Below are 72,089 nucleotides of genomic sequence, written 5' to 3'. Positions count from 1 at the left end.
GTCTTCCAGATTCTACACTTAAAATCCCTTTGGGGGAAGACCCTCAGTGGAGGGGAACCAGCCACCTCCTAAGGCAGGAAAATTATGACAGTTTAGGAAATTTCCATGGCCTCAGGCCTCATTCTGCTTTTCCTAATCAATGTTCATTGCTCCTGGTTTTACCTCTCTGCAGTTCTCCTTGTGCTCTCCTTTTCAGTTTCCAAGGACCCTAAGGCACAAGCCCTTGTTTCGATCCCCGTCTTATCTCGGACACTGCACACCATGTCGCCTTGACACACATTATGTTCTTAGTTGTGACTCCCTCTATTTTAATTAAAACAGAAATGAATTTTTTTTAATCTGCCATTTTTTGGAATCCTGGAATTAGGGCCCATGATTAACTACAGAAATGTGCAATGACATGGAAAGCTCAATAAAATTTAAAAAATTAACAGCACATCTCTCCCACTCTAGTTAGCTCCTCTGGTAAACCCTGTTCAACCCAGAAATCCCTTTTTGAAAGAAGATCCCAGGTCACTGAAAATGCATCTAATTGATCAGGAACCTGAGAATTAGCCTCTCAAGGACAGTGATATGAGCATTGCCCTCTCTCTCTTTCAGAAAAAAAAATCCACCTTGAATTTTCCTACCTTTTATAACCTTGACCTGTCCTCTTTCCCCCTTTTTTTAATCTAAATACCTGCAGAACACTACTGGTTTTTGTAACTATGCAGTGAAGCCAGAGGTTCAAGTTTCACATGTGGCACTTACTCCTTGTGGGATCTTGGACAAGTAACTTCACTTCCCTGGGCCTCAGTTTCTTTGTTTCTAAAATGTGAAACAATTAGACTAAATGTTCTCTTCATTCCCCTCCAGCTTTAATTTTATGATCCATCACTGGAGAGCTTAAAGCAGAAGCTGGCTAATTTCTGCTTATACAGCAGTTTTCCATTTAGAGATGAGTTGGGCAAAGTAGACCTTGAAGTCCCTTTCAATGATGAGCTTTCTGTGACTGATTCTTATACAAACTTATTTAGAGGCTGTGTAGTATAATAGAAAGACCTCTAGACTAAAATCTCACTTTTGACTCTTTACTGGCTGCATGATCCTGGGCAAGTCACTGAGCCTCAATTTCATCATCTATAAAGCAGAGCTGTACCATACTACCTGTACAATCATCAGTTGTTGTGAGACTGAGATAAGATTATGTAGGTGATGTGCTCTGCATGCCTTAAAGTGATTATATCTTTTGGGTTTGAATACAAATAGATCTTGAAATGTGTTTTAAATAAAACGCACTAGTAGAGTTCTGAGATTTGTGCATGGTAGTGAAAGTTTTGTTATATACTATGATCAACAAACTCCCAGAGACATCTTTTTTCCCAAAGCCTACCTTGCACAATGATCTGGTAATATTGTATGATGAAGCATTGGCCACTATAATCTCCAAAGAATTCAACTGTTACCCAAAGGGCACTATGGAAGCTCACATTGAGAATGAACAAGTTGCAGTGCTTTACCAGTGAAGAATTGTGCAGACCAAAGGAGAGTCAAAATATAGGAACAGAAAGACAATGAAATTTAGATGACAAGAAAACACAATACTCAATCTACAAGGTGAAGGTGAAAAGATCACCAAGTAATTTGTACATTGATCCACCTTCCAATAAACTCCAGTGCATTTGAAGCTTATCAAATAATAGATTTAGAACTAGTATTTTAGAGGTCACTTAGTCCAACCCCATCATTTTAAAGATAAATAAGCCAGAGAGTTGAGCTTGCTCAACAACAGAAAGTAGCTGAACTAAGATTTAAATCTAGGTCTTAGAATCAATTCTAAGACAGAAGCTAAAGTTTATTTAAAAATAACACATTTGCAATGGACTGGTCTGGCTCAGTGACTGAAGGAGAGATAAAAAGAGCCATACTCTATTTGAAATCCAACTGGCTCAGACAACCAGAAAACCATCAGTATTAGGGAACCAAAAAAGACTCCAAATTATTAGACCCTTTTCTTAATCCCTTTATATTTCTTACAAAACAGTAATTAGACCATTACCAAAAGCCTCAAAGTCTCCACAGTCCAATGTGTATCTGAATAAAAATGCCCTTCACAAGTCTTCATCTAGTTTTTACTTGAAAATATACACTGGGGGGAGGGGGGGGCATTACCTCTTGGAGGCTCCCATTCTGTTCTGAGATAGCTGTAATTGATAGGACATTGTGCCTTAAAACTAACCAAAATCAATCACCCTCCAGCTTCCACCCATTATTCTTGGTTCTTCACTGTGAATAACCCTAATATCTCTTTAAAATAAAAACTTTTCAGTTCTTAAAGGCAACTAATCTTCCCCACCCCAACAAGTTTTCTCTTCTCTAGGACAAATAAATTAACTTCCTTTAGTCAAACTTACAATTGCATGACTTCACCTACCCTCGCCATCTTGATGGTTTCCTCTAGAAACATTCTAACATTTCAATACTTTTAGCTTTTATAAGGCATTCCTTGGGCTTGGGGATTGTAGATTTTAGGGTTCATGGAGACCTTTGAGTCCAAAGAGTTCAGCTATATCATTTTGCAAGTGACAAAACTGAGGCACAGAGACTTGCCCATGTTCACAAAGATAATGACAGAGCCAGAATGCAAAGCCAAGTTGTGGAACTTCAAACCTAGCACTCTTTCCTGTTCATTCTGATCATTGGAAATAATTTCATGTTTAATTCTGAACTGTGTCCATACTCTTAATGTGGAACTCAAGCAGCAAGACTCAATTGTAAGAAAAAACTGCAGATTCCTTCCTTTGGAAGTTTCAGTACCTCGGACAGTTCTGAGCCCATAGATCAGCATTGGTGACCTTTATCGAGTTGACATACCCAAACTGCAACTTCAAGCTGCCCGTGAGCCCCCACATTACCCCAGAGAGCCAAGGGAGAAAGTGCTCATTTTGGGAGGCTGAACAGAGGGGCAGGGCATGCAAACAATGTCCAAGGGTGCTGGGAAGAGGGAGAACAGAGCAGCTCCCCTGTTCCAATACTTCATCAACTGTCAAAGATGGTCTTCTAGCACAATGAATACCACAATCTAATGAAAGTTGATGAATGCTAAGTAAGGAAGATAAATAGCCAAGCATTTCCAAATATCTTTGCCAAATATTTAGAGTAAGGGCATTTGGAAACTGCAGGGGGCAGCTGGGTAGCTCAGTGGATTGAGAGCCAGGCCTAGGGACGGGAGGTCCTAGGTTCAAATCTGGCCTCAGACACTTCCCAGCTGTGTGACCCTGGGCAAGTCACTTGACCCCCATTGCCTAGCCCTTGCCACTCTTCTGCCTTGGAGCCAATACACAGTATTGACTCCAAGACAGAAGGTAAGGGTTTAAAAAAAAAAGAAACTGAAATATATATCTCAACATTCCATTTCCCAACTTCAGATATTTTTACTAGCTGTCCCCCATACCTGGAACTCTCTCCTTCCTTATCTCTACCTCTTGGTTTCTCTGGCTTCCTTCAAGGCTCAGATAAAATCCTACCTCCTAGAAGAAGCCCTTACTGGTCCTCCTTAATCTTAGTAACTTCCCTCTGAAATGATCTCTGGTTTACCTGGTATGTCTTTTTATGCATAGTTGTTTGCATATTATACACACACATGCACATATATATAAATATTAAACTGTGAATTCCTTGAGGACAAGAACTATTTCTTTTGCCTCTCTTTACATCTCCCACTCTTAGCACAATGCCTGGTACACAGTAGATATTTAGTAAGTGCTTGTTGGCTTGACTAAGGCAAAGTATTATATAATCACAAACAGACATATAGTCCTCTGTACTTGCAGAGGTGGATTAAAAGTGTATTGGACTTTAAATTATGAAGAATTGGGTTCAAATCCTACCTCCAACTTTCCCAGTTATGTCATTTAAACTGCCTCAGTTCCCTCACTTAAAAATGGAGGTAAAATATCTTTTGTATCTAACAGGTTTCTTGTGAGGCTTAACTGAGGTGATTTTTATAAAATAGGTTGCAAAAATACTAAGGATCCATGTAAGTATCGTTATTATTACCTATGTGCCACAATTAGCATTTTTTGAAAAACCCTTGTCTTCCATCTTCTAATCTTAGTGGTTCCAAGGCAGAAGAGCAGCAAATGCTAGGCAATGAGGGTTAAGTGATTTGCCCAGGGTAATACAGCTGGGATGTGTCTGAGACCAGATCTGAACCTAGGACCTCCCGTCTCTAAGCCTGGCTCCCAATCCACTAAGCCACCCAGTTGCCCTCCACAATTAGCATTTGCTAGTTTCATGGTATCTGGTTTTTTGTTCCATTATACTAGAAGTATGTATTAGATGACAGATACCTTGGAGTAGAAGAGAGAGAACAAGCTTTAAAGCCAGGATGACCTAGGTTCAAGTTCTACATCCGACATGTACTGACTTTAACTTTGTACAATTCACTTAATCTCTCAGTGCCCCAGGCAATTCTTAAGACTATAAATTGCAGAGAAGATGCTCACCTGCATTGGTAGAGAGAATTTCTTTGTCTAGGACCTTACAAAGAAGACCCAAGTCCAGTCACTCTCCTTATGTTAGTTCCCTCAGTTACTCTGGTGCATTATAATATCCTTGAATGAGCCACTAGCCCTGAATACAAGAATAACAAACATTAATATAATTCTTTAAACTTTGCAAAGCATTTTACATACATTGCTTCAAGTGAGTCTCCCAACAATCCTTGGGGTAGAAAATATGAGTATTATCTCTATTTTACAGAGGAAGAAAGAGAGGCTCCAAAGGGTTATGTTACTTGCTCCAAAAAATGTAAGAGTGAGATTAAAATTCACATCTTCCTGGTGTCAAGTTCAGGACTCTCCAGAAGGAAACAGAAAAGTCCAGAGATGCATCTTCCATCTTTTTTAGTTGAGGCTGGTCTTTATTGTGGCAATTTAGTTAGTCTGGGGCTGGTAAGAGCAGAAGGCATGGAAAGAAAGAAGCCTCTGCATAGCCGTGCAATTACAAAATTTGTGAAATTACAATAATTAGAATAGAACAACATCCACAGTGACTGTGGGAGAATGAATGGGCACCTTTAGAATCCTAGGGTTAGGGTTTTTGGTTCTGCTCTTGGTAAAAATAAATGTCCCCTGGTCAGCAGGAATAATCTATTGCTAAGTACTCAAACAGATGCATTTATTCACATTATTGAGAGACATAATGTATTTTAAAGCATTGACAAAGTCCTCTTATAAACTTCCCTATTCTGTTATGGTGTGAAATGAATTTTTGTAAAAAATTCAAACAAATTCTCAAGTACCCATAAATCTCCATCTTTTCTTCTCTTTTGTACTGGGTGCTTACTTGTAAATCAAGAAACCATTGCCTTGAAATATTGTGCAATGAGTGAATGCCTCCTTTTCTACCTGGACATTTAGAAAGAAGTTGAATTTGAATAGAGCTCCTGGTTATTTGTTCAACTCTGCATTTATACGGGAAGCTTATCATCAGGGTCTTCTTCAATGCTCTTGTTTAGTTGTGTTCATATCCTGATTTCAAGTTATTCATCTTCACCCACACTTCTCTTCTAAGGTCATGCTCCTGCTTGTGGAGGACTTGCTTAACAGCAACTCACTGAAAGAATAAATCAAAACTTTTCTATGTTACTGCTTCCAATTAAGTTTGAGCTTGCTCTCACCTTCTTCCAAGATACTTTGTAAGATGATGTGTCTTCTACACTCTACTTTCTTTCTACTTTCATATGTATGAATAGTCCCTCTACCAACACAGATCCCCATGACAACACCACACAGGTTTAGAGCTAGAAGGAGCATTAGAGGCCATATAATCCAGTCTTCTTGTTTTACAAATTAAAAAACTGAGCTTAGGTAACTTGCCCAAGATCACTCAGTTAGATGAGTGAATACTGGATTTAAACCTAGGTCTTCTTATGTCCAGTCAAGGACCCTTTCCTCCTATGCCATGATGCCTCCCAAATCTTTTTATAACTTAGTAAAAGGTCTTGGAGATTTACTGTGCCTGAAAAATCCATTGCCCTGCAGCCAACCTGGTAATGATCCTCTCTGAACTTAGTTAAGTACTCCTTGAGGGCCAGGAATATAATTCATCATTGCCACTGGCAGATATTAAGTAAGAAGGCTGTGCATAAATAAGCCCAACAATTTACTACCAATGTTAATCTGGCAAACCACTTAACCTCCCTCTCTCTCAGGTTTTTTTTTTTCTATCTATCAGATGAGAGGAGTTTCTTGAAATCAGACCACCACAGCATTCTATAACTGAATGACATTTAGTCATTCAATTATAGAAATGGAAGGGAGGGGAAAGGGGGAATCTCATGAGCTGCCTCCTAATTTGGGACAATTTGAGATAAACAAGGGAAATTTTTAAAGATCGTAATAATAAATGTAGACATAATAAGAGAACTGCACTAGTAGAAAGAGAATGAGGAAAGCTGTCTTAGCCTTGGCCTTAGAGCAACCTCAAGAAAAACTAGGTTGGTTATTTTTAAAAGATTTAGGGGGAAAGTAGTCATTTGAATCTGAGGGAAGTATGGGAGGGGGTGGGAAGAAGCTGAGTTCAGGTTGTTCCAAGTAATGGAAACTGCATGTCTCCAATATAACTTCGAGCTTCTATTTTTTCAAAGAGAAAAAAAGAAATATTATAAGAATATTTGATGAGGGAAAAACAAAGTGGTAATCAAGCCAGTGTATGTGAATAGAGTGAATTCACCCTTAAAATGGAAGATTGTCACAAAATAGATTAGAAAGCAAAACCCAACAATTTTCTGTAGACAAGAAACATGCTTAAAACATCAAAACATATACAGAGTTAAGATGAGTGGTAACAATAAAATTTATGACTCAGTAAACCCCAAAAATCAAAAGTGGTGATCATGATCTCAAGCAAGGCAACAATAAGAGAGACAACTGGAGAAACTACATTTTTCTCAAAAACACCAAATCATGTAACAATGTCAATATTTAAAATATATACATAGAATAACATGCCATTCAAGGTATTTACAGGATGCAAAAACTATGGCTAACATCACAATATATTACATACTACCTGGATAAAACAGGAAATAAATTTAAGGAATAAATCATTTTCATGGTATATCTACCTAATATAGTAATGATTCAATTTTCTAGTATCTACTGAAGCTCTCTCTTAAAAAAGCAAATCAGCTAATAATTCCTTGTCAGAAATAATGATGCCATAATTGTTACAAATGATGACATCTTCTAAATGCTAGAGAAAAATTCTGTTCTTGATTTGACTTTAGCTAATTATGAAGAACTGGATTCTAATATGAAAATAATGGGAACTTTAAGGGAAAACAATCACTTCACCTTAAAAATCTATTACAGAGGAGAGAAAAACTGGGCAAAATATTCTAGATTTGCAGAAAGCAGGTTTTAAAGGATTAAAAGAAAGAATGGGTAAAATCCTATAGCCTAAAATTCTACAGGGGACATCTGCCTAAGTGGAAGTTCCCAAAAATAAAATTCTGAAGACATAAAAAGAAACCATTCTGCTGAGGAAGAAAAGGAAGAGTTATCCAAAGAGATCAGTGTCAATGCGCAAGGAACTCTCCCACCAATTTTGATGTTTCAAGGATATATAGAGAAGATGAAAGCAAGGGTAGGTAATAAAAGATGAATACGAAAGTGGGGCTCTACTTGTAAGAATCATGTTAGAACTATTCAAGGCTGAAAAGGACAAAATAAGGATAACAAGAAGAATATTTTAAGGCTATCACAAGAAAAAGGAAAAGATAAAGAAGGGATAGGAATGCCACTCAAAACATACAGAATCATTATAATGTAGAATGTAGACAAGATTGGTGAACTCTTTATTTTCATTTTGTTTTTATTGCCAAAAAGACTGTCCTTTGCACTGAGACAGGGGGGTAAGGGGGAGCAGAGAGAGAACAAAGATAAGTAATGGGGAGTTGATAGCAAAGATAAGTAATAAGAGAGCACCCAGCAGCTTTGATAAGTTCAAATCTGTTGGCCCAGATAAACTATGTGTGCTGGGATATTGAAAATACAATTGCTGAAGCACTGTCAGTGTTTTTCCAAAGATCATGGAGGAGAGAGGGGAGGTCCTAGATTCAAATCTGACCTTATATACTTCCTAACTGTGTGACCCTGGGCAGGTCATTTGACCCCACTTGCTTAGCTTTTGTCATTCTTCTGTCTTAGAACCAATACACAGTACTGATTCAAAGATAAAAGGTAAGGGTTTAAAAAAAAAGATAATGGAGAGGCAGCTAGGTGGCTCACTGGATAGAGAACACATCTGGAGATGGGAAGTCCTAGGTTCAAATCTGACCTCAGACACTTCCTAGGTTTGTGACCCTGGGTAAGTGATTTAACCCCAGTTGTCCTGCTTTTACTGCTCTGCCTTGAAACCAATACTTATTACCAATTATAGGATAGAAAGTAAGGGTTTAAAAAAAGATCATGGAGCACTAGATAGATGCCACAGGATTGGAGAAGGGTCAGTGTCATTCCTAGTTTCAAAAAAGGGGGGAATATAGTAATGGATTAACCTGCAAGCACAGGCTGATGATCTTGCCTTCGATTCTTGGTAAAAATTCTAGAATTTATTATTAAAGAGAGATTTAATGAACATCTAGAAAAGGAAATGGTAATCATAAGAAAGCCAGTGTGGCTTCAAGAGTAGTGAATTACCCAAGACTTCCTCATGATTGATTTTATTTTTAACACTTACTAGACTCAAGGAGATGCTCTAGGTCAGCACTGGCAAAGGCTTTCAAATCCATGTGCCCAAACTTTGACTTCAAACTGCCTGTAAGCCCCCCCACCCACCCACCCCACTCAGAGAACAGATGGAAGAAGTGCTCACTTTGGATAGCTGGACAGAGGAGAAGGGCATGCAAAACAATATCCTAAGGCACTAGGAAGAGGGATGAATATAGCAGCAGCAGCACCACCACCACCCAGGCTGGCTGGGCACATGTGCCAATACTTCATCAGTGATGCTCTTAGTATATAGTTCACCTGGATTTTAGCATTTGAAGTCTTCTCATGTTTTTATTGTGGAAAAATATAGAGAAAAGTTGGCTAGGTAACATTACAATTAAGTGAATTTGGAACTTGTTGAATGGCTAGATCTCCAAAGTAGTAATTAATGGTTCCATGTCAATTCAGAAGGTCTCTAGTGGAGAACCCCAGGAATCTGTGCTTGGCTTTATGCCATTTATAACATTTTCATCAATGACTTGAGTAAAGGCATCCCTTGGCACCAAAGTGGTAAGGATCACTAACACATTGGATGAATGCCAGGTTTCAGAATCATCTAGACAGGCTAGAATAGTTTAAATAAAATCAGGGGAAAAATAGATGCCTACTTAGGGTTCACAGTGCCATATATATAGTAGATACTTAATAAATAGTGGTTGAAATGTTTGATTGTTAGATTCATGGTAAGTGACAAATTTTGCTACATGTTTAACTCAACCTGTTTCTACATTAGACTTTAAGGAATCCCCATTTTCCATCATTCTCTCATTTTCCATAACCACAACTCCACAAAGTTCATCCCTTGGTCCCCTGAAATTCTGTAACTGCTCTCTCTCCCTCAGGGAGTTCAGACATTTTCATGGTACTGACTAATACTATTATTAATGATTCCTTTATATAAGGCTCTAAACTTGTTTTCTCATCTGAGGCCCAGTCTCTTCTCTCCAAAAGCATCCTAGACATTTCTGCATAAATGTCCCACTACTATCTCAAAACCACCATTTCAAAGCAAGAATTATCTTCCTCCCAAAATAGATCCTTTCCTTTTTCTGTCAGCTGAACCACTATTCTCTCAGTCTCCCAGATAAAAAACCTTGGAACTATCCTTGACTCCTTTCTCAACTTTGCTCTCTAATACCAATTGGTCATCACTTATGTGAATTCTTTCTTTCCAGTTTCTCAGATTCATGCATCCACCTCCACTCCCAGAGGGCAGCACCTCATGCCCATCCTTTTGCAAGAGCCTACTAGCAGTTCTCCCTGCCTCCTTTTCCTCTCTTCTCCTTCCAGTCTAATTACATTCAGTGACTATTGTGAATAAAACAACATAAATCCAAAGATTCAAAGGAGGAATGAGAAGAAGGCAGATTTGGGAGTCAGAGGTCCTGGATTCAAATTCAGACTCTGCCCCTTATGACCAATCTGACTCTCTGAGACTCAATTTCTTCCTCTAAAAATGAAAGGGTTGGACTAGCTGATCCCTAAAGCTTCTTCCAGCTCTATTTGTTATGACTTAATAAAGCCTATCCCTGACTTTGATGTTTGTTCTTTTTTCCTGTCAGCTGCTCTCCTTTACTTTACCCTCGGAAGCCAGGTGTGCTCCAGTTGACCCAGTCTTAACCTACAAGAGCCTGTCTTGTTCTTTTTCTCATGCTCTGAAAAGAAAAAAGAGATGGATATGAGAATAGGAAGACAGTGCTCCCACTGAGTGGCTTGCTTTTTTATATCCTCAATGCTACTACAGCTGTACTCTCTTTCTTACATCTAAGCCAGGTTGCTGCTGGCCCCCTACTTACCTCTGCTCTGGCCCAGTCTGGCCTCCTTCCAGCTGAGCCTCCCTCATTGCTTCTGTCCTGGTGGCTCACTTTCTTAACTGTTCCCTGCCCTCAAATGCTTTGATTCTCCCCACCTCCAAGTGAGTGGGTCTCAATGCCACTGTGGCCCCTCAACCACAGTTAACCTGCCACCCTAACTCCATAACTCCCATGGTATGACAACCAGAGAAGATGCCTGGTCAGGATCAAGGCTGGGCAAAACTCTAAGAGGGAGGTATGTGTCTTTCCTAACTCTCAGATCTCCTTTTTTGAGCATCAGCCCTTCTTTGGTCACCCATCTTCCCCTTAACTTATCAAGACCTACTCAGGGATTATTTTATTCACTGTAAGGTTTAATGAATTACTACAATCAGGGTCCTATAACCTTTGACTGCCAGGATCCTATGAACCCTAACCAAGGAACACCAGAGCTAATAAGTGGACAGTGGTCCAGAAGATCAAGGATTTAGCTTCAAATTACCATGACTCTAAGGAGAATCTAAGCGCCTTGGTTGGGAGCAGTGACTGTGGCATCTTTATCTCCATATTCCCAGAGCTGAGCGCAACAACTTGCACATAGGAGATGCCTAATAAATGCTTGTCAAATTAAACTGAATGCCAGACAAGCCCTTTGGTAGTCTCTGCATCAAAGATCTCTGACAGCTCAAATTGCAGCCTGATACATGGGTTCCTCCACAGAAATACAATCCATCAACAAGAATTTATTAAGCACCTACTATGTGCCACCCACACTGTGTTAGGCACTGGAGATACAAATACAAAGAATGAAATAATCCCCACTCCCAAGGTGTTTACATACTAATGAGGGAGACCAAAAGTACATGTAAAAATATATACAGCATAATTGTCAAGCTAGGAAATACAAACATATTTGTTAACTTTTTATTATATTATATATTTTGTAATTATAATATAACAATAGTTATATAATTATTTTATTTATAATTACATATTCATTAATTGTTTGCAAGTTAAATAATATATATAAAAGCTAACTACAAGACAATTTATTAGGGAGGGCATTCATCAGTGGGAGATCAGGAAAGACAATGCAGAAAATGGTACTAGAGTCACATGTTAAAGAAAGAGAAGGACTCTGGGGATAGAAAGAGGGAGGAAACACACTCCAGGCACAGAGGAAACCAGGACAAAGGCATGGAGATGGGAAATGCAAATGTCATGGGTCAGTAAAAGAGAGAAGGTCAGTTTGGTTGGATCATAGAGGGTAGAAAAAGGAGTAATGAACAATGAATCAGGAAAGGCAGGTGGGAGCCAGATTTGGTAGGGTTTTTAAAGCTAAACAGAGGAATTCCTATTTTATCCTAGAGGCATTAAGGGAACCACTGGAGTTGATTGAGAATAGGAGTGAAGGAAAATGACTGGCAGCAATGTGAAGGGTGAACAAAGTTGGGAGAGACTTGAGAGAGGAAGACGAGTTAGGAAGTTGTCAAAATAATCTAAATGACGGGTGATGAACTGTATCAGTTACGAGAGTGGAGAAAAGGGGATGGAAAAGTTACACATGGCCAGACCCTCAAGGACAAAACCCTGCAGTCCTCTAGGTCCATGAAGAGGTTTCACCTGGCTCACCATCCCACTTTCAAGGATAAGCAGGTCCGAGACTTCAACCAACCTCCTAAGTGGTCACCTTTTATCTTGTCTCTCCCCACTCCAGTTCACACTACACACTGCTGACAAAGTAATTTTCCTCAAGTACCTTATTAAGTGACTCCCTTACTCAATCAAATCCAGTGCCTCCCTATGGCCTGTAGGATGAAATAGAAATTCCTCTGTTTAGTCCAATCTGGGTAACAGCAGCCAAGTTCTACCTTTTATACAACCACAGATCTAGAATGAGAGTCATCTAAGGTCATTCAACAAGTGAAGAAAAACTCTTGCTTTCACAGAGACCTCTTCTGATTCTCCTGCAGCCTCATTAACTGCTCCCCTGCCTTGTTCATTAGCTATTTAAACTCCTAACCCTCCATGTGCACATATGAGGGGGGAGATGTCTACATGTTTCTTCAAGGGTTTGTGCTTGGTCCTCTTCTCACTTGCTTCTCTCTCCTCTGACAAATCTGATTCAATTTGATGGTTTCATCTACCACCAATAAGCAGAGAACTCAAAAATCCACATTCCCAATCCTGACCACTTCTCTGAGCTACAAACATTTTGAATTGCCCACGTGATACCTCCATTTTTTGTTGTCCAATCAGTGCCTCAACCTCCACAAATATGAAAAAAACTAACTGCTATTTCTATCAATGGCACCACCCTCCACACAGTACCCCAAGCTTGAAAGCTTGGAGTTATTTGAGACCATCAAGTCATAGACTGAGATCTAGAGCTGGTACGGACCTTTTTAAGTCCAACTTCCCTCATCATTTTACAAATAAGGAAACTGAGGCTCAGGGCAAGTGACTTGCTCAAGATCATAATGGCAATAAGAAGTAGAACAGAGGCAAATAGAAGTAGAAGAAGGAATAAACAAGAAATGCTTTGTCTTTCTCATATACAGGAAGGAAGGGAAGAAAAAGAAAGAAAGAAAGAAAGAAAGAAAGAAAGAAAGAAAGAAAGAAAGAAAGAAAGAAAGAAAGAAAGAAAGAAAGAAAGAAAGAAAGAAAGAAAGAAAGAAAGAAAGAAAGAAAGAAAGAAAGAAAGAAAGAAAGAAAGGAAGGAAGGAAGGAAGGAAGGAAGGAAGGAAGGAAGGAAGGAAGGAAGGAAGGAAGGAAGGAAGGAAGGAAGGAAGGAAGGAAGGAAGGAAGGAAGGAAGGAAGGAAGGAAGGAAGGAAGGAAGGAAGGGAGGGAGGGAGGGAGGGAGGGAGGGAGGGAGGGAGGGAGGGAGGGAGGGAGGAAGGGATGGACCGAGGAAGGAAGGAAGGGAGGAAGGGAGGGAGGGAGGAAGGGAGGGAGGGAGGAAGGGAGGGAGGGAAGGAGGGTCAGGAATTGATCCCACATCTTTTAATTCAACTCTAGAGCTCTTTCCATGTCACCATGCTACATTCTCCAAACTGGAATCTTTGGTTTGGGGGGGGTGGGACAAGAAATCCTCCAGTACTTGAATTTATCAATGGTCTTGTTGATTGGAGCATTCTGCCCATTGATGAAGATTGAAATCCATCCAACACTTTCTCATCCTAGACAGCTCTTTCCCATGTCCTTTCATAAGGGTCTGCTCACTGTCTGGGAACAGGATGGCACTTGGGTGCCCAGAGACCAAAGAAGTACATGAACTTCCCATCACTTATCCCTAACTCTTACCACCTAACTAGTCCTCCTCTTTATATGCTCCTTCTCCTAGGCATGTCATCAGAGAGATCCCACTACAGCTGATATATCTACCAGACAGCTATCCTTTCCCCTTTGAGTGTCCTGCAAGTTCATTTCCTCAGAAAAGACATTATTTCAAGATTTGCAGCCACATAGCATCACTGAAAGAATATTCAGATTTTTATGAGCCTTTATTTCAGGAAGAAGTTTGGAGGGAAGTCATTGAGATGACTAGGTAATGTCATTGATAGCATGTTGGGATTAGATCAAGAAGACTGAAGTGTCCACAACTGAAAATGAGTATTGTAATAGCACCTAACTTGCAGAGTCATTGTGAGGATCAGAGCTGATAATATTTGTTCAAATAAAGAAAAAAGCATTCAGCACAATGCCTAGCACAGAATAGGAGTTTTATAAATACTTATTATATTCCCTTTTCTCCCCTTCAAATTCTGCCTCAGACCTTTAGTATAGCTGTGTGATTCTGTACAAATCACTTAACCTCAGTTTCCCCATCTATAAAAATGAAATAATAGCAGCAATTTCCCAGCATTGTTCTAATAATCAAATGAGATCATATATTTTAAATGATTTGCAAATCTTAAAGCACTATATAAATGCAAGGTGGTATTATTATTGTTATCTTCAAATGAAAGCATGACTCCATGTCTCAAAAGCAATCCAAATCAACCTTTTTCCTCTTTTCCAGTCCTGGGACCAGCTCTCTGTCCATTCATGAGGTCTCTCCAAGATACAGGTATTGTATTTTATATTGTATATTATAATTTAATGTTCTGTTTATCCAACTATAAATCCCATTCTGGATAATTGATTAAGGATAGAAGTAACATTGAGAAACAACATATTATGCAATATAATATGTATATACAATATATATATACAATAATATGCAACTCCCAGCTACAGTTGGGAGTGAAAGAGCATTAGTTTTAGAAACAGAAATTTAAGTTCAAATCCCAGCTCTGCCACATATGTGAATTTAGGCAAATTATTTCATTTCTCTTGGCCTTAGTTTCCTCGTTTGTAAAACCAAAGTATTAGACCAAATGACCTGCAGGATCTCTCCCATCAGTAAATCTATGATCCTCTGATACTATCACTAGATGGCCCCCAAGGTCCCTTCTTGTCCTGGAACTGTCTGGAAAGCTATCTCTCTTCATTGCCCCTCTTTGGAACCAAAACATCGCATCATTCGGGAGATCTATCCTGATCTTTCTGATTGCTAGGGCCAAAGGGTTTCCACTAATACAATTATGTATTTATTTTTAATTTCCTTATATGTGTAAATATTGTTTCCTGCTAAGATAATATAAGTTCTTTGAGGGAAGGGTCTATTTTTGCTTTTTAATTTGTATCCTCAGCACAAAGCTCAGTTCCTGGCATACCATGAGAGCTAATAAATGTTCGTTGTACCAAACAGTTTCTCATTCAAAGGGATCTGAGTTCCAGTGAGAGCTTAATAAATGTTTGTTGAACTGAATAATTCATTTCTCTTTTAAAAGGATCTCAGTTTCACTGGGTTCTTTTCCAGAATCTGTTTAAGTGAAAGCTAAAGAATATCATGGGAAAGTTCCACCTAAAAATGAATAATAAAGGAAAATCCATGGAACACTAAGAAAGATCATACATATGGTGAGAACAAGAATTGTGGCAGGGATGGTAGAACCCCATCCATTTGGGAATGCAAATATAAAATGCTGAAGGACTCGAGGAATGAATGTCTAGAAGCATTCTATTTGGATTCACACTCTTTGCTTCTGTGCTCATGGGGAAAAGTCTACATATGAACATGTAATCAAAATCAATCTAAATTATGAAGTAGTAGGAAAGGAGAAATATTGTTGTCAGAATACAAAAGATATTCAAGAGGAAAACGAAATGGTCTCAATTTTCCTTGTTGGGGTGTTTATAAATCAAGATTCATTAATTGAAAAATTATCCTCCTGGGCAGACTGACTCGGTCTCCCCTTAGAATCTGGTCTTTTGTATTCCAGAGGCTTTCATGCCACTGAAAGGAGGCTCAGGTAAATAATAAAAGTAACACAGATGAGAGGGTGGAAAGATGTCATTCCTGGAGCCGGGAAAGCAATGCAGGAGTCAAAAGAGCCAAGCATTCTTTCAAGTGAGCCATTACTCAAGCGGTAGGATTGCAATAATGAAACTGAACAGAATAATTGCTTTAAATATCTGTTTAAAGGTCTGGTTCAAAGAGGGTGGAGGTGGGGGGGAAGCAAGAAAAACTCTGCAAAGATGAGGAATGCTAGAAAAGCAATAGAGAAAGAGACCCTGGGGAAGTCTACAGAATAAGAGGAGGGGGAGGGGGAAATCCAAATAAGAAAACTAAGGAATGGAGCAAAAAATGAATCCTGAAAATCTGAAAGAAAGCCCTTGATTGCAGTGTCTGGCATTCCAAAAATAATCCAAATGTTGCAATTAAGGGCACTGTATGAACAGCAACAATATGGACAGTTTCTAGCAAGAGATGGATTCCCTTTGTGATACCAAAGTACCCCCCCAAAAAAGGAAGTACAAAGTCAATGCTTGTCTTTTCCAATGCATCCTGTGTCCTTTGGATAAGAAAGCCATCCCGAGCCTAATGTGGTATTTAGGGCCCTCTTAAATCTGAATCCTGAACCTCCAATATGACATTATCTGAAACAGCATGATTTCATGGATAGAGTTGGGAAGGTCTAGGTTCAAATCTCACCTCAGATATTTATACCAGCCTCATGACCCTGGAAAAGTCACTCAATGACTCTGAGCTTCCTTTGGGCTCTGGCTCCATGACCTAAGGTCCCTTCCAGCTCTAGATGCTTCACTATCACTCTGACCCTTTCATGTGTTCTATGTTCCATTCAAAACAAACTCTTTGCCACTCTCTAGATTTGGTCTGCCCTTCGTTTCTATGCCAACTTTATTTATCTTATCCTCAGTTCCTAGATTGAATTCCCACTGTTCACTTTTGCCCCTTGAAATTTCTTCCTTCAATTGACAATCCAAGTTTCCCTGGTAGGCTTCTCTGACTCCAGTAGGGAGGAATAGTCTCATGCAATTTCTCTTTGCATGTTGTTGTCCAGACCTTTGATTTATACTTACCACATTCTACCTGGATTCATACACTCAAGGTGGGGTTAGAAATCTCCTACTCCAAGTAATAGGACAGCTAGGTGGTACACTGGATAGGTCACCAACTCTGAAGTCAGGAAACCTGAGTTCAAATTCAGCCTCAGACGTTTACTAGCAGTGGAACCCTGGATAAATCACTTAAGCCTGTTGGCCTCCGTTTCCTCATCTCTAAAAGGAGCTGGAGGAAAAAAGATGGGAAACCACTCTAGTACCTCTGCCAAAAAAATGGAGTCACAAAGAGTGAAATGTGACTCAGTTGATTAAACAACAAAAACTCCAAGTAATAAAGGTGATGGAGCCCAGACTTTTTGACTAAATCAATCAAATTAGGGTGAATGAGATCTTAATAAATTTGGGAAGAGTGGCTTAACTTAAGTCATTGAATAAAATCTGATGATTTCCCAGAGAAAATGTCCTGAGGTTAATCACCAAAAATCAAGCATGGTTCTGGGTTTATTTGTGTTTCAATAACAATTCTAACAGAAGTATTCCAACATAATATTGGGTGAGGGAATCAGTATTTGGGCATAAGAGTTGAGGAATAAATATTAAAAGTTTTCTGAGGTCCCAGAGACAATATATAAGAAAATCAATATTTGAACCCATGTCTTCTATCTCTACACTATTCTTCTCATTTTACAGATGAAGAAACTGGGGCTTTTTCATAGTATCACAAAGCTAGCAAATATCTGAGGCACAATTTGAACTCATCTGCAATTGACTCCAAATCCAAGCCACTCTCCTCTCCTACATCCTTCTACCACTCTAGTTGCCTCTCTTCTTCTTTGGCCCCCATTTAACATTCTGTACAATGGCTGCTACAACATCTATGAGTTAACAGATAGAAGGAAAAGACCAGTCCAGATAATTCTCTGTTTAACACAGCCAAAGTAGAGAGCCACAGGCCAGTGATTCCCTTTCCAAAAGCATCTACTCCAATTCAAATGATCTTGGTTAATTCTGCCCCAACTAGCAGACCCTACAGAATTCCTGGTCCACTTTACCAAAAGGCTCAATCCAACATGAATGTATGAACCATCTTGAGTAGGATACTGTGTTTGGTGATGGGAATGCAAAGGAAAAAGAAAAGGCATAATCCCTACCCTCAACGTGACTGCTTTAGGAAGAAGAAAAGAAATAAATACAATTATGTGATCAAAATATAATTATACAAAAAAGAGGAATCATACAGAAGGGTATGAAAAGACCAAAAGTGGAGGAAGGGGGACCTACCAGGAAAACTTTCCTGAAAGAGGTGGCTCCTGGGTTGGGCTTTGGAGAAGCACAAAGATTTCAACAATAGGGAATATGAGGAAGGTCCACTGGAGTCATGAGAGATGGCATGCACATGGGGATGGCATGTACAAATATTGGGAAGTGGTATAAACTGGAACAAGATTAGGAAAGAGTTGTCAAAACAGTTTGGAGCTAAAATATAAAGAAAGAGAATGGGAATCATGCAAAGCAAGGCCAAGAAGATATACTGGAGACATTGGCTGGGGTGTGGGGGATATGAGCATAGCTTACTTTTTCTAAAAGCTGGATCAAGTAGAGGAGCAGAAAGATAAGCGCTTAGCTTAAGGGGGAACTGTGCAGACATTGGAAAGTTGGGTTTTTGTTTGTGTATTTAAAAGAAATGGCGAACACCACTGTTGGGTTTGTACCCCAAAGGAAAAAGACTTGTACAAAAATATTCATAGCTGCACACTTTGTGATGGCAAAAAATTGGAAAATGAGGGGATGCCCTTCAATTGGGGAATGGCTGAACAAATTGTGGTATGTGTTGGTGATGGAATACTATTGTGCTGAAAGGAATAAAGAAATGGAAGAATTCCATGTAAATTGGAACGACCTCCAGGAACTGATGCAGAGCAAAAGGAGCAAAACCAGGAGGACATTGTACACGGAGATGGATACTCTGTGGTACAATCGAATGTAATGAACTTCTCTACACCAGCAATGCAATGACCCAGGACAATCCAGAGAACTTAGGAGAAAGAACACTATCCACATCTAGAGAAAGAACTGTGGGAACAGAAACAAAGAAGAAAAACATATCACATGGTTCAATGGGGATGTGATTAGGGTTTTGATGTTAAAAGATTGCTTTACTGTAAATATTAATAACATGGAAATAGGTTTTGAACAATGATACATGTATAACCCAGTGGAATTGCTTGTCGGCTTTAGGAGGGGGAAGGAGGAGAATCATGAATCATGTAACCATGGAAAAACATTCTAAATAAACAATATGGCGAGTGATAGGAGATATATAATGGTGTAACCTAAGAGAAGGGAGTCAGTAAAGAAGAAAAGATTGAAAAAGGGAAAGTTAATAGTAAATAATATAAATGTATTAATTAAATAAATGAATATAAAATAAAGATAAAATAAATAATTTAATAAATATTGAATAAAAATTAAATAAATGAATATAAAATAAATATTGATGAAACTAAGTACTAGAAGAGAGGAAGAAATCAAAGACACAATTAGAAAGGTGAGTATCGATAAGGAGGAGGACCACTTTATCCTCTGAGAACTGAAGGAAAGACAGAAAGGTGGGAGAAGATGGAGATTTGAACTTGAACTAGAAAGAATGTAAGGATACTTGTTGGACCAAATATGGCTTCACAGCTCTTCCCTATAGAGAATATGACATCTCCTGTCTCATACTTTTGTACACATGATCCCCCACAAAATCATGGAATTGTAGACATGGATTTAGGTCCAATCATCTCATTTTTTAAATAAGGTATCTGAGGACCACAGAAGTAAAGAGACTTGACTAAGATCCCATAGATAATAAGAACCAAAGCCAGGTTCTCTGATGTCAGATTCAGTGTTCTTTCCATCACATCCTTCCATCTCTATCCTAGACTCCCTAAAATAGTGAGATACCTAGAACATTAGGTATAATGGAAAGGAGCTTGGTTTTGGAGTCAGAAAAGACTTGGGTTCAAATTCTGCCTCAGACAATGGGGGAAAGTCATTTTACCTATGTAAGTCCCAGTTTCTTCATAGGTGAAATGGGAAGGATAGTAGTAGCTACACTTTGGGATAATGCATATGCATATTCAAGCTAATGCATATGAATTTATTTGCAAAACTTAAAGTGCTTTGTAAATAAAACTCTTATTACTGTAAAAATTAAATTTATATCTCAAATAATAAAAATATATTTTATAAGGTTTATTAAATGATCACTAGAAGTCAAGGAATAAAGAGGATACAAAATAAAAACCACATGCCCATGGCTGGTTAGCCATTTTTAAAATCCCCACTCACCACCATCACTACTGATTGCTGTATCATGCCCAAAAAGAGAGAGTGGGAGGCGTTATCGCCAGTTAAATACCAATAACGTGATCTCACCAACGTGGAGATGCAGGAGAGATTATAGGGAATTTGGGGAAATACTAATGACTTCTGGGGAATGAAGTCAAAGGTTCAAAATCTCCACTTATATATTACATCAAGGATAGGAACTGAACTTATGAATCTATTAGTTTAGGGAACTACTGGAATGAGGAAACTCCTACATGAATGCAAGTCAACACATTCTTCATATTTTTGGTTTTAGAGAGTTGCCCAGAGCACTGAGAAATAATTTGACTTGCCTAGGGCCACACAACTAATGTATAACAGAAACAGGCCTTGAGCTCAGGTCTTCCTGGCTCCAAGGTCAGTTCTATCCACTAGCCATCCTGCCTCTCCATGATCATTACCAAGTAAAAAATGAACTGATTAATACACATGCAATTGACCCTATTCTGTAATACTTAGTACCAATACACCCACTCCACACTCTGATATGAACAGGTCTAATCTTGGACAACATTGACAAAGGGGTAATTTGTCTTTTGTATCCTACCATTTTCCCTATCTCCCACTTCATATTCAATCCCCAAGTCCTAGTGATTCTTGGGTCAGGGGATGCAAGGAGTGAAGTTACTAAAGAAGGGTAGGGCAGGGCAGGGATGGTCTGTCAGCAACATGCTACAAACCCTAGGATGACTTTTTGAAGGACCCTCAGCATTGACCAAAGATTCAAGAAACAGGAATTGAGCTGCAAAAACAGTTGATCTCTGATTCAGTGTAAATCACTTAGTATCTCTGTTCATTGATTTCTCTGCCCATAAAAGAGATGTCATGGGGTTTCTCCTAGAGAGAAGAGACTTGCCTCTCACCTATATGGACTCTGTATGAAACCTGGAGAAACCAACTTGACCTCTAAGTGCCTGACCAATTCCCTCAGTGGCATTTAAGTTGATGGTCTATATTATTAGAAGGGGTGTTGCTTTCGGTGTAGTTTCTTCTGGGGGAATTCCCTACATACAAGAAAATAAAGTGAACTCAGTGGGAGTTTTGGAAATAGAAAAGAAAGATAGATCATAATACTCTTGTTCACCACTTCAGCCTACCTGTCACCTAAAAATGTTTTAGAGATACATGAGTGAAATGCATGGAAATTTTTAGAATAAACTTTCTAAAGAGCTGCAAAGTGGTGAGTTATTTTAGGATATGTTTTAAAGGAGTCATAGAACATCTAAATTTGGAATGTGAAAAAATGAAATATCAAATATGAAAAGAATTCTGATTCTAGGAATCTATTAGTTCTCAAGGCAACAGCAGATAGAGCACTAGATTTGGAGTCAGACTTCAAATCTTGACTATCATTTAGCATCTGGGTGATCATAGGTCAGTTACTGTACCTCTTTGGAATTCAGTTTCCTCACCTGTAAAATGAAAGGAATGGAATAGATGACCTCTAAGGTCTCTTCCTTAGTCCATCTCTGGCTTAGAGGGCCCTCAGATGTGATCATTCAAAACCATACTTAATGAATGGTGGAGCCATTGACTCAAACAAGGAAGTCAAAAGGAGGGATCAATTTTGAGGAATGGTAGAAAGAATGATATGTTCTGTTTTGGACCCAGAACCTGAGCTGTCACCAGGACACTCAGATGGAGCTATCCATGACACAACTAGGAATAAAGCTCAAGAGGAAGGTCTGGAGTGGGGATATAGATTTGGGAGTCTTCTGGAAAGGGAGTGAATAAGATTACCTATGGAAAGACTGTAAAGAGAGGAAAGAATAGAGACAAGGACAAAAAACTTGGGGCATAAATACTTAAAAGGAAATGGCAACCTATCCTCCCCTCAGGTTCTCAGTTCCTTCACATATAAAAGGAAGTATTTGGCTAAGATGACGTCTAAGATCAATTACAGCTCAAAATTTGTTATTATTTTTAAGGTAGATTGGAGCTTGAGAGTAGAGGAAAGGGTATCCATGTTCTTGCATGGATTATGCCAAGGCACATTCCTGAGAATCTCTATCATCAGATCCTCCATCTTCAGACTCAACCAGGACAGTGGGTCAGCAGATAACCTGTCAGGTGAATTTTTCATTCAAATTATGTCAAATAAGTTAAATATTAACTAAATATGCTAGTGCCTTTCTATGTAAGCAAATATGCATTTGTAAATAAGTACCATACAGAAGACTTGTAAAAATCAGTACAGAATGAAGTGAGAATAAACAAGAGAATGGTTTATACAAAGGCTAAAATGTAAAATAAAAAAATATAATGTATAAGGAAATGTAAAGGTATGTAACCACTAATATAAAGGGGTGGGATACTTGGACAAACTTAATAATTCTTATCAGTGCAATAAAGACATGTAATTGCAAATCCACAAATCTGATGATCATTGAGTGATGATAAACTGGAAGGGCAGAATGAAACTTTCTTTTTCATAGCTAACCAAATCCTGAATTTCTTTTTCTTTGCTATACTTACTTGTTACAAAGGAAGGATTTGGTTTGAAGTAGTAGGAAAAGGGATGGGCAAGAGATGGGAAATATGTTTCGTTTTCAGCTTGTGGTCTATCATTGGATTGATCAAAATTGTAAAATATTTAAGAAATGTTTTTCCCCATAATTTTTTCATCATTGTATGAACTGTTCTCCTAGTTCTGCTTAGTTCACTCTGTGTCAGTTCAGAGAGATCTTCCTAATTTCCTCTGAGACAGTTCATTTCATCATTTCTGATGGCACAGTAACATTCCACTACATTAATATACCACAATTTGTTTTGCCATTCCCAAGTAAAGTTCTTAGTTCTGGTTTGAAGCTGCTATATTTTTGTACATGAAGTTAATTTTTCTCTGGTCTCAAAAAGGGTAAATCATTATGGAGTGTTTATTAATTTTTTAATTATTTCAGGTTTTCTCTAAAAAGCAGCTTCCTTAGTGTAACAAATCTTTGTTTTTACATTATTAATTCCCTTTCAGACAATGCAGAAAACAAAAATAAACAAAGGAAATGTATGGTGTCCAAAGTTGAACAAAGATCCATCAGAAATGAAAATGAAGTAAAAATAAAAGTGAATGGGAAAAGATTATTCACTAAAATTAATATTTTTTTCAGGAAAATCATTATACAAGACAATGAACAATGACATTATTTACTCCCCCCAATTCTACCAAAATAAAAATAAGAGTAGTATGGTTTAGAGGCAGCTCGATTGAGAGCCAGACTTAGAGACAGGAAGTCCTAGGTTCAAATTTGGCCTCAGGTACTTCCCAGCTGTGTGACTCTGGGCATGTCACTTAACCCCCATTGCCTAGCCCTTACCACTCTTCTGCCTTGGAACCAATACACAGTATTGATTCTAATTTAGAAAGCAAGGGTTAAAAAAAAAAAGAATTGTATGGTATGATAACATTGTTAAAAATGGCAAGGAAATATTACAAAGGATACTCAAGTCTCATGCTACAAGAGTTCAAGGGTCAGGCTTAACAGAACTATATCCCTTTTCCTTTTTATGCAAAATTTTAAGTAAGATAAATCTCAGTATAAAGAATTACCCATTTTGTCCAAGGAAAAAACAACTTAGAATAAAGGTAATAAATATATCAAGAAGAAATATACATAATGATTTAAAATTAAAATTCATTTAATACTACCACCCAAAGGATTACAGATTATAGTTCTAAGATGGACCCTAAAGGCCATGTAGTAGACAGAGTACTGAATCTGGAGTCAGAACAGGGTTCAGAACCTGGATCTGCTCTTCTGCTCATTTCCTTGGGTCCTAGAGAAAGTTTAGGGAATTGGATTAAATTATCTCCAAAATCTTACAGCTTTCATTTTATGATGTGATGAAGCCAGTACAACCCCCTCAATTTACAAATGAGGGACCTCAAGCACAGGTAAAGTGACAAGATCATCCAAGTATTAAGGGGGAAAGTCAGTATTCAAAACCAAGTCATCCAAGTCCAATGTGTCTCTACTACAAATCAATATTTCTCTACTAAGCTATTTTGCTTCCTCTCTGAAGCAATCTGGAACTTGTTGGTACAATCAGAAGGACAGACTGGAAAACTGGAGAAGGGAAGCTTAAGAGAAACTTAGACAAGATTCCTCCTAGGCTTGTCTGAAGTAAAGGAATCATAGATCATAGATTTAGAATTATAAAGGCCCTCAGATGCCATCAAGTCCAACCTCTTTATTTTACAAATGAGATGAAAGCACCAAATAGTTAAATGATTTTCCTAAGGTCATACAGCTAGTAAATGTTTGAGACAGGATTTGAACTCAGGTCTTCCCGAGTCCCAATCTCTGCCCGCTATGTAACCTAGAGGATCAATACCCATACCAGGTGACAGGATCCTCTACTAGATTAATTTAAGGAACCTTTTCCTGTGGGTACCTTCTTTGTTCCTATTCTTTATATTAATAACAAAGTCATGTATATTGTTGTTATTTGGTCTTTTCAGTCATGTCCAACTTTCTGTAACCCCATTTGAGAATTTCCTGGCAAAGATACTACACTGGTTTGCCATTTCTTTATCTAGCTCATTTTGCAGATGAGGAAACTGAGGCAAACAGGGTTAAGTGACTTGCCTAGAGTGTCTGAGGCCAGATTTGAACTCAGGAAGATGAGTCTTCCTGACTACAGATTCAGCACTTTATCCACTGTGCCACCTAGTAACCCAAAAGTATACAGCTCCTTTCATATTTTGTGCTTTACAACAACCCTATGAAGTAAGTACAAGAGATAGTATTATTCCCATTTCACAGATGAGAAACTTGGGATCCAGATCTCTTACCTGTCAAGCCCAACACCCTATCCATTACTCCATTCTGTTTCTCATCACCAAGCAGTTTTCTGGTCTTAATTTGTTTTTCAAAGTAGCCTTCCCCACTGGGAAGAGAGGCTCTGCTCAGTCTATAAGAATGCCAACCCCCGTGGTTGATATTTCCAGTTCTGAATTATTAAACTGACTGGCTGTTGCCTATCAGCTGGAGCTCCATGGAGGCAGTTCCCTAGGGCCTGAATAAGCTGATCACTGAAATTCCAAATGTGTAGGAATGGGAAACAAAAGCCCAACACCCCAAAGTAATGGGGACCCTGTGCCCCACCAGTATGCGTCAGCATACCATTTCTTCTTCTAACATCCGTTACCCTCAAAAAGCTGCTGCATCAGAGCTCCCATCCTTGTTCTATATTCAAAAACATGTTTCTGGCACCAAGGAAAGAAAGAAAACAGATGCCCTCTGTTTTACCAACAAAGAGGTGCCACAAAACAATCCAAGCTGCTCCTCAGGAAATATTTTTGCGATATTAACATATTGCCAAAATAATCTTTCTAAACAATTGTTTCTCTTACCCACAGATCTCAAAACACTTTAATAATCTACAAACAAGGGTGTATTAAATGCCTATTAACTGACAGGCACTGGCAGCCAGAGGATCACTATCTTCTATTCCCACATTGTGACTGTTGTTCAGTCATTTTTCATGTCGTGCCCCATTCTTTGTGACTCCATTTGGGGTTTTCTTGGCAGAGGTTCTGCAGTAATTGTGATTTCCTTCTCCAGCTCATTTGACAAATGAAGAAACTGAGGCAAAGGAGGTTAAAGTGACGTAAGTGACTTGCCCAGGGTCACATGGTTAGGAAGTGTCTGAGGCTAGATTTGAACCTGACTCCAGGTCTGACATTCTATCCACTGTACCACCAAGCTGCCCTACACACAAAGGTGGCTATCAGAACAAAAGCTGGCACACAGCACTTAAAGGTAGACAAGGTGCTTTACAGGCATTAGCTCATTTGGGTCTTACTTCCGCCCTGTAGGTAAGTACCCTCATTACCTCCCTCTTCCAGATAAGAAAACTGAGGTTTAGAGAGGTTGTGACCTCCCCAGATCACATAGCCAGTAAAGGTTATAGATGTGATTTGAGAAATGCCTCCTCCAAAGGAAAATTGAGTTGAACCTCGAAGGAAGCCAACCCAGGAGGAACTGTGCCTATAGGAGGATGACAGTTTTCCTCTACTAGACATATCTAGGTATTATCTAACTCCCAAAGTAAACAAATCCAAAAGAATTACCCAAATTTCATACAAGTCTTAACATGGACAAGGTGCCCAACACAGCCATTTTTTCCCTCTTTGTTCCAATCAATCAAGAAATCTGTATTTTTTGAGCTCTGCTATGTGCCAGGAAATATTGGGATGAGAAAGACATGATGGAGCCAAAGAAAGGCCATTGGATTTCAGGCTGCTGCTATTTCTCTCTTTTAAATATGTCTTGAACCAAAATTACACGTGACCTTTTGGGCAATGGAAAGACTCTTGGGGGAGCAGAGGTGTACGGAACAGATTGCTTCATTTACCAACAATGAGTTTCACTCAAGACAGAGAACAAAAGATAGCCAAGAAGTGAGGCACGGAAACAGAGGTGGGTTGGTCATGGAGAGAGGGAGAGCTATCGACAATAGATGAGCAAGACAAGGACTCCCCGTGAAAAGGTTAAAAGGCTTGGAGGAAGGTCTCTAGCCCATAGAGAATTTATGGGATGACGTGTTAGAGGAGAAAGCATGGAAGGGTAAAAACAGCATCAGAGGGTGGACCCACAGTGGTAAAATCACAGATCTCCTGAATCATTAAATTATTAGTTTATCGATACAGAATCCAAAGTATTATAGCATAGTGACTGGCACATAGTAGGTGCTTAATAAACATTTATTGGATTCATGATTGAACTGTATTAGTACAATTAAATTTAGACAATTTATTGATTTGATAACCCTCAGACCCAAATCAGTGGAAGTTGACCTAAAGCTTTTCTAAGTCAGAAAATGAAATGTTATGCCGTGGAAGCTGTCCTTGATTATTGGATTCTACCTCCAACTGGACTCTGGGGATTTCATCCAGTGGACAGCATAAGTGAACCTCATAACCCCCATCAAATCAGCCCAAGCAGCTGTCCCCAGACCCCATACATAGCTTGCTAAATGGAAACCTAGCCCACCATCATGGAGCTGCCCAGCTAAAAGAACTGCCCCGGCTATGGTCATCTCCAGAGCCAAAGGCTCAGATGTTGAACATCACAAGGTACACAGCCTAAAACTGCTCAAGGCTATGGGCTGGACAATAAGAAAATACACTCTGAACTACAGTGGATGTGCTATATAACATGGGTTGGGATGGTGAGGAAGGGAAATTATCTCATTGACCCTAATGACCTGAAATTTTAGGTAAAAGGGATTTTTTTAAATTTGGAAATAAGGGGCCAGTTAGGTAGCAAGGTGGCTAAAGTACAAGATATGAGTCAGGAAGACCTAGATTCAAATTTGGCATCAGATACTTATCAGTTGTGTGATTCTGGGCAAGTCACTTAACCCCTTTGCCTAGCCTTTGCCACTTATGAGCAGCAAATATTGAAGGAGTCATTAGAGTATGTTGGCATTCACATGACCCTCTTAGTATTTCTCATTTCTAGAGGCAGCTAGCAGTGGCTAGCGCAAGACTCAGAGACAAGGACAACCTGAGTTGAATCCAGCCTCAGATACTTATTAGATTGTGAGACCCTGGATAAGTCTTTTGGCCTGAGTCTGCTTCATTTTCCTCAACTGTAAAATGGGGATGAAAATAGCAACCTATCTCCCTGAGTTGTTGAGAGGATCAAATTATACAATAATTGTAAAGCACTTTGTGCAGTTAACACTTCGTAAATGCCTGTTTCCTTCCTTCCTCAGATTTCCATCATGAGGCATTTTCTGAGCCACCTCCCCCCATTATCCATGCTCCCACCCAATTATCTTATATTTTGTTGTGTAGTATAATGGATCAAAAGCTGCCTCTAAGCCAGAAAGACCTGACTTCCAGTCCTGCCTCCACCATGCACTAGTTTTATGATCCTGGGAAAGTACAGGACTCAGTTTTCCCAATTGTAAAATACAGAAACATTGATATTGATGTAGATTATATAGAAGATACAAATATGAATATAGATGATATAGATATAAATATAGATTATACAGATATAGATTATATAGATGATATTGACATAGATATGGATTATATAGATGATACAGATATAGATTATATAGATGATATTGACATAGATATGGATTATATAGATGATACAGATATAGATTATATAGATGATATTGACATAGATATGAATTATATAGATGATACAGATATAGATTATATAGATGATATTGACATAGATATGAATTATATAGATGATACAGATATAGATTATATAGATGATATTGACATAGATATGAATTATATAGATGATACAGATATAGATTATATAGATGATATTGACATAGATATGAATTATATAGATGATACAGATATAGATTATATAGATGATATTGACATAGATATGAATTATATAGATGATACAGATATAGATGATATAGATGGTATTATTATAGATATGGATTATATAGATGATACCGATATAGATATAGATGATATAGATACAGACATATCAGACACAGTACTAGGTACTGATGACACAAAGACAAAAAAATGAAGTGATTCTCACTTAACTCATATTGATTAACTGATATAGGTCTCTGTTCTACATGTATTCCAGAGTACACGTGAGTGTGACTCCCTGCCTAGTCTGTGTCACTATAGAACCTGGATTCAAGGTCTGCCTCTGTCCCCTCCTTATAGTGTGACCCTGGGCAAGTCATTTAACCAGGCATTATTCTAAGACTTTAATTTGTCCTCATTAAGAGTTTCCTAAGCCAATAAAAAGAGAGGTTCAGCCCCTATTCCTACCCCATTATTTAATATGCAAGTAGGTTGATTTATGTGCATGTTGACTCCCTTAATAGAATTTAGTAAACTTCTCAAGATCAAGAAATGTTCCAGTTCTTTCTCTGTATTTCTAGTAACAGGCACAGTACTTAACATGCAGTTAATTGGACTGTTTTGCCATTTCCTTTTCCAGCTCATTTTATAGATGGGGGAACCAAGGCAAATAGCATTAAGTGACTTGCCCAAGGTCACATAAATAAATACTCAGGTAGTTTGTCATTTCCTTTACCAGCTCATTTTGTAGATGGGGAAACTGAGGCAAACAGAGTTACGTGAACTGCCGAGGGTCTCAGTATGTGTCTGAGGTCACATTTAGACTCCTGAAGATGAATCTTCCTGATTCATCATACTGTTCACTGTACCACCTACCTGCTCATTAGATTACATGTGTCCATTTTTAATCTTTTGAGTCTTCCTGACTCTAGACCAAGCACTTTATTGAACCACCTAGCTGCCTCCAGAACCTGAGGCCATAGGTTCAAATGCTACTAACCACTGAGGCTGCTGGTGGCACAATGGATAGAGCACTGGACTTGGAGTCAGGAAGGCCTGAGTTCAAATTCAGCCTGAGACACTTACTAGCTAGGTGGTCTTGGGCAATTTTGATGGTTTATTATTTGACTTAATAATTCTTGAATCATTCATTTTTTAAGCCCTTACCTTCTGTCTTAGAACCAATAATAAGTATCAGTTCTAAGGCAGAAGAGTGTTAAGGGCTGGGCAATTGTAGTTAGGTGACTCACCCAGGGTCACATAGCTAGGAAGTGTCTGAGCTCAGTTCTGAATCCAGGTCTCCCTAACTCCAGGCCTGGTTCTCTATCCCCTCAGCTAGCCCTGAATCACTGAATTTCAAAGGTTTTTTTCTTCCATATTTTTGACGGTGCTTTGTTCAATTCTTCTAGCTTTGGTCAGGGACCCTGGAATGACTTATACATAAAAATAGCAACCCAAAATAAGCATACCAAGAACAAGCATTTATTAAGAACCTAAAGTCAGGTACTGTGCCAATCTCTTTACAAATATTCTCCCCTTTAAACTTCAAAACAACCCAGGTAGGGTGGTTCCATTATTATCCCCATTCTGAGGAAATGAAAGAAAGCAAACACATACCAGAAACCACAAAGCCAAACTTCCTTCCCCAGTTAGAAAAACCATCCCTCAAAACTGACAAAAACAAGGCGCTCTCTTCCTTAATGACAAAATAGTAATTCTGAGTGCAGAGAGGCGACCAAAACTCATTTGCAGTTGGACAGCTCTTTTCTGTCCACGTGCAGATAGGCAGGTCCAGATTTGGAGGAATTTTCTCTACTCTTGGCTAGAGCTTTTCTCTCTATTTCCAAACAGGAGGCCCAATCGAAAAAGGGAAATTTATCAGAATGGCATTAACAAGTACATAAAAAATACTTTTTAAAGTGATTTCAATAGGGGGGAAAAGTTGTAGGAGACCTGCTCCTAGTGCAATAACACTTAAGTACCTTCTATATTCAAGGCTGCATTAAGCACCTACTAAGTAACAAGGCAAACGTAATAGAAAGAAAAAACTGAAAGCACTCAACCAAATAGAAGGAATATGCAAAAGGAAAGCACTCTGGTGTGTGACAGATGCAAGGAGCAAAGACAGGAAACACTTTGCTTCTTATCGGAGATGTGTTTTAAAGGCTGTGCTTTGAAGGAAGTTGGGAAGCTCTCATGAGCAGCACTTTCAACATTCATAGATGACTCTAATGTTTTGACTGGCTCCTTAATTTTTTTTCAAGACCCTCTCCCAACACCTATATCATCTAGCCAATTCTCTAAAAGATCCCTGTATCTAGGCTTTCCTCTTTATCCTCATCCTTTGTCAAGACACCCTTCTAAATCAATCAATCAACCATTTGAGCATCTACTGTATGCAAAATTGGGCAGCTAGGTGGCACAGAGGATCAAGAAGGCATCTCCCTGAGTGCAAACCTGGCCTCAGCTACGTGACCCCAGTCAAGTGACTTAACCCTGTTTGCTTCAGTTTCCTCATCTGTAAAATGAGCAGGAGAAGAAAATGATCAACCACTCCAGTATCTTTGCCAAGAAAACCCAAATGGAGACTGTGGCTGAAACAACTAAAGAACAACATGTGCAAAACACTGTTAAGAGAAGCAGATAGAAAAATAAATGAATGAGTGAATAGATCAGTATATTAATAAATAAGAGACTCCTTACTTCAAGGAAAATTCACATTCTAATGGGGGGATACAAAACACGACATGCAAGGTTTCAGCTACAAGTCAGATGGAAAGGCCCCATAGTCCTTAGGATGTATCCGCAAAACAAATGGTCATAGCTCTTCTTTACTGTCATTTTCATTGATAAAATCATATCAGTTTCTGATGTTGAACCATCTGACAATTCCAAGACCTTTGGTGGAAGGAACTCTTCCTTTTATTTGTCCTTTTCCATCCCCCTTTTGCTCCTGTCAGTGGCTATCACCCTACCCCCTAAAACTAACATCCCCTCCAAAAGCTTGAAGTCTGACCTGGCCTGGCTCTACTAAGTTCTCCTCCTAGACCTGTTTGCTCTCTCAGTTCTGCCAAACAAATCTCTTCTTCTTCCACTTCCTCATCTGACCGTCTCCTCTACCCACCAACCCCAATTCTTGGAATAGCTATTCTGCATATTCACTTAGCTGCTCAATACTATTTTCTAAAGATCTCCTGAAAATCCAATTCTTTCTTAAGATTGTATTTGGGCAAAGTGGAAGCGAGGGACAGTCTTCAACCTTATCTGATGCATCCAGTCAGTCATCCCCCAGTGTTGTAACTGGAATGCATACAAATGCAAACTACATAAATAAACCAGCCCAAAAAATTATAGTGAAGCATCAACATGCACAAATCATCCCAGCTTTGAAAAGTTTAACCCCGTGCACATCTGTGGCCATCTTGCTTTTCAGGCTTCCCAGCTTGTCAGCTAAGGAGCAAGTCACTTTGAACATCTCTGGACAATCACAAAAGAGCAGAGGAGAAGATCATGACAGGTAAGGACCCAGCCAGACAAAAGGACAATTAACTCCATAGTCAGTGTAGCAAATGTCCAACTATCCCATTGAGTTAAACAAATGGGAAACTGAATTCCAAGGCTTTCCTTTCTATTTTGTTCTCTATAAAACAAGAATACTGCCCATTTCTGCAAAAGTATGTGCCATAGACCCCAGGTAGACAGTTGGCTAAGCTAACCACCTCTTGCCTTTTTTTCTCTCCACCACAAATAAACAATTGATTGTCAGCAGATTCCAGGTAGATAAGAAAAATTCTTGATGCTCTAGCACCATCTGATTGAAAACACTATACTGTTTGAGTACATACTCTTTCACTCATGCACATACACACACAAACACACACGCATGCAGACAAATGAACCAAAAGAAAATTGTAGACTATCACTCAAAGCCTTCCCTTTCCATAACTATCCTGCCATGTATCTATTACATCTACCAAATGGAAACAGACATTTATATGAAGATCAGTCCCCAAGCTGACCAGCAGGTTCCCATTCAGTCAGAGCATCTGTCTGCTCATCCTTGCCATTGTAGGCAAAGGAATAATTTGAGAAATTTGTGAAATAAAGGAATGCCCTAAGACCATATTATTTTATAGCCTTAAAACTATTTTGATGGGAATTTTTTCCCTTTGAGTTTACTAAAAATTTGGAGTGGCTCTGGAAACATTTCAGCTTTTATTTCTGTAAGTTATTTATATAAAGATTAATTTAGAAAGGTGAATAGGTTTGTTTGAAGTTTTCCTGGGTCATCCTAAGAACCAGAGAAGATGAAAACCACACCCACCTAAAAGAGAGTTGTTTCTCTTTGAAGCACAAGGAACCAAGGATATATTCTTCATAAATGATTTCTGAAAACTGGTCAGACAACAAGAATTTATTAAGAGGTTACAATGTGCCAAGAATGTCACTAAATAAGCATTGGGTGTGCTGTCAGAAAGTTTGCGCCATCATGATGAAAGAAGCTACCCATCTCCTGAAAGGGAGATGATGGACTCAGACTATAGACTAATACATAATTTGGGGGGGGGCTGGTCAATGTGAAAATTCTTTCTGCTTGACTATTCATGTTTGTTACAAAGGTTTTGCTCTTGGTTCTCAATTGGGAAGAAACCAGATTTTCATTTAGAAAATAAAATGAAATTTAACTTAAATTTTTTTCCTAAACTATGCATATTTTCCCCAATCCTCCCCTGTGTCTTTCTTTGCATCAAAGTCACTGAAGATAAAAATAGATGTTGATTTCTTTTGGGAGCTTTTGCAGTTTCCATTTAAACTAAAAATCATACGGAGAGAGAAGTCCAGCCTTGCCAGTGTCTTTTCCTATGCCAAATGTATTTGTTCTCTGAATTGATAACCTCCTCCTCACATTAAGCTTTTTAGTGATAGCGATACTATTCACCTGGTGAATATGGGGATGCTATTAAGACTTCCAATTTTCTCATAATAAAATATGGTATGCGATACATATTTGTTAGCTATATAAATATATATTTCTATATTCACACATTGCCATATATATAATATAGATTTTAAATGTACAAATTAAAGACAGGAAATCACCAAATGATTTGATGCTTAATTTCCAGTGTATATGGTTTCCGGTAAAATTAATTGTTCTACGTGTAACAAAAAAAAAAAAAACTTTCCTATCAAAGGACTGTACTGAATGCAAAAGAATAATTACAAGTAGAAACATGAAAGGAAGGGAGAATAGACTCTAATTTGTGATTAATTGACCTGAATCTCCCCCAACCTCTCTACTCAGTGTGTGATATTTTTATAGGTTAGATTTTAAAATCAAATCCAAGAGTTTGGCATGTCCCTTACCTAGGCAGGCAGAGTGAGCTGGCATAAGGAACCCTCAGGAAAAAAAAAATTCAGGAGAAAAAAAGAAAGGGGAAAAAAATCTGGGAATGGAGCATGACAGATCTGAATTCAGATGCCAGGAAAACGTATGTTTGTTTCCATGCTGATGTGGGTGACTTTTACTCTATTATTGGTAAACAGTCTTAAAATGCTTCAGAGAATCAGAAATTTGAACTGACTGTCATACGGCTGATGTCAGAGGGAAGCAACAGTTCTTCATTTGGAAAAAAAAAATCCCAAGTTCCTCTCTTGAATGTGGACTGATAATAAATTTGTTGTCTACTCTAGTAGGCAAAAAAGATGCCAGACTCAGCTCCAGATACGTTCTTTAGAAATATCTTAAGCAAATACAGTGTTCCAAGTTTGCTCTGGAACACCAGCACCAAGGAAATTCTTCAGTGCAAGCCTTGAATTCCAGAAGGAGCTATCCTGCCTCAGTTCCCTGTCATGGAACTTCAGAAACCATCTGAGCCATTGACAGCCTTCATCCCAACACCCCACCCCAAGTCATAAACATTCTCCCCACAATATCAACTACGGAGCAAAAGCTTATTTGACTGCGCAGAGTGTTTTCAAATACTCTACTTTTTTTTCAAAAAAAAAAAAAGTAGATCTATAGGACAGCTGAATGATCCATCGTTGAAATATCAACAATTCAAGGTATGCTTCCCACTGCAAATTCTAGGGCTAAGCACAAGCTTTTCGAAGATTTTACTGATTGAGATTGGGGATTTGGTTTGGTTTGATTTTTGCCAGAGAAATTATGAGTCAGTGATGTTGGTGACTCTGGCTTTGAAAAATACTTGCTCAAAATAGCTAGCTACTTCTCTCCAAGAAGCCGCAACATCTTTTAACCTTCCTTAAGCAAGGGCTATCAATTTTAAATCTAAAAGCTATTATAAATTCTGATATATATATATATATATATACACATATATATATACACAATGACCCATATGTATGCATATAAATACAGCAGGAGTCTAGATCTGGTGCTAAATAATATACTTTTGGTCTTAGATAGAGGAATCTGATTTTTTAAAACCCGACAACTCTATTCCTGGAAATTAATTTAGAATCAACAGCCCTGGCAAATCCTGATATCTAGATGGCCTTGCCAGTCCTGTTTTCTTATGAATCTGCCTGAACCTTTTTGATTTCCAAGCTTTTATGATATTATTTTCCTCAACTCAGATTTCCTAATTTCTTTCATAGGATGAGAAAGATGGGCACAAGAAATAGAAGCCTGCTTTGAAATGGACTTGAAATTTATAACCAAACGAATCCTCTCCCTCAAAAAGATTTATGTTGAGAGCATAAAATACTTGTCAAGGTTATAGTCTATATCAACCATTTCTTTATCAATAGGGATGGAGAAGGAGGGGTGGAATTGTAAATATACCTACTAAAAGTTTTCTTTCCTTTGATGGGAAATGTGTCACTTATAACAAAGTTTCTTATTGAAGGAATAGGGAGAAGATCTTTTTTATGAATAAAAGTGAAAATGTTCAATTTTATTCTTCCCTTTCAATTCTAATCCGAATGAATTTGGGAGTACCAAAAACTATTAAGCTAATATCTAAATCTTATTCCTTCCCTAGTGTCAAGCTTCCAAAATGCACAGAATGCCTTTGTATCCAGAAAACATGACACATTCCATATAAAAATAGCATAAAAGGGAAGAGCCAACCAGACCATATAATGTTGTTTCAGTTGAATCTGAGCTCAAGGGTTTCCATAAAAATTTCTGCATCAAAATGCAAATTTCACTGGGGGGGAAAAGGGGGAAGGGAAGTTCCTAAGTGAATATGAGACTTGATGGGACAAAGTTGCCCAAAGTAGTTTCGATAATTCCAACAATGTCAGGATCTAAAATAGAAAGGTAAAGTTATGGAGGAAAGAAATTTCAGTTCTTATTATTTCCAAATATTTTCTGTGTAAGCAGCAAACCCTAAGCGGATCAACCATATTTTATGTCATCAGCATTTTCTAAGTGCCATATTTAAGTACTCCAAGGAAAATGCCCTGAGTATGTATAAAGATGAAAGGCTTATGAATATAAATAAAGCTAAGACTCCGACTGCAAACCTTATCATTTTCTAAAATGCATTTTTGTTAAAAATGGCTAAGGATACTTGAATTTTGCTTTCTGGGTTCATACTCTTCAGGTACAGATACCAAAATATGCATTAAAGAATTTATCATAGCACACGTCTAAGGAGAGAAAAATCAATAACAACCCTCTACCCCGAGTTTGGTTCAAAACATCAAAAAAAGGTCACCGAGAGCATCACAAGATTCCCGACAATACCGTAAGACAGTTGCACCAACCATAAAAACAAAGCCCGGATATTAACCTCCGGTTATCGATGAATAAGAAAACTATGAAAGTGAGAACAGTGTACCAACAAGGCAGCCCAAACTTTCAAGACTGATGCCTGGCTGCCCTTGAGAGTTCACCTTTATCTCCCCTGAAAAATGCCAATATAAAAATTCTAAAATACCTTCATAAGCCCCAAGGAAAGCCTGCGGACAGACAGATGATGTGATATATTTCTTCCTTCCCATTCTTGGGCAGCTTCTTCTCTCTGCGGCTGAAAGCAAAATGCTTTGAGACTCAGTCGCATATTTAATTAGAAGCAAGCTGCTTGCACTATCACTGTGTGAATCTACCTCTCCAATCTCTCGTGAGTCAATCTTCCCCATCTCTGATTTTTCTTTTATATTTATGCTAGAATATTTAATTGTAGACAAAAGGTTACTCTGGCTGTATTCACTGCACAGAGGCAGAATAATCTGCTTTAAAAGGCTTGACATTTCAGGCTTTTCAAAAAGGCTGAAAAAATTATATCCCTGCTTTTGTTAATCAATGAAGTAGAACTCTCCCGAACAAAGGAATTAAATTGCTTGGTTGGTTTAATAAAACCAACAGAAATAGCAGCTTCCTCTGGGCCTCATTGTGTAGGCACGGCGCACGCATCCAGCACTGTAATTCCATATGATTCAGGGGCAAAACTCTAATTTCTGCACACAGTTGGGTTTTTAAATCCTATTCAAACTCCATCCATTCTGGCTGGTGCTTGGAGACCAGCTTTATCATGAAACTTGACTTTTTAAAGGTGCGGTCTCTATATAGTAATTTATTTTTTTCCTCCATTTTCATACCCCCCCCCAAAAAAAAGGTTCATTAAAAACATATTAATCTAACAATTACCTTTGCCATTTGTTTAGCCAAGAACTAATCATTTTATATTTTTTCTCAGGAATTTAATGGGAGGGGGAGGGGAGAGGTAAGAGAATAAGTGCCAAAAACTTTGAGGCAAACATGCAAAATGGTGGTTATAAACACCACTAAGATCAAGCCAGAAAATATCATTTCATTCAACTTATGTTTTCATCATGGGATCACCAATTATCAAGGATTTGTTTCTGGCCAAGAACTTGGGGTCAGCTAAAAAGGGTAATCCAAGTAGATGGTGCCTAATGGCCAAAGTGGCACCTCTCTATAAATTCTAAATTCATTCTGTGATTTTCCTGGGAGCCTTGTCATATGATTAGGAAATCAATGGAACATCTACCTACCCACCCATTGCCCTTAGATGCCCTGACCCTTTAACATCCCCATTAGGCTAGCAAGTGTTCCAACTTCTATGGAGAATAGGATTTCAGTTCAGGAGAAATACTGCCTCTACCTCCTCCTCCTCCTCACAGTTTGGGGAGGGTTGGAGAAGGACAAATGTAATGGAAGGGTCTTTCAAATGCAACATTGCCACTCTCTTGACAAGCCCAAGCTGTCTTACCAAAGGGCTTTTCCACACAGGAGCACCCTCTTGGGCTAGAAGTAACCACACAAACCAACCTAGATGCCACCCAACAGGTTTCAACATGGGGCAATGGAAAGAATGCTGGATGTTGAGTCATCTCTCTGGCCCAAAGTTTCCTCATTTATAAAATTCAGAGTTTGGACTAGCTAAGTACTATTGTTCATTCTAGTCCTAAATCTGTGGTGCTATGGTCCTATAACCAAGGGGGTATCCCAGAGGATCCAGGATTTCATGGAGATTGGTATCCCCTCTAACAATGTCAGTTGTAACCCATCCTGGTAGACACTTGCCCATGCTCTCCCATGAACCCTCTACAGGGGATGCACCTAACATGCTAGAGGCTTCCTCTCCTTCTCTTGCCATCATGTAGATACCAAGAGATTACACAAGCTGCAGCTCTGTTTTCTCATGCTCCCACCAGGTGACCAGTGAAGGTGGTGCAGTAGTCAGAACCCTAGACTTGGAGTAAGGAAGATGAGGGTTAATATCATGCCTCAGAAGCTTATTCCGTGTGTGAATGTCATCCCACCACTCTAGGCTTCCATTTTCTTCTTTGTAAAAGGTTGACTTCAATGGCCTTGAGAGTCTCTGTTAGCCCTAAATCTAGGATCCCCTGATCCCATCTTTTCTCCAGTTATACCTGTTTATCAATAATACACAACTTAATGATTCCTTCTTCACAATTCCTCATTTATATATGTGTTTTTAGATTACTTCATGAACTATTGCCTTACTCTTAAGGTACGATTCAATTTCAGTTCATCGGAGACCATGTCCCTTTTTAGGCAGCAAGGGAGCAAAATGGATAGAGTACTAGGCTTCAAGTCAGGAAGACCTGTGTTCAAATCCAGCTTCAAATACTTACTAGAGGAAAGTCACTTAACCTCTTTCTGCCTCAGGCTCCTCAACTATAAAAGGAGAATGATAATAAGAGTACCTACTGTCCTGGGTTGTGGTGACAACCAATATTTGTAAAGCAATTAGCCCAGTACCTGGGATGAAGTGAAGATGATATAAATACTAATTATTGTTATCATTATTATTACTACATATTACATAATAAATAGACATATAATACTGCATGAAAATACAAGGAAAACAATGGGGCCCTTTGTTTAAAGAAGAAAATTAGACTTATTAAAATTTCCCCAAGGAAATCCAGCCTCTTTCTTCATCTATATGGATTACTGGTCTTCTCTAGTTCATCACCCTTGCTCAACAGTAAGGTCCTGACTGACCAGCTCTTTTCAAGGGCAAATTAATTCTCCAGAGTACATTTGCCAGTATTTTGGATACTGGGCCAGTGCTTAGCAATAATCCAGATCGTTGTGTAACTTGTGGAAAAGGTCACTATACCTGGAGAGGTTACCATATCCAATAGTGTTTTGTTTTCTCAACTAAAACACCTGTTGGTAGACCTCTGTAAAAATACTCTCCCTCCATATTTGCATTAAGAAATGGTACAATGGGGAAAAGACTGGTTTGGGAGTGAGAGGACCTGAAGAACCTTTCAGACCATCTAATCCAATACCCTCATTTTACAGAGGAGGAAACTGAGGACAAGAGAGTTTAAGTGACTGATTCAAGGTCACACAGGAACTAGGTGGTTGAGGCTAGATTTAACTCAGATCCTCTGACTCTCAATTCAGCACACTTTCTACACTGCCTCTTGGGTAAAGGATGTCTCTTACAAAAACCTGGAAGTATCTTTAATATATAAGAGAAACTAACTTTTCTCCAGCTAATTCCACAAATGCCAAGGGGGAAAGGAAGAAGCAACATTTGAGATTTTCAAGAAAAATAGAAGGTGGATTCCCCAGACACCACCACAACAGACCAATGGCTCATTTTTCAGATGTGTATAGCAGCTGGCTTGCATGCATTTGCCTCCTCTCTATTCCAAAGTTTGTCCCAGCATCTAGTCTATGACCCTGCCCAATCCAACATGGTTATTAAAGATTAACCTGGTTGTGTAGTACTCATATTTCTCTGAAAAGAAGTCCTCTTGGGGGCAGCTATGTGGCTCAGTGGATTGTGAGCCAGACCTGGAGATGGGAGGTCTTGGGTTCAAATATGACCTCAAACACTTCCTAGCTGTGTGACCCTGGGCAAGTCAATTAACCCCCATTGCCTAGCCTTTCTTCCATTCTTCTGCCTTGGAACCAAAACCAAGTATTGACCCTAAGACAAAAGGTGAGGGTTATTAAAAAAGGAAAAGAAAATAAGTCCACTTTATATAGTCAAAAGTTGGGATAGCAATTGGGGGAAGGAACGTGTTTATGAGAGGGGTGGCCAGATCTGGGGTCTCCCTCCATCAGAGATCTGCTACTGGTTTGCAGCCTGACCTGAGAGATCTGAATTACTAGAGTTCTGAGAAATTAAATAATCCATCTGGGGTCATGCAGTCAGTAGGTGTCATGCTCTCTAGCCACTCTACCACTTAGAATTTCAATTATAAGGAAAATTCCAATTAAGAGTTTTCTCAAACCTTTTATGCATGATAGAAGTATCTGGCCTGCTAGAGAAAACGCTCTCTTGAAGCAGGAGCAATATGAGTTCAAATACAGCCACTGATCATTACTCCCCTATACTACCTTGGGCAAATTATTTACCCTCCTTGGTTCTCAGGCAGTTAATTTCCTGGGACTTAACTACTAAGTTCAGGGTAGTTAGTGGCACAAGTGGATAAAGGGCCAAACCTAAAGTTAGGAAGACTCCAACCTCAGACATTTACTAGCTATGTGACTCTGGGCAAGTCACTTTACTGTGTTTGTCTCGGTTTCCTCATCTGTAAAACAAGCTAGAGAAGAAAATGGCATCTCTGCCAAGAAAACCTCAAATGGGGTCCCAAACAAGTCATAAGGCTACTGGAATGAGCGAATACTAAGTTACAGATCAAGGTAGGACACATCTACAGTGGAAGAAGCTCCCACACCAGAAGTTCCTCATGCAGAAAGACTGATAAATCTGTCACATCTGCATGTTCTGTGTGCTGCCATGCAAATGAAGATGGATGGGCCATCTGGAAAGCTGTGGGTAATAAGGAAAGTTTCCCTGCCACCACCCCCTTCTTCATGACTGCTGCCATTACTAGCTAGGGCAATGGTAGACCTAACAACAATATCTCCTGTACCAGTGATATGGAACAGTGGAAAGAGTCCTGGACATGGATGAGGGGGCAGAAGATTTAGGTTCAAGTCTCAGCTTTGTCACTAACTACTTGAATGACCTTGATTTTTTTAGCTTCCACCATATTGTATCAAAAGCCTCAACTGACCTAAAATCTCTTCAGTGTTTAAGTCAGTATTATAAGATTTGCTGTAGAAATCCTTGACGTTCTTTCTGCCTGTCAGTAAAATCCAGTAGTTCCGTGCCTTCTTTCATTCATTCAACAAGCATTTAGTAAGTGTCTACTGTGTGCTATTGTCCATGGATATACAAGGATGAGAGTGAAATAGCCCTTGCCTTCAAGGAGCTTACATTCTATTGCCTTGTATATTGAAGGCACTAAATAAATCCTTACTGAATTAAATCCAGCACCATGGTGTGGATCAAGACCCTGCTTAGAAAATAGCAATCAACAAGGCAGCTGGGTAGCTCAGTGGATTGAGAGTCATACCCAGAGATGGGAGATTCTGGGTTCAAATCTGGATTCTTCAGATACTTCCTAGCTGTGTGATCCTGAGCAAGTCATTTAACCCCCATTGCCTAACCCTTACCATTCTTCTGCCTTGGAACCAATATACAGCATTGATTCTAAGATGGAAGGTAAGGGTTCAAAATTTAAAAAACAGATATTTTGAGTCCCGGACTATAATTAAAGGATTTTCCAGCCAACAAATATCTGCCCAAATGCTAAGATACAGGGGGTCACTTTTGTGAGTCAACAGAAACCCAGTTAAACACAGAGTGATTGATAATGAAGAGTTACATGTGAAGTTGAAAAATTCAAATGGATAAGCATTTACTGAGTGCCTACTGTATGCCAATCACTCTGTTAAGCAATGAGTCTATAAAAAGAGGGAAAAGATAATCCCTGTTCTAAAGGAGTTTACAATCTAATAGGGGATCATGGAAACAAAGGAAATGTATGAACTGGACAGACTAGTGAGGAAATGAGGGGAAACTGCTGTCTTACTTTGAGGGAAAGGCTATCTAGAGACCCCAAAATGATCAAGAACAGAGTTTAGTGGGTTGGATTAGACTGAAGGGGAAGATGGGTTGAAAGGAAGTCATGGGATAATGAGTTGCTGAAAACAAGCCAGTCTTTATTGCAGTGTTATCAGCATTGTTGGGAAGGAAACTCATGGAGTGAACAAGTGCCTTTTAAGCAGTTTGCCCTATAAAAAAATCCTGCTTCTCAGCAGTTTGTTAATTGTACCCTCTTCTCACAACTGTTGGTGACTCATAGCAATCTGGTGTGGTAGAGTGAATACTGGACCTTGAGTTGGGAATATCTGGGTTCAAATTTTGCCTCTGACACTTAGAATCACATGTTCTATCTTCTCTGTATTGCATTAATTAGCAGAGTACCTGGCACATAGTAAGGGCTTAATAAATGCTAAACTACTAACTAATTCTCTCTCTCTTCCTCCTCTTCTCTCTCTCTCTCTAATATGTTTTATATATATATATTTATATATATATATTTATATACACATATATATGTGTGTATGTGTGTATATACATGTAGATAAAGATATAGATATAGATGGCAGACATATCATGAAAGCCCTTCATTTTACAGATGTAAACACCCATCAGGGCTGGCAGGATAATAAGGATTTTGGAAGTAGATACCCACAGATCAGCAGCAAATTCTGTCCAGGACTTCCCCCCTTCAATTTACTTAGGACTTTGGGGTAGTTAGGTGTCTCAATGGATAAAGCAACAGGTCTGGAATTTGGAGGACCTGAGTTCAAATTTGACCTCAGGCACTTCCTGCCTGTGTGACCCTTGACAAATCACTTAACTCTGTTTGCCTAGTCCTTGCTCTTCTGTTTTAGGGTTCTTACTAAGATAGAAAGTAAAGTTTTAAATAAATAAATAAGTTTATTAGGGACTTAGTCTTCTCCCAGCTAGAGCTGATTGGCAAGACTGTCCTCCAATCCTATAAATCTTCCTACATTCCCTAAATGGTTAAAGAAGGAAATGAAGTCATGCATCTCCAGGATCCATGTCTCCTTAGTGACTGTAAGAGGCATAGGAAAAAGCTAACGTCTAGAAAAATGAATCAACTTGCCCAAGGTCACACACAGCTAAGAAGTATAAAAGGCAGGATTTGAACCCAGGTCTTTTGTCCCTAAACTAAGCTCTCTTTCCACTGTTCCACATCACCTACCTCACACTTCTTATGAGAGAGGAAAGACTAACTGAGAGAAGGACTAACTGCAGATTCTCAAATCACAATCATTTTATTTCCAAATGGTCATAGTATATATAGAGTTCATCATACTGAAGGAAGGGAAACTCATCAGATTCATATTGGATCTACAAATCAGAAATTAACTTTTTAAATCGGGTTTCTTTGAGGATCTTCTGTAAGACTCTGACCACAATTTAGGTGTTATGCACTTCAGTTTCCTTTTCTGGAAAACATTTCATTAACATTTTGTGAAGATGGGATTAACTCTCCCCTTGCCTATTTTTAAATTAATCAACCAAAAACATTAATACCCTTATTTAACGCTAAGTAAGGGAGTTCCCAAGTCACTTACTAAGGTGGGTGACAACCCCAGAGGCAAATGACCACCCCCTGGGCAGTGCGAAGCAAATTGATGGACTGCAATTGGTCCCCATAAAGTAGAGGAAGTGACAGGAAGGGACGTGGAAAAAGGACTATAAAAAGTACTGAACTTCCTGTCCATGGGGTCTTTGACTTGTGTCTTCAGCTTGAGTCTTCAGTTTGAAGCTTCAGCTTGGGACTTGGACTGGAACTTTGCCTCTTGAACTGCTTCTGCTAAGACTGTTCCTGAATCTTCTCCTTTGGAGTTCATCTTGGATAAGTGAGTAGCTGACCCTCCTTTCCTGGCTTCTGGAGAGATTAGGTCCAGAGAGGCCTTTCCCTCATGGAGGAAGTCACATGGGTGGAACCCCCCATTAATTTACTGAGTCCTCTGGCTAAGGGTTCTCAAGCCCTACCTGGGTTGCTCCAGATACCAGAACAACATTTAGTGTGATAAACTAGACATTTTCTCTACCCTCTTTTTAAAATTTCTCTACTTTCACTCTTTCCACTTTTTTGTAAATAAACTACTGAAAGTCATTTTGACTTGAGCTATTATATTTTTAAATCGGCAACCACCATATTATCTTAGAATTCTCATATATGTAGTCAAGCCATAAATTTAATTCCTTACAATTTCCAAAGGGAATTACACAGGTGAACTTGTTAATTATTGCAAAATCCTTGAAAAGACCCAAGCTCCTACATACAAGGAATCTTCCGGATCAGGAACTTTCCCCAGGAAACTGATAATGTTTTGCAAAGCATAAAAAGATACACCAAGGATTCAAGGCAAGATGGCAGACAGAGTAACTACATCTAAGCTTGGTTGCCCTTTATCACCTCAAAGGTCAAAGAAAGAGAATAAAAAGGACCTGGATTCAAATATAGTCTCAGATGCTTCTTAGCTGTGTGACCCTGGGCAAGTCTCTTAACCCATATTGCCTAGATGTTATTGCTCTTCTGCCTTAGAACCAAAACTTAGTATTGGTTCTGATAAAATAAGGGTTTTATCAAAAAATGTCAAGGAAAGGATTGTGACCTGAGGAGCACAAAGAACTCCCTATGTGGGAACTCTCTCCACCATGACAGATTAGAAACTGATCTATATAACTGAAACATTATGGAATGATCCAATGTAATCAACTTTGCTACTAATAGCAATGCAATGATCCAGGACAATCCCAAGGGACTTAGGAGAACAAATGCTACCCACATTTAGAGAAAGAACTGTGGGAGTAGAAACACAGAAGAAAATGTATGATTTATCCCTTGTTTATATGGGCATATGATTTGAGATTTTAGTTTTAAAAGATTACTCTATTTCAAAAATGCAAAATATAGAAATAGGTATTGAGTGTTAATACATGTATATAACCCAGCAGAATTGCTTGTCAACTTCAAGATGGGGGAGGGAAGAGGGAAGGGAAACAATATGAATCATGTAACCTTGAAAAAATACTTTAAAATATATAAATTTAATAAAAATTAAAAAATTATATTATAACAATAGCTCACAATTTTACACATCAATGTTTGCAAAGCACTTTGCATACTGCATTTCATTTAATCTTCACAATGACCTTGTGAAGAATGGGGTCATCCCCATTTTAAAGAAGAGGAGACTTAGACTCAAAAAGGTGACTAGGTATGGAGTCAGGAAGACCTAAATTCAAATCTTATATCAGACAGTTTCTACCTGTGTGATCCTAGGCAAGTCACTTAACCTCCAATTTCCTCAGTTTTTTCATCTGTAAAATGGGGATGAGAATAGCACCTACTTCCCAGGGTGGTTATGAGATATTTGTATTTATATTTACAAATCTACAAATTTAAATTTATAAATGAGATGTTTGTAAAGTTCTTAGCACAGTGGCTGGCACATAGTAAGGATGATGTTATTATATTGTTAATATTTTTATATAGAATTACATAATTAATTAAAATATTAGCTTTTACATCATCATCATCATTGCCCTGCCATAGAGGTTCATTTACCTGAGAGGTCATACTGGTCCAAGTAAGTGTCCATAATGAGATTTGAACTCAAGTCTTCCTGACTTGGAGTTGGTGCTCTGTCCCTTATCCCATGCTGTCTCTGCAAATGGCTTGTAATGACAGTGACATTTAGATTAATGGTCAGTTCTGAAATCCCCTCCTGGGTATGATCATTTTATGCCCATAAATACAAAGAGAAAGCTGGACACAGGCCTTGGCTTTCTCATCCATTCTTGGCACTGGCCTTGTGGGTGGCTGGTTTTTTCCTTCTGTCAACTGGCACTACATCAATTGGGAAAAACAATCCCATTTGAGAAGGTGAAGCAGTGTTGATGAGGCCCAAATACACTTGGGAAGTCAGGTCAGATTCAAGCCTCTTGAACCTGGTAGCGTTCCTTTAAGACTGTCCCAAAGTTTTAAAACAATAATAATTTTTAATAAAATATATTTTTAAATTTTAAGGAAAAATATAATAAAATTAAAATAATAATACTAAATAGGCTAGATAAACAAGAAGCTCCTCAGATAGAAATAAAGGAGCAGAGAACAGTCCACTATGGAACCCACAACTCTCCCTAATTAGTGCTTTGAGGTAGATTCAATATTCCTAAAAAAAAGCAAGGCCTGAGTAAGTCTGAGATGGAGACCATGGAAGAGAGTCTGAATCAGAGAATTAAAAAGGATTCTGTTACTCAAATCCACACCCCACTGTGTGTGGTAGAGTCCAATTTGTATTTAAATGTAAATTTCAAAACTAATTATGATTTCCAAATAGTAGATAGCAGCTCTATTAGAAACACAATGCAAGGATACAATCCTTTTTGCTAAAGAGTTCACTCAAGACCAAAGGTTAACAATAAATTAAAAATAAAATCTAAAGGGCAAGAAGTAGCTAAGTTTGGGGCCATGCTCAGAGTTCTGAATGATTCAACTCCAGAAGAATCCTGCCTGGACCCCAGAGTGTTCTAGGATTCCCTCAGAATTGTTCTTTAAGAAGATTCTTGGGCTATAACTAAAATGGCGCAGCAAGAGCTTTGTCCCCATGACAAGGAGGCTAGACGCCCAGTTGAGGGTCTTTAACTCTAAATCCCATGGTTTTTTCCACTGTGCTCAGCTGGATGAGGTGAATTCAGTTTCTGTATGTGTAAAAGGAAGGATTCATTCATTTATTCATTCAGAAAACATTAATTAAGTGCCTACAAAATGCTGACCTACAGTACAAGAGACAGAGACAAAAACCAAACCTGCTTCAAGGAGTCTGTTTACCTTTTATTGAAGGACATAGTAAGCATGCAAATGAGTCAATATAAAATAGATACAAAAATTAAATACAAAAGGGTAGCTCAGTGGAATGAGAGCCAGGTCTAGAGACAGGAGGTCCTAGGTTCAAACCTGGCCTCAGACACTTCCTAACTGTGTGACCCTGGACAAGTCACTTTCACTTGACCCCCATTACCTAGCTCTTACAACTCTTCTTTCTGCCTTGGAACCAATACACTGTATTGGCTCTAAGATGGAAGGTAAGAGTTTTTAAATTTTTTAATTAATTAAATTTAATTTTTAAAATATAAATATAAAATAGGCATTCATCATGAGATGGTGGGCAGAGAACCAACCTAGGAATCAGGAAGACCTGGGTTTAGATCCCATCTCAGACATACCCTGTAACCCTCAGTAAATCATTTAATCTCTCATTGTCCCCCAGGCAACTCTCTTTAAAAAAAAAAAATCTTACTTTTTGTCTTAGAATCAATACTATGCATTTGTTCCAAAGTAGAAGAGCTACAAGGGATAGGCAATGGGGTTAAGTGATTTGCCCAAGGTCACACAGATTTGAACCCAGGGCCTTCTGTCTCCAGGGCTGTTTCTCTATTCACCACAGCATCCAGCTGCCCTTCTGCTATTCCAGGCAGCCTTTTGTAAAATTAAATGGATAGGAAGGTTGGGATTTCCACGTAGGAGTTGCTGAGAGTCCCCATGCACTGATGAAATCACAAGTATGGGAAAAAAATAGAAATAAAAATAAAGCCAAAAGACCAAATATTTACAAAAAATCAGTGATACCAGAAACTTCTGGAAGGTGGCATAGATTTTTCTCTACTTTTGATCTGAAGTCAGTCAGATAGTCACTGAACATTTCTTATTGTTGCTTGGTCCTTTGTCTCTTGAGAATACAAATGATACCAGGGCTAATATCTTGGCTTGTGTGTGAATTTGATTAAGTGAGGCAGAGTTGCCCAAAGTTGTCAGCTTCTCTCTTCCAGACTCATCAAAGTCAAGAGGCAAGACAAAAGTCAGAATGCCTGAGGAAGGCCTGGAATACAATGGATGACTTGGCTTCTTCAATGTCTAACCATACTTCACAGCATTGGCTTCATGACCCTAGGAAGAATTTTTCCAATCCTCTCATTCCCCTAAGGGGAATCTTCACATGACTGGGGTAAGCATCCCCCAACTCACCAATGGGTTTGCATTTTATCAGTTCCCCTCACACTGGTTTAGCCTCACCTGCTGGAATGGTTTACCAGGATGTGGCTGCTGCCATGCTATGGCTTCTTGGAGCCACAGCTAAGAGTTGAGTGAAAGGTGGACACCACAGGTGGATGAGCAGCCCTGAAAAAGCTCAGCAAGCCCCAAAGGTACAAGTCTTCCCCGAATACCCAAGAAGCATTTATTAAGTTCTTTACTGTGTCATTCACTATCCCAAACCTTAGGGATACAATGAAAATCACAAATGTAGTTCCTGCCCTCAAGAAGCTCATGCTCTAATACAAGAGATACAACATAAATAATCAGGGACATACGAGGTGTATGAGATACTTTTTATATACTCAGAATATATAGAATAAATGGAAAGTAGCACCAGGAATGGAGGAGAGAAGAGGAAAACATGACTACCAAGAATCAGGGTTAGATGGAGGCTGACTTCACCTGTCCATAGATTATCAATCTTACTTGCAAATGGAAACTTCTCTGAAAATGGATCACAATACATCTAGCTATTATGCAACAATGGAATTAATGTTTCTAATTAAGTCCCCATACAGGAAACAATAAGAAAGACAGCATCAGCAACACCACTACTAGGTTTGTACCCCAAAAAGGCAATAAGGAAAAATTCTTGTGCAAAAGTATTCATAGCTGCATTCTCTGTGGTGGCAAAAAATTGGAAAATGAGGGGGAGTCCCTCCATTGGGGAATGGTTGAACAAATTGTGGTATCTGATGGTGATGGAATACTATTGTGCTCAAAGGAATGATGAACTGGAGGAATTCCATGGAGACTGGAACAACCTCCAGGAACTGATGAGGAGTGAAATGAGCAGAGCCAGGAGAACATTCTACACAGTAACTGAAACATTGTGGGACGATCAAATGTAATAGACTTTGCTACTGATAGCAATGCCATGATCCAGGACAATCCTGAGGGACTTATGAGAAAGAGCACTATCCACATCCAGAGAAAGAACTATGGGAGCAGAAACACAGAAGGAAAACATTTGATTTTTCACTTGTTTATATGGGTAGTGGATGTTGGATTTTGGTTTTTAAAAGATTATCACAAAAATGATTAATATGGAAATAGATATTGAGTAATAATACATATATAACCCAGTGGAATTGCTTGTTGGTTCTGGGAGAGGGTTGGAGAAAAGGGAAGGGAAAGAACATGAATCATGTAACCAAGGAAAATTTCTTAAATAAAACTTTTTTTAAAAAAAGAAAGAAAGACAGCATAGTGTAAAGTTTGAAGAGCTAGTCTTAGAGCTAGGAAGACCTAGGTTCAAATCTACCTCTGATGTATATTGATTGTATGACTCTAGGCCAGTCTCTTAACCTCTCATGGCCCCAAGCAATTCCCTACACCACAGAGAAGGTGCTGGGATGAAATCATAGATCCAGTCCTTAATCCTATAGAAAACACATTTAAAAAAAACATTTATTAAGTACCCACTATGTGCCAGGTCCTATGCTGGGTACTAAGGTCACAACAGATAAAATGAGATAGTCATTTCCCTCAAGGAATTTGCATTTTATGGGGGAAACAACATGCACACACATATTGGGGAAGGGCTGAAAATAGTAACAACTAACATAACAAAAAATTAAACTGAACATTTTCTATTAGTCAGGAGGGAAATCATTCCTTCCTGATGTGGATCATTTTTAAAACAGTTGTCTATGGATAGTTAGACCTTAAATTCATTAAAGAAAATATCAGAGGCGAACTAGGTGGTGCAGTGGTGAGAGCCAGGCCTGGAGATGGGAGGTCCTGGATTCAAATGTGGCCTCAGATGCTTTCTACCTGTGTGACCCTGGGCTAGTCACTTAACCCCAATTGCCTAGCCCTTACCACTCTTCTTTTGCCTTGTATTGATTTGCAAACAAAAGGTAAAAGTTAAAAAAAAAAAACAAAGAAAAGTAGAAATATGGTAGCCACGATTAGAACATTTAAAAAATGTCTTGTGACATCTCACAAAGGATGTTGGAAGATTATAAGCAGCATAACCTATTCATAATGCACCAAGGAGTAGAAGAGGAAAGAATAAGTTTAAAGAAAGTCTGATGAGAGAACCAAAATCCTCCAAAGAAAGTGGAAGCCAGACCTGCCCCCAAAAAAGATGAAAGATGGATATCTGAAAAGATTTTTATAACAAACTTTTTTCAATCTCAAGAACAGTGGAGTGATCATAGTGTGTAATTAGAATCTGCCCCCACCCCCCCACCCTCCAGGACTCTAAATCCCAGCATCCCACATCTGTTCTCACGGTGCATTTTGGAGATAAAGGTTGTGTGTGAATCCGCCCCTCTCTCTCTTTTCCCCTGATCTTGGTTTGTGGAGGGCGGTGAGGAGAGAGACAGGAAAGTTTTACTCAGGTTTTACTTCTATTTCTTTTTTTTCTCCTACTTCAAGTGATTATTAATAAATCTTATAAAATATAATACTTGGAGTTATTGATATTAATTTAAATCTTGCAATATTTATATTTCAGATCACAGTTCCAGATGTCAGTCAGTCAACAGACATTTGTCAAGTATCTGCTATGTGCCAGGCATTGGGTTAAGTGATAGGAATGCAAAGGAAAGCAAATGACAGTTCCTGCTATCAAGGAATCACAGTCTAATAGGGAAGACAACAGGCAGACAACTATGTACAAACACTAGAATTAAAAGGGATGCTGTAATGAGAGGAGAGTAGTACTCTTGATAATCATAGGGAAATTAGGGAAAGGGGAGGGCATTGGAGAGAGAAATGATGAGTTCATTTGGGGGCATGTTGAGTTTAAGATATCTAAAGGGCAGCCAGTTTGACACGTATGAAAATGTATGACCAGAGATCAGACTAAGTTAGAGATTAGGAATACAGATGTTACATGACAGAATGAAAATGTCACTAAAGAAAATGAAGACAAAAAAAGTAGCTGGGCTGGACCAAGCACACACAAAGGGAATCTAAGGCATAGTCATCACAAACTTGAGGGTGGTGAAGGATCTGTTGTTCTCAAGAGGGGAAGCTAGCAAAGACATAAAAAAATCTTAGGTTTTATTATTACCTTCACTACCACCCACTCCACCCTCAAAAATATAGGCAACCAGGGACAGCTGGGTGGCTCAGTGGATTGAGAATCAGGCCTAGAAAAGGGAGGTCATAGGTTCAAATCTGGCCTCAGACACATCCTAGCTGTGTGACCCTGGGCAAGTCACTTAACCCCCATTGCCTAGCCCTTACCATTCTTCTACCTTTGGCTCCAAGACATAAGGCAAGGGTTTTAAAAAATAACTAAATAAATAATATATGCAACCAAAAAGAAATCAGTTCACTACCAAACCATAGATTCTCTTTTCCATTTCTAGTAGGTTGTTTACAAAATAATTTCTCCAAGCATTAAGGGTATCCTTGAGAAGGGATCAGACAGGCTTTTTCAAATAATCTTCCAGAGTACACCACATGTCTATAGTCACACAATTGACTGAAAAGTGTAGATAACACAAAATCCCACTGCGCTTATTATTACCTTTTTTTTTAAGAGAAGATTGACAGCAACACTAAAAAAGAAGTCAGAGGTCTCATGGCATCTTTATCTCCCTATAGGTTTCTTTATCCAACTAAGGTTTGCCATTCTCTGCTCTGTCCTGCATAGTATTTCAAAATTAATCTTCTAAAATATCCCTTTTAATAAGAGCCTATAATGGCACCCTCCTGACAACTCTTTCAAAGGAACATTGCTCAGCCTGACAGTGAAGCTCCTCCTGTCTTACCTACTCAATCCATCTCACCAAACCATTCTTTCTCCCTTATTACTCTCCAAAACTAATTCTTGGGTTCACCGAGACCAGTTTCCATGCTGACCTCAATACACATCACATTCACTCCTGCTTCAGGTTCTTCTCCCTGTATAGAATGCTCTCGCCCTCCATTCCACTAATAAACCTACATTTCCTATCAAATTTCTCACACGATGGTTTAGAATTCAAAATATATTGTTATTCACTTTTGTTGTCAAAGATAACCAATAGCATCATGGAGTGATGCCTTGATTTGTGCATGAACTGGATGTGAGTGAGGCAGAGTCAACAAAGTCATGAGCCTCACTCTCTCTTCCAGAGTCATTGAGGTCCATTGGCAAAACAAAAGTCAGGAAGACTAGGAGTGGCCTGAGATGCAGTTGGTGGCCTTGGCAACTTTGATGTCTGACCAAACCCCAAGCATTCCACAGCATCTGTTTAGCCACCTTCATGACCACTGGAACTAATTATTCTCATTCACCCATTCCACTAGGGGAAGTCTTCACATGCTTGAGGTAGACATCCCAACAACCCACCAATGGATCTGAAGCCTACCCGTTACCTGGTTTAACCCATCTGCTGAAACAGATGTGGCCAATATACATATTTCAGCTTCTTGGAGACACAGATAGGAGTTGGATGAAAGGTGGAAAGCAAAGATGGCTAAGCAAGCAGGAAAAGAGCTCAACAAGCTCTCATACGGGAGGTGATGGCACCATGGACAGAGCCCCAGATCTAGAGTCAGAAAGATCTGTATTCAGTTCTATCCTCAGGCACTTACTAGCTGTATGACCCTAGATAAGTAGTTTAAGACCTATCTGCCTCAGTTCTGCATCTATAAAATGAGGGCACACTGGGGGGGGGGAGGGGGGGGAATGGCAGATCACTGCAGTATCCCAAGAAAACCCGATGGACTTGGGTCATAAAGATTCAGACACAACTGAGCAAAGATGAGGATTTCCAAAATATATGGACAACTAATAGGAATACTGAATATCCCAAAAAGTTCTAAGACAGTTTTGAATGAATTCTTCCTAGTGCCTCCATTAGTAAGAGTATCAGACTGGTCAACCTTAATTCCTCTCTCAGCTAAATGCTGCCAACTTTATGGCCTTCAGTGCCAAACCCCTGGGTGGGTCTCTTCATTTCCCCCTGCCACCTTCCCCTCCATTTTTACAGCTTTTCTGTGTTATCTTTCCCAGTTAGAGTATGAGCTCTTCAAGGAAAGGGACTGCATTTATTTGTATTTGTGTTTTTATTACCAGCACTTGGCATGATAAGTAATAAATGCTTCTTGCCTTTCTTATGCAATATGAACCTTACCTGACATAAGAGGATTCATGGGGACAGAGAAACTTAATTGGGTTTATGCATCAAATATACTTTTCTCTATCAATATTTTCCCTTGATTCATTCTATGATTCTTTTCATTTAATGAATATATTCAAATAGGTAATCTAATAAGTAAATAAGTTTGATTAAATTATATAATTATTTTATTTGACCACCAATTAATTAACTAATTAATTGAGTGATAAATTCAATTGATCTTCTCAAGATAAAAAAGAAAATTAATTTTGGAAAATTTCAAAGAACAACCTTGACAACAAAGAAAATGTTTAGGGATTCATCTCTTCCCATTCTTTGGCAGAAATACAGAAAAGAAGCATTCATGTAATGGAACATTTCATATGTCATTTTTTCTACATATTGATTGTTTCTTTTTAGTTTTTTCTCTTTTTTCTTATTTAATAAAAGATGGTTCTCTGGGAAGAATGAGAAGGAATAATAAAGAAGAAGATATAGGTATAAAAATGAAAAATATCAATAAAATATTTTTTTAAGAGACTCCTACATTTCTTTCAAAGATTAGTTCAAGTCCTACTCAGTTTTCTGAATCTTCCCACAGCTATTCTTTTTCTCTTCTTCCAACTCCAATTCTATTTAGGCTCTATACTACAGAATCTATAATTTAGGATGGTAGGATTATAGACTGAGAGTTAGAGGGAACTTCAGAGACCATTTAGTCCAATTAGCTAAATATAAGCTATTTTTGTGCTATTTTAGAGTCATCTAGGTATCAGTGAATGGAGAGCTAGATCTATACTCAGGAAGACTTAAGTTAAGAGATAATTTTTTCCTAAAGATTGCTTCGGTTATATATCAATAATTTTATTAAATTGTTTCATTGTTGTCATTATCTTAATGAAAGTATCTGTTGTTTCTATAACCCACCAATTCTTTAGGATTGTTATTTAATCTTTGATTAATTTGTAATCATTTCTTCAGCAACAATATATTAAAAATATTTTTATTGCATTGTAATCAGTAAAAAAGGTTTACTATTTCAACTCTTCTGTATTTATCTGTGAAGTTTTATATACCAATACATGGTTGGTACATATGGCTTGGCCTTATTTCTATTCAATAACCAAAAGAGGTCTATTATATCTAACTTTTACTTCTTTCTTATTGTTGTTGGGGGGGGGGTTAAGTTAGATTTGTCTGGGTCTAGAAGGGTACATTAAGATTCCACTTTTAAAGTTTCACCATCCATTTCCCCTTGTCACTTATTTAGGTTTTCCTTTAAGTTTTGAAGTGCTAGGTCATATTGCACACGTATGTTAAACACATATTAATTTATTGCCTATTAACTTTCAGCATAATGTAGTATCCTTCTTTATATGATGTTGTTTTTTTTAAACCCTTACCTTCCTTATTGGAATCAATACTCTGTATTGGTTTTAAGGAAGAAGAGTGGTAAGGATTAGGCAATGGAGGTTAAGTGACTTGCCCAGGGTCACACAGCTAGGAAGTGTCTGAGGCCAGATTTGAACCCAGGATCTCCTGTCTCAAGGCCTAGCTCTCTGTCTCTAGGCCTAGCTCTCAATCCACTGAGTCACCCAGCTGCCCCCTTTTTCATATGTTTTAATCAAGTCTATTCTTCCTATTGCCTTGTCTGAGATACAATTAATAACTCTGTTTTTTTTTTAACATCAGGTGAATCACAATAGATTTTGTACCAATCTCTAATTTTAATTCTATGTGAATCTTTTAAGTGCTAAGTGCTTCTTGTAAATAACATATTGTTGGATTCTGCTTTCTAAATTATTCTGTCATTTTCTTCCATTTTGTGGGTGAGCTCATCTCATTCACATAGTTATGATAGTCAATTATTTATTTCCCTCCATTCTATTCTCTTAACACTGCTTCCTATCTTAGTTTTCCATCCCTTGTATACAAAGATGAACAGGATGGTAAGACATAATGTGCTTCACATCAATGTCCTATGCTTGATGAAATCTCCTTCTACCCCACTACCTCTCTTCTCCTTCTCTCACTAAGACATTACAGATTTTTACCATTTTTTCCTTTCCTTTTAAACACTTCTTTTGGTTCCACACCCCAAGGTAGAGTTTGTTTTTGTTATGCCAAATCTAGGGGAATGCTAGTAAATGTTTAACAAACAGCTCCCTTTGGGGGGGGGGAAGCTATACAGATGATACACTTTTAAATTTAATCTGTATAATTATTATTATTTTCTCTACTACTTTCTTAAGTCAAGACAGTTTTTTTAAAAGCAATAAACCAAGTCTTGATTTGTAATGTTTGTCCATTTCCAAGACGTAAATGCTCAAACTGAAAAGTTAACAATTGGCTTTCATAAATCAGTATCAATTAACCCATCACACAGCTGAGCCCTAATCTCACCTTGAATTGATCCTATCTTTTATTTCTTTCTCTCTTCTCTCCCTATTGTTCCAGTTTCACTGCAAAGTTAAGTGTATTTCTTCACCCAATTCTGTGTTTGTAGTCTACCCTCTTTTCACTAGTTCAGATGAAAGAGAAGTTCAAATGTCACCCGTTCCCCCATCTCTTTTTCCTTGTTTGTAAAGTCTTCAATTTATGCACCCTAACTATACAAAATTTTACCTCCCCTTCTGCCTCCTCCTTTATTCCCTAGTGTATTCCTTTTTCCTTCTCTTTCCTTTCTCCTAAGATCATGAAAATATGACAAAACCACTCCCAGAGTCACTTTTATTTAATTCCCTCTATGACTCCTGATGAAACTAGGGTTCTGAAGGTTATTTTCAGTCTTGTTTAGTCCTTTCCAATTGCTCATTTATATTTACTTTTTAATCTCATTCTGCTGTGTTCATGTTTCAAAGTTTCTACTCAGCTTGAATCTTCTCAGAAATACTTGGAAGTTCTCTATTTTGTTACATGGGCATTTTCCCCCTGTAGGATTATAGTCAAGTTTTATGGGAAAGTTATTATAATAGGCTATATAAGTCTATTTGTTTTGCCTTATAGAATATCATATTTCATGTTCTCTCTTTTATAAATGGTAGCTGCTATATCTTGTATGATTCTGATTGTGACTCTTCAGTACATCAGCTCTCATACACACATACAAAGAAAGAGAGAGAGAGAGAGAGAGAGAGAGAGAGAGAGAAGAGAGAGAGAGAGAGAGAGAGAGAGAGAGAGAGAGAGAGAGAGAGAGAGAGAGAGAGAGAGAGAGAGAGAGAGAGAGAAAGGCTGCTTATAGTATTTTAACCTGGAAGTTCTGGTTTTGAGATAAGATATTCCTGGAATATATATAATGATATATAATGTGAGTTGTCCTTAATATTACCATTCTTATCTTATTAGAAGGAGTTAAGATAGAAATAGTGGTGAGAGAAAGCACTAATCTTCATTATTTTCTTATAATAACATTCAAGGGACTATTGCAGAAGTGGATGAAATTTGGAAGTTTCTTTCAGGGAATGACTTGCAGATATTTTCTATTCATACTTTGCCCTCTGGATCTGAAAGATCTGGGCAGCCTGATGTCCTCTCTCTCTCTCTCTCTCTCTCTCTCTCTCTCTCTCTCTCTCTCTCTCTCTCTCTCTCTCTCTCTCTCTTTTGGTCATGGCTTTCAGGTAATCTATTGATTCTTCAATTATCTCTCCTTGATCTCTTTTCCAGGACAGTTATTTTTGATGGGTTATATCTTACAGTTTGTTTATTCTTATTTTCCCAGTCTATTGAACTGTATGTATATTAGAAATTATACTGGTGCTTGTCAAGTTGTAATAACTAGATACTCTGGCTTGACTAGAGAGATATTAGGGGAAACCTGAAGGTGCCTAGTTTTAATGGAGATAGAGATACTTCTGAGAGATAGAGAGATACTACTAAAGGGGATACTCTGGGGTTGCCTATTGATCACTACTGAAGGCTAATAGATCAAGATATTTCCTACCCTCCACCCTTCACCTCCCAGTTTTCCACCCACTCCCTCCTGCCTCCCTTCCCCTCCCGCCTGTTAGTCATCCACCTTTCTATGTAACTCAAAGATGAACGTGAGGTTTAGAGAAGATACTTTTTCCCTTTTTCTCAGGTAAGGAGGTTTATTGGGGAAGATAGGATAGGATGGAAGATGAGGTGAGAGGGGTAGGGTTATCCCTAGTCTATAATAAGGGTTAGGAGGATTTTGAGAAATGTCAGTCCTGTCACAGCTGTGACACAAAAGTCTGTCAGGGAGTTATGAAAGACAATTGATTTTCTTCTGTCTTCTTCTAATCAGTCCAGTATATAATGGTCAGTCACCAACATCATACACACCAAAGCCTCAGCCCAGGTCAGAAGAAGCCAGTCTCTCCCTTGGTCAAGCAAATCTCTCATTTTATCTCCTGGCTAGGCTCCAACTGACTTTCCTGGGAACATTCTATTTAGAAGGTTCACCTCGATTGACAGATGACCTTTCTGTATTGCATGCATGAAAATTCTCTCTTCTTTCATGCCTCTTCCACAACTGGGTAAGGTTTTATACCTCCTCACAAAGTGATTATCTCTTCTTCCAAATCTTTGCTCCAAAACTATAGTTTCTTTTCCAGTCCTTTCCTCTATCATTCTCATTTCATTTATGAAATTATTTGAACTCATTTTAAAAACTCTTATTTTATTTCTTCTGGGAATTCTAATTGAACTTGTCTCTAAGCTGTGTTATTCTTTATAGTTTGCTTGTAGATGTTTTAGAAGCCTCTCTTCTTTTTGGTCTTGGGTGTCTCTTTTACTAATATCTTTTTTATAGTATGAGTTTTGTTTTGGTTTGGTTTGGTTTGGGTTTTTTTTTTGTTTGTTTGTTTACCCATTCTTCCAGCCTTGCTTCTTGAATTAGAGATTTACCTTAGGACCAGACCTTACATACCTCTGAAGGAAACATCTGGGCCTTTTCTGGTCCTGATTTTTATACTCTTGGATCTTGCTTGTGTTTTCTCCTATGTATTGAGTCATGTTATTCAAAGAACTCTAAGACTGGGGACCTATAAGTTATTAGTATGCCAAAAATGATCTGATCATTATCCTTCTTATATGAGTCTTGCAACCTCTTGACCATGGACAAGGTCCTGATCCATAGGCAACATGAGTGTGGGCTTGCCCCTAGTTTGATAAATATTATGGGACTGTGATTAATGTTTGTGTCTGATTCTAGGAAATGGGATCAAAAAGGAGCACAGACTTCATCTATACAATGCCATAGAAGCATGGACTTAACCTGAATAATGCCCCCAAAAAAGCACACAGGTCAAAAAAAGATTGGTTCTAAGGGAAAAGAGAAGCAGTCCAAGGTCCTCAGCCAGAGCTCCTCCAAGGTCAAGTTGAAGGCAAAAAGACCTCTCACAGGAAGTTCTTGCCATTTATAAATACCATTCCTTTCATCACTTCCTGTGCCTTCTTTCCATTTTATATGTACCAATTACAGCTAAATTTTGGCTTAGGACTGCCCAGGGGGCAGTCAGTGGGTTCTGATTTGTCACCCACTATTGCACACATGAATCACAGACCTCCCCATACTTAAGGATAAGTGGGGTTGTGTATACTTTTGGTGATTAAATCTAAAAATGGGCAGGGGTGAGTTAATCTCATCTTCACACTACCAAGTATCTATCTGTACTTAGTATCAATTTTAAGACAGAAGGTAAAGTTTTTTGTTGTTGTTGTTGTTTTAAGGGAAAGAACTGAATAAAACAGAGAAGAGCTGGGAGATTGGATAGAGTTAGAAGGAACCTAAAGATCAGGGGGCAGCTGGGTAGCTCAGTGAATTGAGAGTCAGGTCCAGAGATGATAGATCCTGGGTTCAAATCTGGCCTTCGATACTTCCTAGCTGTGTGACCCTGGGCAAGTCACTTAACCCTTATTGCCTAGCCTTTACCATTCTTCTGCCTTGGAACCAATTCCCAGTATTGATTGTAAGATGGAAGGTGAGGGTTTAAAAGAAAATTAAAAAATAAAAAACATATAAAGATCAATTAGCTCATTTCAGCAATAAGAAAACTGAGTTCTTATTTATAGGGTATATCCCTCAGAAGAAAGTAAGCTCTTTGATACCAATGATGAGTTTTCATTTTTGTGTCTATGCTCAATAAACCTAGCATGTATCTTCCACATGGTAAATACTTAAGAAATAATAAGAAATAAACTAAACAAATATATATGTAAATAAATATAAACATAATAAATAAATTAAATACCTAATAAACAAATGATTTTAATTAGCTGCAGTGAATAGAATTGGAGCAAACCTGCAGTAAAGATTTTACCTAAAATTTTAAAAAAACAAACCACCCCCCAACCATTATAGGTATCCAAATACAGAATGGATTTCTTTGGAAGGAAGTGAGTATTCTCTCATCCCTGAATCAGAGGATTATAGATTGAGTGATGAAAGAGATTCTCAACACCATCTAATCCAACTGTCTCATCCCACAGATAAGCAAAGTGAAGCCTAGAAGGGGGAAGTAACTAAGATGTGACAAAGGCGGGATTTGAACCCAGATTCTCTGATTCCCCATTTGTCACTTTTCCTACCATCCCATACGACCTCATCCCTGACAGAATGTGAGTCCTTAAAAGCAGAACCTGTTCTTTTTTTATCTTTGCATTATAAATGGCAGGCATAATACCTAGTTTATATTCAGTAGGTCCTTAATAAATGTTTGTTGATTAGTTGATTGATTGAAAATGAGTGATCACTTGCCAGGGATGCTGCAGAGCAAACATCTGGTCCCTTCTAGCTCCAGCATCCTGAGATTCCACTGACCAAAAGCTACCATGTACAGTTGCTCCTGTCCTCTCTTACCCAGAGCTGGCCCTGGCTAACGCTTCCCTCTGGGAATCACTACAAAGATGTCCATTCAGGGACCAGGACACTTTCCTCAGGCTGGCTGAACCAGATTCCCTCAGACTGAGAGGAGCCCCTATTTCCTACTAGCTGCCAAAGTTGTTTCTGACACCAATATTTGGTCTCCCCAATTCCAACTGAGGCTGAACTTATAGCCAGTTGTTCAAGGGATTTTTGTTCCATTTCCTCTTGAGCACCTCTGCCAAGCAGCCCCCACACAGCATGGCTTAAAATGGGACTCTCTCGACAGACCCTCAAGGGCAGCTTTGTTCTGCATGACAGGATGTGTTATTAATACATGACATGATGTTATTAATAATCTTCACAAACAAGTTGGCGACCACCTATTTCACCCTCTTTAAGCTGCCATCACCAGCAATCAAGTCATCAAGCTTGTCCATTGGCCCCCCCACCTCCACCCCCTGCATCATAGCCTCTTATATAGACAGTGTCCATGGTCAGTTCCACTTGCTGACAACCCAGCAGGGAGACCTCCATTTATGCAGAACAGAATACCAGTGAGTCTGAAGAGAACCCAAGCTGGGGAAACAAAGAGGCAGACATGAAAGAGAAAGATGCTCAGAGAAAGGGACAGAGAAGAACTGAAGGAAGGAAAGATGGGCTCCCGGCTCAGATACTATATATGACTCTGACCAGGGGCCCTCTGCAAATCTGAGTTTCTCCATCTGTAAAATGAGAGCAGCACCTACCTGCCTGGTTGGTTGTGAGAATCAAATAAGATAATACACATAAAGTGCTTTAAAAGCCTTAAAGTGATATCTAATGTGAGTTGTCCTTAATATTACCATTATCTTATTAGGAAGAGTTGAGATAGAAATGTGGTGAGAGAAATGACTCATCTTCATTATTTTCTTCTAATAACATTCAAGGGACAAGTGGATGAAATGACTTGCTTTTTGCAATTAGATAGAAGCATTGGGATTTAAATCCATCTTCTCTAGGGTCATTGAAGGAAGGCATCTTCAAGAGCACCCCAGAGGAGCAGAGGACAATGGAGATATTATTCCCCCAAATTCCTATTTGGCTTTGATTTCTTCTGCTAGATCTTTTCCCTTCATATAGAGAGCTTTTATTTTTATTTAATTAATTAATTTAGAATATTTTTCCATGGTTATATATATGATACATGCTTTTTCCCTCCCCTTCTCCCTAACCCCTCCTGGAGCCGATGAGCAATTCCACCAGGGCATACATGTATTATTGTATATTGAGAGCTTTTAGAATCAGTATTAGTTTTAGTGATGGTACTAGTATTAATATTAATATTCATGCTAGAATTAGTATTAACATTAGATTTAGTACTAGTGTTAATATCAGCATTAATATTAATTCTTAAAATTAAAGATGTTAATTAATTATCAGTACTGATACTAATATATTAGTGTTACTATTTGTATTAATAATGGTTAGTATTAGTGCTAGTATGAGTACTAGTGCTACTAATAGTTTCAGTATTAGTACCAATATTGATATTAGTATCAGTGTTGGTTCAGGTTCTAATAGTAATATTAATATTAACTATTTAATACTAATTTTAACATTAATATTAATACTAAAAGTGACACTACTTATTTAATTATTAACAATAATATTAATATTAGTGTGTATTGGTATTAATATTATAATTTATTACACTATATTTGTTATATAACTTATGAGATAATATTTACAAAAGATAGAAATCATTGTGAAATGTAAAATGGATAAGTTTGAATGCATTAAATGGAAACATTTTAGTGTTTTTTTTTATTTTATTTTCCTTAGAGCCAATATGTTATATTGGTTCCAAGGCAGAAGAGAAGCAAGAGCTAGGCAGTGGGGGTAAAATGACTTACTCAGGATGGCACAGCTAGAAAGTATCTGAGGTCAATTTTTAACATAAAATATTATAATAATTATAATTACTACTAATTTAATATGATATATTAATATAATTAGTACTAGTACTAATATTAGTGTTTCTATAAATATTCATGTTAAGGTTAGCATTTGTGCTAGTATATTATTAGTTTCAGTGTTGGTGCTAGTTTTAATATTAGTGTCAGAAAATATTAGCAATATTAATACCAATTGTAATACTAATATTAATACAAACAGTAATTCTAGTTATTTATTAATAATAGCATTAATATTAGAATCTGTGAATTAGTATTCATACTAATATTAATATTGTCACTAATATTAATACTAGTGTTACCATTAGCATCAATATTAGTATTTGTGTTAGTATTGGTGCTTGTGTTTTAGAATTAGTATTAATATTACTATCAGTATTTATGTTAGATTGAGTATTAATGCTAGTGTTACTATTAGTATCAATATATGTTAGTATTAGTGCCAGTGCATTTCCAGTTCTTAGTCACCACAAAAAGGTCTTCTATAGATATGTTAAGTCATATATGTTCTTTTCCTTTTCCCCAATCACCTTGTGACATGTTTATTTATATAAATATATTTCTATAAATTTATATAAAAATGACAATTTTACGCTGTGTCAAGAAGTATACACAGTTTTATAATTAATGAGCATAATTCCAGATTACTCTCCAAAATGGTTGGATCATTTCACAATTCCACTGCTATTGTATTAGTGATCTCACTTTTCCACATCCCCTCCAACATTTCCCATGTATTATTTAAAATGTGTCCCCCAAACTACATTTCCCACAATCCCCTTTTCCTTTTTTCTATATGTGTGTCATTGGTTAATCTGGTATTCAGTTTCAGTTTCCTTCCCACTGGCTCTCTCCCCTGGAAGCTATCTTTCTCTCTCTGGCTTGGACCAGCATGGAGGAAGGGAGCAGCTTTCTTTCTCTGGAATTACTTCCCCTTTAATCTAAGTTGATTTTAATAAATAGTATTAAAATAATACTTGGAGTATCATATACTAATTTTAATCTTTACAGCTATTTTGCACTTTTATCATTTAAGTCAATTTAGTAGATGTGAGGTTATTTGTTTTGATTTGCATTTTCTCTAATCAATAATGATTTGAAGCATTTTTCATATAGTTATACATAGCTTTGATTTCTTCATTCAAAAACCATGTTTTCATATCTTTTGACTTTTGAGGAATGGCTCATATTTTTATATACTTGACAAAGTTCTCTATATATTTTAGATATGAGACCTCTGAGAAACTGTCTATAAATTTTTCTTCTAAACTTACTACTTTCCTTCTGCTCTTTGCTACTTTAGTTTTCTTTGTACAAAACCATTTTGGGGGCAGCTAGGTGGCACAATAGTTTGGGAGTCAGCACTAGAGATAAGAAGTCCTGGGTTCAAATTTGACCTCAAATACTATCTAGCCATGTCACCCTGAGCAAGTCACTTAACCCCCACTGCCCAGCCTTTACTGCTCTTCTGCCTTGGAACAAATACACCGTATTGGTTCTAAAAAGGAAGGTAAGAGGCTTTTGTTTTTTTTTTAATCTTTCAAGTTAATGCATTTGAAATTATCTATTTTACATTTCACAATGCTATCTACCTCTTGTTTACTCATATCCTTCTCCTTTTTTTGCTTACTAATATATATATATATATGTTTACTCATAGATCTTCTACCCATAAATCTGATAAGTAATGTCCCCTATTCTTCTAATTATTTATAATATCTTCCTTTATACCTGTCAAATATCTATTTTGATCTTATTTTGGTAAGTGGTGTAAGATATTGTTCTATATCTAGTTTCAGCCAAACTGTTTTCCAGTTTTCCTAACAATTTTTACAAAATGGTAAATTCTTATTTGAAAAACTTGGAACTTTACCTTTGTCAAACACAAGGTTACTACAATCTTTTATTACCCTTTGTTGTATGTGTAGTCTATTCTACTTATCTACTTTTCTATTTCTTAGCCAGGCCCAGATAGTTTTGATAATTACTACTTTATAATATAGTTTAAAATCTGGTACTGCTAGACCTCCTTCCTTAAATTATTTTTCCATTATTTCCCTTTATATTTTTTCAAATGAATTTTGTTATTATTTTTTCTAGTATAGTAAAATAATTTTTGGTAATTTAATTTGGATGACATTAAATAAGCAGATTAGTTTAGGTAGGATTGTCATTTGAATGATATTAGCCCTGCCCACCCATGAGCAATTAATATGTCTCCAATTATTTAATTTTGGTTTTATTTGTATTCAAGTTGTTTTATAATGATGTTCACATCGTTTCTGGATTCATTTGGAATATATATTCTTGGGTATTTTATTCTATCGAAGGTTAATGCTTCATTAATATATATGTATATATATATATATATATAGAAATGCTGTTGCTTTCAGTAGATTTATTTTAGATCCTCCTATGCTTAAATTATTAATAGTTTTGAGTAATTTTTTAGTTGACTCTAGGATTTTTTATCTATGTCATCATATTACCTGTAAAAAGAGGTAGTTCTATTACTTTGCCTATTCTTATACTTTCAATTTTTTTCTTCTTTTTTGGGCATTGCTAAAATTTCTAGTGCAATATTGAATAATATAGGGGATATGGGCATCCTTATTTTACTCCTAATCTTATAGGGAAGGTTTCTAATTTATATCCTTTACAGATAATGCTTATTGATGGATGTAAATATGTACTTCTTACTAATCTAAAGAAAAATTCATTTATGCCTAGGCTTTCAAGTGGTTTTAATAGGAATGAATGTTGTTTTGTCAAAAACTTTTTTCTGAATCTATTGATATAATCATATTTTTTAACTTTTTGTTAATAATCAATTATGTTAATAGTTTTCCCTATATCAAACCATCCCTGTATACTTGGTATAAATCATATTGGTAATCTTTCTTGAATACATGTCCTTTGATCTAGCAATACCATTACTAGGTTTTGTGAAGATGGGATTAACTCTCCCCTGCCCATTTTTTAGATTTACTCACCAGAAGCATATATACCCCACTTATCTTTAAGTGGGAGAGGTCTGTGACCCACATGTGTGAAAGTGGGTGATGAATCAGAACCCATTGACTGACCACTGGGCAGTCCTAAGCAAATTTATAGACTATAATTGTTCCACATAAAGTGGGAGGAAGGCACAGGAAGTGACAAAAGGAATGGTCTTTAAAAGTGGAAAGAATTTCCTGTGATGAGGTCTTTCACCTTGGAACTTGACTTGATGGAGCTTGGAAACCTCAGTCTGCTCTTGAATTCTCCCTTTGAATTACCATGTGGGTGAGTGAAAAAAGGCTAATTCCTGTCCCTGGCTTGTTCTGGAGGTACTAACCTCCAGAGAGTCACCTCTTCTTGGAGAAGACCTTGGAGAAGGCTAAAACCATTGTTTAATTTACCTATGAGTCCCCTTTGCTCAAGACTCTTAAGCCCTGCCTGGTTCTGACTGGGTCTGAGTAAATGTTGTATAAGAGGGAAAGGTCAGAAGGAATGAAAAAGACTGTCTTAGGAGAAGATGAAATGGAACTCAGCTGCCATTGGGGGATGGGATGGAGCTTTCCAGCCAAGCTAAAAGGAGGAGCAGTTGAGAAGCTAAAGGTTCTTTTTCTTCCTGGTTTGAAGAGAGAGGGAACTAACCCTTACTGTGAAGACTACATACATTCCTTAATCCTTTTGCCTGAGAAACAGAAGATCTTGTCCATTCCTTGGTGATATCTTTAGGATAGGGGGGAAACCAAGAGCCTGTTCTAAAGAGGACCCCCTGATTCAAAATCCTGAAACTATCTGTAGAAGGGAAATAGCTAGGGACTTCCTGGTTTCCTCTACCCTCATTATACATCAACCCTTTTACTCAAATAAATAGATATTTTCGTTTTTCCTAAAGGCTCAATCATATTCAGTGTGTTCGGAGGGGAAGTACAAATGACATCACCTAAAGAAGAAGGAGACTGAAGGGGATTTTCACTTACCTTTTCAGCTCTAGTCAGATCTGACTCCATAGTTTACCAGCTCTGATTGGGGGAACGGGAGGAAGAAGTGGTGCTACCTTATATCTAGTCCCCTTTGACCAACACTGGTTCCTTCTTGATTTCCACACTAATACAATATCTGCTCTGATTTTCTTACTTTCACTCTTTCTCCTTTTGTAAATAAATTATCATAAAAAATAATTTGAAATTGAGTAATAATTCCTGGTGATCACACTTTTATAAATTTAATCCAACCCTTTTATTTTTAACCCTTACATTTCTGGCCCTTACAGGTTTTTATCCCAAAAAGATAAAAAAGTGGAAAAGGTTCCATTTGTAGAAAAATATTTATAGCTATGCTTCTTGTGATGGCAAAAAATTGGAAAATGAGGGGATGTCCCTTGATTGGGGAATGGATGAATAAATTGTGTTATATGATGGTGATGAAATACTACTGTGTTATAAGGAATGATGAACCACTCCTTGATTTCTGTAAGAACTGGAAAGACCTATATGAACTAAGGAGAACATCATACACTTAACTGAAACACTGTGAGATGATCAAATGTAACTGACTTTGCTAATAAAAGCAATACAATGATTCAGGACAATCCTGAGGGACTCGTGAGAAAGAATGCTCTCCATATCTAGAGAAAGAACTGTGGTAGTAAAAATCCAGAAGAAAACATGATTTATCACTTGTTTATATAGGTATATGATTTGGGAATTTTGTTTTAAAAGATTACTCTATTACAAAGATGAATAATATGGAAGTGGGATTTGAGTGATAATATATGTATAACCCAGTGAAACTGTTTTATTGCTCTGGCAGGGGGAAGTGAAGGGGAGAAAAGACAACAAGAATCATTTTATCATGGAAAAAAATTTTTAAAATAAAATAAAATCAATGAAGATTTTTAGGTTTAAAAATAATAATCATATGTAATCTTTGTGATGATTGTTGTAGTCTCTTGGCTAATATTCTATTTTGAATTTTTCAATCTATATTAATTAATGAAATTGGACTATAATTTTCTTTCTCTCTTTTTGTTCTTCCTGTTAAGTCTCAGCACCATATTTGTTTCATAAAAGGAATATGGTAAGACTCCTTCTTTACCAATTGTTCTAAATAATTTATTTAATATTGGAATTAGATGATCTTTAAATGTTTAGTCATCCTGGTCTGATTATCTTTGGAGGTCATCTTTCATTTTCTTTGCCTCATATTTAATCTTCTTTGACTCATTTTCAAGCTGATTAATTTTTGGCTTTCAAGACACTATTTTCTCATTTTAGTTCGAGTGCCTCTGTTTCCAGATGACTTATCCTGCTTTTTAAGTTCTTTTCCCAGTTGTCTTCAGCCTCTCTTAATTGTGTTTTGAATTATATTTTGACTTCTTCCAAAGCCTGTGTCCAATTCATTGGAGTTTCTGTGTTTTTGCTTGGTATTCCTTGATCTTCCTCTGTTACATTTGCTTTGTTCATTGCCTGGACAGAAGTTGTTGATTGTAATTTCTTTTTTCTTTTTCTGTTGTTTGCTCATATTTGCCCCTTCTTTCCCCCCTGTAGTTGCCCATAGTCTTGCTCCCCTCATTATGTGCTGGATCTGTAGGTTAGGGCTTTTCTGTCAGTCTTCACCCTTGGAGCTTAGTCAGCAAGGCTCTCAGAGGAGTCTGTGGGGGGAGGGGGTGTTGGAGCTTGAGCTTCCCTACCCTCTGAAGGCTTGATAAGATTAAGACCAGTAGAGTTGATCTTGCAGAGGATGTGCCCTGAGGCCAAAACCTCAGGAAGGGGACAGGGCAATACAGTGTCTCAGCTGCAATTGGGCTACCTTCTCTGAAGTTCTCCTCCAGCTGCCTCCCCACCACCTATGTTCAAAGCCCTGAGCCTAGCATAGCTTTACCTACAAGATACTCCCTCCAGATAAATGCCCTTGCCTGCCCAGAGATTCCAGCCACTGCCGGAGTACTGTAGGTGGAGGAGGCATCCCGGGACCTTCCTTCCTCCTTCCCCTTAAACCCAAATGTTCTTGAATTCAGGCTTTTTGTGGGAAAACCTTTTAAGTTGAATCCAGCAGGAGGGTTCCTTAGTTCTGTCCTGTTGTTAGATTTGGTTTTCAGTCCCCTAGAAGCATTTTGTTTTTAATTGATGAGAAGGGGTTTTCAGAGGTCTGAACTTTCCCTGCCTCTATGCCACCATATTGACTGTGCCCTCTCATCTGTCTCTTTAAATGTTTAGTAAAGTCAACTTGTAAAGCTATCTAGTCTTGATGCTTTCCTCTTAGGAAGTTCTCGTATAGCCTATTCAATTTCTTCTTCTAAAAAGGGTTTATTTAAATATTCTTATTTCTTCCTCTGTTAGTCTAAGAAATTTATTTTATAAGTATTCATACATTTTGCTTAAATTATTAAATTTGTTGGCATATAATTGAGCAAGATATTCCCTAATAATTGTTTTTATTTCATCTTCATTCATGGTGAATTCATCCTTTTCATTTTTTATTGCTCATGACTTGATTTTCTTCTCTCTTTTATTAATCACATTAACCAATGATTTATCTATTTTGTTGTTTGTTTGTTTGTTTTTCACAAAACTAACTCTTAGATTTACTAATCAATGATATTCTTATATTTAATTTTGTTAGTCTCACCTTTAGTTTTTTTAGGATTTCCTACTTAGTATTTAATTGGTTATTTTTATTTGTTCTTTTTCTAATCTTTTAATAGCATACCCAATTCAATGATCTGTTCTTTTTCTATTTTATTTATATAAGATTTAGAAATATAAATTTTCCTCTAATTACTGCTTTTGCTGTATCTCATAAGTTTTGGTATGCTGTCTCATTATTATAATTTTCTTTAATAAAATAATTTATTATTTCTATGACTTTTTTTTTACCCACTCATCCTTTAAGATTGTTATTTAGAGGGCAGCTAGGTAGTTCAGCAGATTGAGAGTTGTGGAAAGTAAAACTGAATCAAGATCTGGACTTTCTGCCACTGAGGTGGAACAAACAGCAATTGGAAGGTTAGAGTGAAATTGCTGAATAGAGATGACAGTTGGTGGGGGGAGGGGGACTTGGAGAGTGACAGTTGCTCTTGAAGGATGCACTCTCTTTCTTGGCCCTCAGACTGGAAGGAGTCTCTCCCTGTCACTAGATAGAAGTACCTCTATTCCTGGATTTTCCCAACTGTGTGCTCTATCTGGATTCCTGTGATCATGTCATCAAACAAAAGGATTTAAGGGGAGCAGTTTGAACTGTAAGGTTTTTTTTAAGGGTGTCAGCCCAAAGAAACAGGCCCAATCAGCTCTAAAAGTCAGAACCTTTTCATCCTCTTGCTGTCTACTGCTAAAGACTTTAAACTTAAGAAAACTAGCATAGATTAACATAAACAGGAATAAAAGAAACCCTCCACCAGCCTATGAGTGCCGGAGGCCATCATATCCCAACCGGCTGACAAGGTCACAGTCTGAGTAAAGGAAGTCTACAAAGCAGACCCCAGAATGAGGGACCCCTGCTGATCCCCCTCTGAGACTTATCTCCCCAAATTTTCCCCACTAATGGACTTGTTATGATTATAATTCTCTCCCCAATACAGGAGAAATAATATGAGAGCAAATACTTATAGGATCAATTAATATATACCCTACTTTAAGCCCCCTATGTTATTACCAAAAAAATTGCAATTACAGAATTAAAGCCCAAAGATTACTGCCTAAGACCCCTCCTTTCTCAAGTACAAAACACGCTCCAAGGCCCTACAATAAACACCGGCCAAAAGCTTCAGTACTAGAATGAATATTTTCCTACAGTTACCACACTCCAATGAATTTGTTGAAACAGAAGACAAGCAGCATTGCTAGGCACTTCAAAGTAACACAAGAAAAACAGAACTTGTAAATTGAGGAAAACCCCAAAACTGGTCTGCTTTAAGTCCTCACACCTAGATAAGAAGATGTTTTGTTGTTCATCTCCCAAACAATTATAATTGATAATGAAAGCTGACCAAAAGCACAATGATCCTCTCAGCAGGTCAAGGGATACTAACCTACAAATGGCTTTATTCACATTAATCATATCTATCACAGAGTGTTGTAGAAACCTAGTAAATGATCACAGAATTCCTTGTTGTAGTAATATCACAAGAGTGTTGTTTAGGTGATTTGATAATATCCAATCAAATTGTAGAATGTCACATACGTAGAAGATTGATTGTGTGTCAAAGAATCATGTACCAAAAAACCTATATAATAAACAAATCATGGTACTATGGCAGAGCACTGTGTGTGATGCCTACATATGTGGGTTGAATGCACAGTGTGTCTCTTCTCCTTGTTCTGACCGTGATGCCACATCTCAGCAGAGAGATCTTGGGTCTTCAGAGAGGCTGCTGGTTGGACCTCTATATGTGAGGCCTGGCCTTAGCTCAAAAGCTGAGAGAGACTCAAACCTAATCTAGGGAAATCCCGATTCCCTCTTCTCTGATACCTTCCCAATCCAAACTTGTTATTAAATTCATGAGTTAAATAACCCACAGTCAGATAAGAGGACTGTCATTTCAGGGGGACATAGAGGGAGCTGAATCTAAGGACAGCCATTCAACCATAAACAGACCTTACTGGACCCCTGCTGTACGACCTTGGTCTGGAGGGAGGCTTGTCCCTCAGGGAAGTCCGTGCTTACCTGCTCTAGGATATCTTCAACATCAATCAATATAGAAGACATTTCCTCAGGCTATCATAGTTGGCCCATTTCTAAATGCCATTTTTCAAAGATAGCCTCTCACTAGGGGGTATCTCTCTCCTTTAATCTCACCAGCATTCATATTCCCTCTATCCCTTCAACTCCTCCATTCCCTGTTACAAAACCTTCTTTATCTCCTGTACTTCTTCAATCCCTACAATTCCTTTAACTATTACAGAGCCAGGCCTAGAGATGGGAGGTCCTAGGTTCAAATCTGTCCTCAGTTGCATGACCCTGGGCAAGTCACTTGACCCCCATTGCCTAGCCCTTACCACTCTTCTGACTCCAAGATGGAAGGTAAGGGTTTTAAAAAAAAGGGATTGTTATTTAGTCTCCAATTCTTGTTCTGTGATTCCGTGATCCCTTATTAAATATAATTTTTATTATCATATTATCTAAAAATATTGCATTTAATATTTCTAATTTTCTGCATTGGACTATAAAATCTTTATGTCTTAATATATGATCAATTTTTGTAAAAGTACCATGTGCCACTGTAGGGAATCTTCTTGAGGACAAATTAGAATAGAACAAAAAGGATGACCACACGTCCTGCTAAGGCAACTCTCCCTAACCCCCTACCTGACAATAAACTAATGGTAAGATTACCTGCTTATTAATGAAAATTTGAACTAATGCTTTCATCTCACTTTAAGAAAATTTTAAAACAAATCATTAAGATGCTCTTTAATTTATTTCCCGAGTCCCCAGAAGAAATTGTTCATTATTCAGTCATGTATGACCCTATTTAGGGTTTTCTTGGCAAAGATAATGGAATGATTTGCATTTCCATCTCCCGCTCATCTTATAGATGGGGAAATGAGGCAAAAAGAGTTAAGAAACTTACCGAGGGACCCTCAACTAGTAAGTTTCTGGAGGCCAGATTTGAACTCATGAAGATGAGTCTTCCTAACTCTAGACCCAGCATTTTATGCACTGCACCATGTCACTACCCACAAAGAAGAAAAGATCCTGACAATTTCCAACAATGTTTCTACTATTTTGTATACTGAGGCACGCACTTTATGGAAACTGGATACCTTCCTCCTCAAAGGGGAAGATAGCCAAGAGATGCCATGCCAAGCATGGACCCCTATGGGACCAGAGTCCTTCTTCCCCTAAAATGGAAGAAAATCCAAGACATGAAATGCCTGTTAAAATCAAGAGTGATCTTCCGGTCAAGATGGCGGTGTAGAAGCAGCGAAAGTTCAGACCTCCGAATCCCTTCCCTACCGATCGCAAACAAAGTGCTCCTAGGCCACCGAAATTCAAGCTGAACGACAGGATAGACCTGGGGAAACCTCCTCCTGGACCTGGATCAAAAGGTACTGCACCCCAAAAGCCAGAACCCTAGATCACTCAGATCTAAGGGGTAGACAGAAAGAAGGTCCCAGGACCCATCCCCCCCAA

This window comes from Monodelphis domestica, chromosome 8 (genome assembly GCF_027887165.1).
Source record: "Monodelphis domestica isolate mMonDom1 chromosome 8, mMonDom1.pri, whole genome shotgun sequence".
NCBI classification, from domain to species: domain Eukaryota; kingdom Metazoa; phylum Chordata; class Mammalia; order Didelphimorphia; family Didelphidae; genus Monodelphis; species Monodelphis domestica.
This window is presented reverse-complemented; position numbering follows the sequence as displayed.